This window comes from Teleopsis dalmanni, chromosome 2, assembly GCF_002237135.1.
Source record: "Teleopsis dalmanni isolate 2A chromosome 2, ASM223713v2, whole genome shotgun sequence".
Classification (NCBI taxonomy): domain Eukaryota; kingdom Metazoa; phylum Arthropoda; class Insecta; order Diptera; family Diopsidae; genus Teleopsis; species Teleopsis dalmanni.
Genome location: NC_051847.1, coordinates 97,451,886 through 97,521,959, shown reverse-complemented (window position 1 = coordinate 97,521,959; position 70,074 = coordinate 97,451,886). Strand labels below are relative to the sequence as shown.

The following is a 70,074-nucleotide window of genomic DNA, read 5'->3' as shown; positions in this document are numbered from 1 at the left end:
AGCAGTAATGATTGAAAATTGTATTACGAGTTGGGCAGAATTTCCGTTTTTCAATCATATAACGTTAACTCAAAATATGAGAGCACTCCCCGAAGAGTTGGAATTCGTTCAATTTCTAAAGAGAATTGGCAATGGTGAAGATTTAGTAGAAATTCCAGCAAATTTGATAGGTGTTGAATTTAACATAGTACATGATATTTTTGGATATTAATGAAACCATTTTATCAGATAGAATGTTGAAGTCAGTTGTGTTAGCTCCAACTAATGAAGATTGTGGACTTATCAATAACGATGTATTGAATCGCATCGCTGGTGAAAAAAAGGTTTATTACAGTTTTGACAGAATTATTTGCGAGGATAACAGTGAGGTGTGCAACTATCCAGTAGAATTTTTGAATACTTTGATTGTAAGTGGTTTGCCACCACATAAGTTGGAGCTCAAGATTAATGCGATAGTTTTGTTAATTCGAAATTTAAATACGTAGCAAACATTAGTGAATGGGACGAGAATGCGAGTCAAAGCAATGCATAATAACACAGTAGATTGTGAAGTACTCACTGGAGTTGCTCGCGGAAAACGTGTTTTGATTCCACGCATACACTTGACGTATTCAGGGACTGCACTGCCATTTAATTTTCAAAGAACACAGTTTCCAGTCATCAGCGCATTTGCTATGACAATTAACAAATCCCAAGGACAGACATTTGATAGAGTTGGAATATTGTTGAGGAGACCTGTTTTTTCGCATGGTCAACTTTACGTTGCAGCGAGTAGAGTTAGATCATTTGACGGGCTTAAATTTTATGTCAGTAATGAAGGTGGACAAGGTCATTTGGCTAATGATGAAAGGGTGTTTACAAAAAATATTGTTTACACTGAAGTTTTGAGAACTTCGTGATATAAAATATAGAATTATTTATTTATGCACTTAGGGTCGCCAGTGGTCGAAATTCGACCAATAGAAAATACAATTTATTTATTTTAATAGTATTTAAATTTTATTGATGAATTTGATTAAAATATGAACAAAATCTAAAGAAAGTTGTAGAAAACAATTTAAAAAATAAATTAAAATTTATAATTTCATCTCGTGCAAAATTATTTGTTGTGTTTCTGGTTTTGGCTTAATTCTTCCTTGTATTATCAATCCAATCAAATCGTTTAATTTAAATTTGTCGTCATATGTGACCACATATGCACCTGCGAAAAAAGAAAATAATTAGTATAAAATATGAAATATGATGAATTGTTTGAATGAAATACCGATAAAATTTCGAACTGATGCTCCATTTTGAAATCTTTTCAACAAATAAATTATCTTAACATCTGCTCCGTACATTTGTTCTTCAGGTGATATCGGAAAGTTATCAGTATAGGAATCAGCAATTTTGTAGAACAGCACCTTCTTCTAAAGAAATTCGAAATTCTGACGCAATTTATTGCGTCAATTTATTGCATAATTTCGACAATGCGACTTTGCACAACATCTCGCTCCCGTGTTAATTATCAAACAAATTCCTATACTCTGCCATCACGAAATCAAATCGCGGTATGCAGTGAAGGCAAGAAACAAAGAAATGAAATTGGCAAATGAACGAATGAAAAAAATTAAATATTGAAAAACATTCAAACTGAATGAAATCTAAAATGATAATAATGCATAATAATAATTCTATATTTTATATCACGAAGTTCTCAAAACTTCAGTGTAAACAATATTTTTTGTAAAAACCCTTTCATCATTAGCCAAATGACCTTGTCCACCTTCATTACTGACATAAAATTTAAGTCCGTCAAATGATCTAACTCAACTGGCTGCAACGTAAAGTTGACCATGCGAAAAAACAGGTCTCCTCAACAATATTCCAACTCTATCAAATGTCTGTCCTTGGGATTTGTTAATTGTCATAGCAAATGCGCTGATGACTGTGGAAACTGTGTTCTTTGAAAATTAAATGGCAGTGCAGTCCCTGAATACGTCAAGTGTATGCGTGGAATCAAAACACGTTTTCCGCGAGCAACTCCAGTGAGTACTTCACAATCTATTGTGTTATTATGCATTGCTTTGACTCGCATTCTCGTCCCATTCACTAATGCTTGCTACGTATTTAAATTTCGAATTAACAAAACTATCGCATTAATCTTGAGCTCCAACTTATGTGGTGGCAAACCACTTACAATCAAAGTATTCAAAAATTCTACTGGATAGTTGCACACCTCACTGTTATCCTCGCAAATAATTCTGTCAAAACTGTAGTAAACCTTTTTTTCACCAGCGATGCGATTCAATACATCGTTATTGATAAGTCCACAATCTGCATTAGTTGGAGCTAACACAACTGACTTCAACATTCTATCTGATAAAATGGTTTCATTAATATCTCCAAAAATATCATGTACTGTGTTAGATTCAACACCTATCAAATTTGCTGGAATTTCTACTAAATCTTCACCATTGCCAATTCTCTTTAGAAATTGAACGAATTCCAACTCTTCGGGGAGTGCTCTCATATTTTGAGTTAACGTTATATGATTGAAAAACGGGAATTCTGCCCAACTCGTAATACAATTTGCAATCGTTACTGCTATTATAAATAATGCCGCCGAATTAATAAATCTGGCATAACTACTACTTTTTTTATATTCGGAACTGTATTTTCCATCAGATTTATAGGCAGTTTAAAAACATTATGGAGTATCTTTCCACCAATCAATAAAGTGGAAGCAATACCACTAAATGCACACGAAATACAGCGAAGATTAAGGGAATTTAATTTACAAATTATAGCCGTTTGTGTGAATGTTTTCCCACAACCTGCATGGGATGTCAAACAAAACACATTTGATCCTGTATCGTAATACTGAACTTCACGAATAACTTTATCAATAGTATCACGCTGTTCATTATTTGCGCAATCATAAAGCTCATTAAATAAACATTCTTCTACGAAAGGATCAAAAATATCGAGATCAGCAAATTCTGGCATTATTGTAGGTGTAGGCAAACCAAGTGACGTACATGTAACATTATGTGTTAACAAAATATCCTCGATTTCCAATAATACTCTATTAAAAGAAACATCTACACTACAACCATCTCTAACGAAATCTTCGCTTAATTGATCTCTAAATTCCACCCAAAGCGCTAATGCATTTGCTGGAATATTGAAGGCACAATTAATCGCAAACAAATTACGCATTTGTTTTCCTGAGTTAAATGTCTTAGCTTCATTGAGAGAAACTCTCCACTCGTTATAATTGGACGCAATTACCCTAGCATGACATGCTTCGATAAATGTCCTATAAACAATTCCATTGAATGTACGCACATCTTCATATGATTTTGGCCCTTTTACATGCAACAAAAATAATCTTAAATGGAATTGCTCAATTTCTTTGGGAGACACCATATACATCCGAGTAATAATTTTATCTCCTCCTCGTTGTCTTTTTTGCCAAGATTTTCTACTATCAATCCAAACATAATGCAATGAAATTTCTATATACGTATATTGATTAGCAGATGAATCACTTTGATTCAATTGAAAGAAAGCTAATAGCTTCGTAAGCTTAGGATTTTCTACTGCTTGTCTTTCTTGGTCTTCGCGAAATATAATATTTTGTCTTTGTGTCAAAATAATGTCAAGACGAATTATAATATGAGACTGAAAATGCATAGGAAATTTATATATTCGCCACATAGCCTCAGTTGATCCCACATATCGACCATTCAAAAAATTTCTAACGTCATCTACTTCAACTTGTACTTGTTAGTCATTTTCGTTTGTGCTTTCACTTTGAATTAAAACAGTTGCACTATCAAAACCCTTATATACATATTTATATATGTACTTAATACTTTTGACGGAAGTGCACACCTCGACATAAATGTGACAATTATATTTTGCAAACAAATACGGGTTGTATGGAACGACATAACGATTATCTAAAGATTTTCCTCTAACATCAACGGAAACATTATTATCGCGCCGTCTATACAACGGATAACCATTAACTGATTCTTTCGTTAATTGTACAAAATCCTTTGGAAATTGTTTTGAATATTTTCCATCTTGCATACATACAGAGCTTGGATTCAAAACACCGCATGGTGTTGTTTGACAACAAATTCATGTAATTTTGGCTGCAAATTTTTATCCGGTATCTCTGCACAAACTATTTTATCAATATCAGCCGGCCCGACAATTTTGTCATTTTCACATAAAGTTATCAAAATGTGAGCATGAGGCAAACCTCTTTTTTGAAATTCGATTGTATATATAAGAGCCTCAACTTTGCCAAAAATATATTTATTCCAAATGTCAGAAATGAGTTCTTTTAACTTCGATTTAAATACACGCACAACTATTTCAGGCCTGAAATGAGATGATTCATTAGGATCAATATTATATACAATTTCCGCCCAATTCTGATTGCAAGTCATTGTAACAAAAAGCGATGGCTTGCCGAAGTACTGAACAATTGACATTGCATCTAAGTAATTTTGATACATGTTTCTCGGAGACCCAGTGAAGGATGAAGGCAAAATCACTTTACGACCTAAGCTACCATCTCCTACTTGATTCGTTTGCAAATAATCACTAATATTGTTATACACATCTGCCCTCAAATTTACTTGATTCTGTCTTATAAAATGTAGTCGACATACTTCTATTCTCACATACATATGAACAATGTATTGCAAAAATAGTTTTTGCGATTTATGCAAAAAGCTAAATTGATCCCTTATTGCAAATCTGAAGCATGCAAATTGTAACATTGTAACTTTATTTCGAATCTGCCTACCATTAGAATTATGTTGCACGTTATGCGATATATTAACGTGCCAACCAAAATCTCCATTTGGGAATAGTAAAGGATATGCCAATGGTTCCAAAGCAGAATCTAATACTAATACATTCTTAACTACACCATTTGTTTTTAAAAAAGATATCATATTTCTCTCAAATGGTGGTTCATCATCTATAGTCGTAAATATTATATCTTCGTATATCTGTATCACGATTCACGATAATTGCCATACAAATCTCTTTTTGTGCATTGCATACTCTATCATAATGTTCTTTCATTGTACAAAATGAATATCTCTCGAATTGAAGTGTTGTTAATGTCGATTCAACCAATTAATTAACCTTAACTATCACACAATTCACAATTAAAATTTAACTATCACACAATACACTTGAAATAAATCTAAAAATTTCAAACTCATTAACCTTAACTATCCACATTTCACAATTAAAATTTATCAAAATTAAAATTTATCACAATTAAAATTTAACTATCACACAATGCAAATAAAACGATTGATATCACAGGATATTTTTACTTCAATGCGTTTTTTTTATTCACAAACAATATTTGAAATTTAATGAGCTTTAAAAATCTGATTGTAACAGAATCCACAAAGTCCAAACACACAAAGTCCAAACACACAAAGTCCACTTTTTTCCAAAAGTGGAAAAAAATCGCACACACAAATCCACCGTAAACAATTAACAATTCGTCACAAAAAAAAACTTTGAAAAACACATGTATTTTGTTGTTGTAGTCGCTAAATTTACGCCAACGCATTTTTACCTGTGTTTCCGTTAACGTACATGCGAAAAAATAACGTTGTGCTCTTCTGCACGTCTTCACCTTTCCAACGGTATAAATTTTATCCATATATGTCAACGGCAACACAATTAAAACGGGGTAACAAACTTTTATGTTAGCGTAATTATATATAGATTTAATGCAATTTACATTTCACATCATAGTCACTACATATACTAGAGATCTGCAGCTAAACTTTAAAATATTTGTGTAGCATCTAATGGACCACAACCCACGAAAACATGTTTGACAATATCCTTATTTTCGTTATGCAAACCATACATTAAACTGATTGGTTTGATATGCACATTCGGGCTGCAAAAATTTATTCATTATTGTTAAATAAGGAAGGTTATTAAATAAACATACATTATGTATCAAATCCTAATACTTTTTTCTCATGTTGAGAAAAAGAGAATAATTATTGCTTCATTTTCCAAACTAGTTTGAAAATCAATCAACTTAATTGAAATTTTGAATATTTTACTTAAAGTGGAATTTCAACCAACAACAAAACTCATAAAAGGTCAGACCATCAATTTAGGTAGATGTCCATCAATGTTCGGGTGTGTTATGTTTCTGAAGAGCCAACAAGCGAACGTCTGCTGCGTCATACATACAACGCAAATAAAAAACAAAAACAATATTAATGCAGTTGGTCAATAACCTTGTGGTAATATATTTACTATTGATATTTACATCTTGATATATATGTATGTGCTTTAAAAATTGAATTATCTTAGTCTTATTACAGACTATATTTTAAATGTTGATGAAAATGAATTTTAGAATTTAATTTCGTAATAAGAAAGAAATAAATACCGCTTCATTTGACCATTTGACCGCCATTTCTGAACTGAATAAACTGCCTTAGAGAACTTCAGACAGATTTAAGGCTCAATTAATCGTTACGTACAGTAAGAACTTAAGTTAAAGGGAATATACAGTTGTGATTGTTTCTGCATTTCGCTTTGGCTGAAGTTCGCTTAAGTTCTTACGGTATGTACCGACTAACTGAGCCTTTAGTTTATCACGATGCGATAAATACTATAAAAGTTTTCCAATAATAGTTGCAATATGCGACAAAGCCAAATCGTAGAGAAAGCAGACCTTGAGACTATAGATTCTTTGCACATATATCTAAACAACATACCCACTTATTTAACACACAAGAATGTACAAATTTAGTCAAACAGTGATGAAAACAATTGACAAATAAGCCGGAATAAATATCTAACATCACCGAAATAATCTAAATGGTAAATAATAAATGACCTTCAAGTTCTGTTGGGAATCTTATAAGTTCGCAGACCATGCTATTACCGAGAGTTTATAACAGTACATAAAAACGTTTATGAAGCGATAGCAGTTAAAATTAAAAACCGCATATAGTAGAGAATTTTTGTTGATCCATTATAAAAGATCTCCAATAAATATATCGTGTGTTATTAGACTGAAGTCCTCAAGGTCACAACAAATACAGACGACTCATAACAATATGGAAATAAAGAATAAAAAAAAAATTGGAGAGTAGGAAACAGTTCAATCAATGATACAGAGAAATCAGATATTATTATTTGTAGTCCTATATTCAATAGAAATTAAATGATTCTCAAGTTCATGAAGTGACATTATAAGTATTTGACGAACTTATAATTCATCCAATTTTTTTTAACCACAACGCATAATTCATCTCAAAATATATTAAAATTCTAATGAACCCTAAAACATGAACCAAATTATTTCAATTAAAATAATTTCTCAGTCAAACGAAAATAAAAACAAATACATGTGTAGCATTATTAACATGTGAAATATGCAATTTCATAATTTTAATTTTACAAAGCGAAGGGCTCTCAATGCAGCGGTACCCTAAATGCATTTCAAATAAAATCATGTATTCCCCAAATAAAACATTAAGTATACAAGTCAAGTGAACTGAAAAGAAGCATTAGCATGCGGCTCTTCTGCTAAAGAAAACTAATCTGCTAATCGGAGCTATACAGATACAATTATGAATGTATCTGTATGAAAACAGGCTACAAACACACAAATAACACAAAACGGATATTGGAAAATAGAAGAATAACATCCGTTCCAATAATTAATTACGACATTGTCTGCTTGTATAAATATGGATATTACTGATGTAATTTATAGCTTCGCTTTCATTCATTTCACTATTGACATGATTTTATTTTACCTAAGAACTATATCATTTTAATATCAGTCTGTCATTATCATTTTTTTTTGTTGCGCAAAGTCCTACAGATCAATTATGCACCTCCATGTACTTAAAATGACAATAATTACTGATAATTAAATAGTAAGAGACATCAGACAACCTGAAAAGTATTAGCTTAGAATTAAGGGTCAGTTCTGGAATTCTTTGTTTAAGTTTCACTAAATTATAGTAATTGTTATTAATTGTTGACTTTGTAAAACATAGTGGTTCAAATAAATATCTAATAAAAAGAAAACTTTAAGAATGCGATATCTGAATCATTTTTAAGAAGTCAAACGAAAAAGGAAATACGGATCATATATATATATATATATATATATATATTCATGCAAGGACACAAAGACTATGCTTTATGAATAAAAAGGTTTATAAGTATAAAGAAAATAAATATTCTTACAAGTTGAAATAATAAGTCCATTCCATTTGTAGCCCTCAACATAAGTGACTCTACAGCTACAAGTCGAATTTTCGCATTTAACGGAATACTATATATTTGTCAAAATATTTTGAAGCATTAAAAGTACTGATAAAACTATGAAAACTATTTCATGGATAGTTTAAAAAAATTCATATATTGTGTTAGTAAATTAAATAATATATAGAAAGTTGAATGGCTAATTCACATTATCAAAACGTGAACTACATATTTGGGAAATTTTACGCACAATGTATCCAAAAGAGACTATATCACAAGCCTAGTGACACCTTCCTGTTAAAATCACAGACCTATATATCTAATTTGACAACAATAAAATGATAATTATGTATTTGTAGTCATCAAAAGTAATGGTTATCATCAGATCCGTACTTTCAAAGAAGTATGGACTTATCAAAGCACTAGACAAAATGCTATTTTATAAAATGTCTTTTTGTGGATGAAATAGTTTATCGACTGTTTGGTGTAGATTTATAGTATTCCAAATACGATGACTTCATTCATACGATGACTTATTCACCAAGCAAGAAATATGCTGAAGAAAACTCTATACGAAAAATCGTCACTATGTTTAAAGTAAGTTTCCAGAAATGTAACATATTCAGCGTTTGTTAAACAAACCATATTGTAAAATGGCAAATCTTGCACTGAATATATGATACTTTAGATGGAAATTCTATTTGAAACTGTTCTGCTAAATCAGAATTACTAATTGGACAACTTATTATATTATTTAATAAATTAAATAATAATTTAATAAATAATGTTTTATTCAAGTTGAAGTTAATTGTTAATTAGAGAAAAAAATTTGAGATTGCTTGCACGTTAATCTTGATATGAGATCTTAAGTAACAGCTTCCAGTACACGATCAGAGTAAGTTGAATAATATTAGATGAAACACATTTCTCTTCCTCTTTATTAAACTAAAATTTTTGAAATTAGAATCCTTCTGGAAAATTTTAAGTTGATTAAAAGCATAAAAATTCATTGTACAAGATCTTAATAATAAATGATACAAAAAAACATCTAATTTCAAATATTTCATTCACAGCAACAAAAAAGATAAACTTTTTAATATGTTTACTTTATAAAATAAAAATATTCAAAAAATTTTATGAAATTTATACAACAAATTAAGAACACAAGAGGCGAGATTATATAAGAGAAATTAAGAGCGCGTTTCTTCAGATACTCGAAAACGGGGTTACATAAAATGAACTGTAAGATACTTTAACCATGCAACCCTATGTTTCGGATATAGTTTCGGATATTTTGGAATTTTAATTTTTGTTCATTTCATTGCAGCCACTTGGATTTAATAGTTTGTAAATACATATGTAGGAACAATAATTGCAGTGTGTAGAAATGATAGCATCAAACAAAATTATCTCATCAATAATCTCGCAGCTACGCTAGATTGGATCGTGCGCTACATTAGATATGAGTTTATAAAGTAAACAAATCTCGAACATGCGTAAATGTATCTTGGCATTTGTTTATATTTAATTGAGCTAAATAAAGTCTCAGATATAAACAAATTGCGTGTGTTTAGACTGAAATCACGCAGGAGAACCTATTTTAGTTTTAGTACCAAAATTAACAAAATTAACAAAATTTAAAGAATTCTGAATTTTCCTTATTTATAATCGAATGTAATATAATGCAGCGGTGTTTATGTAAATGGTCATTCACATTAATTTTTTAATTTATGGTCAAAACTCAAAATATTGCCAAAATGTTGCTCGAACTATAAAAATAATGTTAAAACCATTTTTTCTTCCAGTGAGTTATTTTTATAATGTTTTCACTTAAATAAAATAAATCAAAACGTGTGTTTTTAGTTACTTTAATAGAAATTATTTGTTAAAAATATAATATTTTTATTACTTGAAATTTTTTTTAAACGATATTTTAATATTATTTTGTAGCAAATTATTTCAAGTTCGTTTAACTATATATATATATATATATAGATACATATATGTATATAGTAAAAATTAAACTATCTTATGTGCAACGTGATGTGAATCTTGTTAATTATATTTTTAATAGATTTTAGTTAAGTGTAGACTCAACAGCTACGACAGCATTTAATGAGTTTCTTTCATATTATCATTCGATGTAATTATAACAGAACATCTAATATGTATAATATCAAGTATAATTACTTTTAAGATGATCTTTTAATTAGAAAATATTAAAGAAGAGAATTGATTGATGCTTAATAAGTCATCATTATCAGCGTAACAGCTCAGGCTGAGCTTTAGCTGCATCAACTAACTCTCTCCATTCTGCTTTGCATGCTGTTTTAGGCCTTCTATTTTGGATACCTGGAGTCATCTTATACGTAGCTTACCTGTGCTGCAGTCGTTATACGACGTGAAATGGACTATTTGCTTTTATGGTATATCAGCCTGCATTCTCATGACGTGTCCGATCCAACTCAAGCGCTAGACATTGCGAACTTTACAACATCTTCAGTACCTCCAATAGCTATGCAACCATAGCTCTTTCTCAGCTCCTTCCTTTCGAAAACTCTGTTTAGATTTTCATCTGCTGTCGTTAAAATATAATTTTCGGCCACATAACATAAAACGGAACGGACGATTGGCTTGTAAGCGTGTGGTTTGGCGCTTCTGATCACGATTTTAGATTGATGAATATTGTGCTCTATTTACCCTAGACAACTCAAACCACAAACATAAAAGTCAATAGCACTCCATAAAAATTGTAGTAACCAAGTGATAGTATTTTTATTAGATACACCTGTAAACTGCTTAAACGGAACAGTGTTCGGTCATCATTATTTTAATCTTGCACAATTGTTGTATTTTTAATGTAGTGGTTGGTTACATTAGCGTATCATTTTTATGCATAGAAGCAAATAACAATGTTTACAAACATTTACTGATATACAATCATTTATTATTGTTTTATATTTCTGTGAACACACAAGCACACACACAAACACGCACCAATTATTTAGTAACAAATTTTTTTATATTTACTATTATTCATACCTTATCGCAAATATTTATTTTTAAACAATTATTCCAGTGTTAAATATTCTTATTTATGTTATTAATAATGAAGCTTTTGTTCTTTCATTATCTGAAATTCTGAAGCATTAAAAAATAAATAATAAAATATATACATTAATAAATTAAAAATAAACAACCATGATAAAAAGGTGCAGTTTAATAAGAAATTCTGATTAATCACAGTAAGAGTTCCAGCAGTGAAGAAAGCATAGCATTGATGACGGTACGCGTATATCACATATCACAGGAATATTAAACTGCCGAATCGGGCCTATATTGGGAAATAAAATGATATTTAAGGAAAGTGCAGTCAGTAATAATAAATAAAAGTACATATTTACAAATACTACAAACTTTAGCTGTTGGCAGGCTAATCAGAATGTCTCGATATCACTTTAGAATTTTGCTTGATACCAGGAATTTCAAGCGTCAGAATGCAAAAGAAACTGAATTTAAAAACTGATAACTTAACAAAAACAAAACAAAAAAAGTACACAAAAATTTATTTAAAAAAAAAAAAAATAAATATAATATAACTGCAATCAACTGTTGGTGATAAGCTCTTTCGCACAACTCTTATCACCGGCCCCGGAGCAGTAAAAAATGTTCCATAAGAAACCCATAAGATATTTGAGCTTTGCTGTGCCTCACGGAGCGTTCAATTATGCTGAAATTATTATTGTACTTTCCCAAAATAACTTCAAGTTGATATTGAATTTACGTATAAATCACTTCTTCAACCAATTAAAAATATTGAAATGAGTACATCAAGTATTCTACCACTTGTCTCTATTGCAAGTGAATGTCTTGGGTTCCTTTCCGACTCCTTCACGGGTGTGTGCCGTGTGGCAGACAGGCAGTTCGTTTTGATTATTCAAATTCGATTATAAAAATTTATATTTATTTTATATCTCAAATTCTTTGCAACTAAATTCCACAAATATTTGTAGTTTCAAATTAAATAATTCATTTAGTACATGCAAGAGTTCTTGGTTTCTGTATTTTGTATTGAAAATGGTTTTGTTTTCAATAACCGAAATTTTGAAAATTTTCGCTAAAATAAAATTATGGTAAAAATAAATTTAATATTTTCCTTCAATTCAATTTGTTTTTATTACCAAAAACCAATTATCACTTTAATAAATTAAGTTTTATTAAGCACACATCATGAGCTGTGTATACTTTATGTACATGGGCGTATATAGATAGATATGTACATTATATACATATATATAGATACATATTATGTATCTGTGGCTATAGTTCCATGTGTACGGGTAAGTTCACTTATGGAAACTACTCATTTTTGCATGAAATTGCAAACCGTTTGTGGCTGGAATGTTTGAATGTTTACTTTGCCAGATAGACTACACTGGCGAGTGTGTTTGTGAGATACTTATGATCATACCATACATATCTAGAACCACAAATAATTTTTAAATTATATTTTTCTTTAATTTGGTAGTAATATTCGTAAAATGTTTAGTTTCGTTAAAAAAATAATTCATTAAAAAAGTATTAGTACAAATGCTAACTTTAGACGTTTTCGTTTACATTTCTGTGTGCAAACAAAATTCTAGAATCAATATTTATTTTGTTATGCAAGCGCTTTTATTGAATTGAATTTTAAATGTAGATAAAATAATTTGTTATAAACCCCCAAAAAAAGATAACGCAAGCTAAAACGATTTTGCACTTATTTCGAAATTTGATAGCAACGCAAGTTCTTTTTGAAGAAAACTTTGCGCAAGTTCGTAGTCAAATTAAAATAGCTGTAGCTGGAGAGAACTAAATAATATGGGACAGAAGAAGAAGATCAAACAACCTCAATGTATTGCAATGACCTTTAAATCAATCTATGATTTTAATGATTATAGGTTTGTGTGAAACTACCGACTAAATTGAACTTCATTTGCATATTATCTAAGTAAGAGGATTCGGCTTTCATATAACATATAACAATTGGCCTTGATTTAGATAATAATTTAAAAACAATTCAATTGTCTATCTTCAAGTTCCACACATATTTAAATTCTTTGCTCCCCCCCTTCGTGATATCGATTGAAATATTTCCTAGATAAGGCATGTATATCGTAAAAGTCGACTACCATTAACTCGAACTATTTTAGAGTATAACTGAATGCAAGGCTTTAACACAACATATAACACTTGGTCTTGATTTATATAATAATTCAAATACGACTTCAATACCTATCTTCAGATTCCACGCCCGTTTTTAAATTCTTTGCCCCCCTTTCGGGATGACAGTTGGAATATTCCCAATATGAGGCATGTATACGTAAAAGACAACTAGCATGCAACTACCATTAACTCGTACTATTTAAGAGTATAACTGTGGGTTTTCACTTGCGACACCCCACAGCAGGATTCGAAAATTGGACAATATTGAGTACATTGTTCTCTCCGTAAGAAAATGTCGTGGTAGCGATGGTTACCACCTACACTTCTAGTCAATGTGGAGTTGCATTTATGTATAATGCTGTGATTTAAAAAACAGCAGCAATTTACATGGGCCTTGCACCTCGATAAGGAGATATTTGTATCTAAACATACAACTTCAATTGGTACCGATGAAAATGTTTCTAATGGAGCAGTTATCGGCGGGTTATTTTTCTACGTATGTTAAGAACATGTTAATATGTGGGTTAAGCTCTACCAATAAGTTACTTTACCAATAAAATAACTCTATGATATATGCATTTTTTTACATCAACTTGATTTATGTATGACAGATATACATATATACATTCTATGTAACAGTTACCTAGTTTGTTGATTAGATCCCAATTAGAAGTATAAAAAGTAATATTTACAATTATCTCTGGGATACAATCGTTAAAAAGAAGATAAGTAATTTTTGTGACAAACAAATATATCAAATATATATGTGCCAAACAAAAGAGAAAATGACACACAGCTGTCAGAATGGCCTGGAGATACATATTTTTTATTTTATTATTTTATTGTATTGTATGACGAAGATAGATAGAAACTAATAAACTGATATTCAAAACTAAAACCGTATGTTATGTGTTAACAGAGAAGTTACTAAAATCTTATTAGAAAGAACTGACAAAGCAGAAAAACATCAAATGATATCGTAATGACTTTGGATGTATTTCGGATTTTACGTTGAAAGTGACTTGGGATTCTATTCCGTTCCAAAGTCGGGTGCATGGTTGGAAGCTTTAGTATGTTCGAGTAAGCAAATTTTCGAATTCTAGTTACTTTGAAAAACTGTTAGAAGTGACGCACTTAGTATTAAAACAATTAAATTCTTAACTGTAAGTATATTAAGTTTTATAACTGAAGTATATATTGAACGATATAAAATTTTTTTAGATTTCATTTAGATCTAGAATCTAAAGTATAATCAATTTTTATGTACCTGTTGCCATTGATCCTCAATAGAAGGTTGTGATGAGAAGTAGCCTGTGGTGCAAATGCGCTCCAATTCGCTAAATATATTCCCGCTTGGTAATATATCCATATTGGTTTCCATACTATGTAGCTCCAGAGACTCCGTGATGAATAATTTTCAAGTTTTAGTGTAACAATGGATGTATTTTATTTTTATCAAAAACTTTGCTGTTTTCAAGGGAACACAACAAATATTTAAAAATTTCTTTAAATTTAAACTTTACTTTTTCTACATATATTAATAATATTATTTACTAGATTTATACACAATTCGAAAACACTAAGATAATTTCTCTATGCACAACACCTTTACTAAATTTTATATATATATTATTTAATTTTTATAACTAATTATTTTATTGATGGCTCTGAAGTAGTGCTACTTCAGTTGCTGAATTTTGATTTTAGACACAAAATCATTCATGTTTTACGTATTTAGGATTTAATATTGCGTTTTTGCGTTTTTGCGTATTTGCGGAATTTCCATAATTATGCGGTCTAACGTATTGGGTTCGAGTGCATCTGATGTGGGATCTGAAATCAGAGAGAATTATTCAAATTAGTTTTATGGCCAACAGGAAATTATTTATGCATTTATAAAATCAAAAAAGTATTCTAAAATAAGTTAAACATTTCATTTTACTAATAAACGAGTAAATGCTGGGGAATATAGCCTGGGGAATATATGTTAATAAAATTTACATGAGATTCAACATAAATGATTTTATTACAAAATTAATTTTTTATTATGTATTCAGTAAATTTTTTCGTGTGTTATAAATTTAAATTTAATAGCGGCTTCAAGGTATTTGTTATTTTATTAATAGGCTTCAAAATTAAATGTTATATGCATAATATTTGCTTTTCACCATTGAGTAATTTTGGACTCAATGTACCAAGTTAAATGAATGTCAATTAATAGAAGTTGAGGATTCAAATTTTGTGTTTTGAATCATAACAAATTCATTTTCATTGTTTATATTAAAAACAAGGACTCAAATTTTATTAACACTATTTATTGTTTTCTAAATTTTATTTGATCAAAAGTCCTCTTATCATAAAAGTCACTGTTTTGAGTCTTCTGTCAACCAAATATTTTTTGGAATAACGTTTGTCAAAGACTAAAAGCATGCAAACTCTATCAATAGAAATTTAACTTAGCAAACAAAATTTTTAAAGCTTAATTAAATGATAGAATTTATTACAAAGAAATTGTAATATGCGATTATTCTAAACTCACAATTCCCATACAATCGAGAATAGATGAAAGAAGTAAATAGACTTATAGTCAGCACATAGTCAATGGTTTCGAATTGACTATTATCTTTCAATCGAACTAGCGAACGATGCAAGAGTCCCACAAAATCGAAAGTTCAATACTTGCTAATATTATAAAACGTGTTCTCGGGGTTGGTATTCCAAACTTGGCACCTATAATTCTATCATCATATATAGGTGATACTCTCTTATTCAGCTCTGATAAAAATGCAAAATAATTGTATAGCACTAATAGCATATTAATAATTAATATAATTTTTCAGTAAATGTAAAATTAAAATCTTTTCCCACAAAAATACAAACTATTCATCACAAGAAGAAGATAACAAAATTCTTAAGAGCTGCAGTTATCTTACAAAGTCACAAAATGGCCAGTTAACGTCAAATACTTGTGACTTATGGCTTACCAGCAGCACACCATAGTATGTCCACATTAAAAGCCCATATATAAAAAAAAACATATATAAAAACATTCAGTTTATTAGTCGTCATATTGTGGTACCTTCAAATCAAGACATGGTGCCTGATCGGATCTTACGAACCTATTTAGATACATAAGTAACTAACCATATTAAAAAAACATTTCATAAACGATTCAACACGGAAAAGTTCAGTTCGGATTGGAACAGAGTCTCGGTCAAAAATAATATACAATACTTGTGCAATGGAATACATATATATAGATCATACATCTATTTATACAATTGTATAACGTTAGGTAAGGTATTAGAATAAATAAACGAACAACTTCAAACATTTCAGAACAACAATAATAAATGTACCATATTATATTCAGATTAGATCTCATAAAGATCAAACGTTTCTGGCAGTTAAACATTACATGAATGATGGATCATTCTAAATTCATTAGAAAAATTGAAGAGATCAGTATTAATAATGCAATATTAAATTATCTGACATTCAACTAAATCGAATCCAAGAAGAACGATATCAAATCATCAGACCAATTTTTAAAGAAACATGAATATACATTTAAAAACATGGAGTGTGATTAAGTGAGGTACCAAATACTTCAATGCATAAGCAAGAAGAAGTGATTAAGTCAGGCGCTATATACTTCAGTTCATAAAAAAGAGGAAACGTTAAAATGTTACTGGGTCTATATACGAATTACTGGGTCCATTATCAAATAAGAACATAATCTCAACTTTTGGATATTTCTACTATTAAACGTGCTCTGCATATATACTTAGCTTTACTAAGGTTAATACGAAACGAAAATTAATTTTTATTTTTTTTCTAATAATTATCGATTATTTTTATTAAAATAGAATTTATTTGGGTTTATAGGGTTTGTTTAAATTCACAATTTTGTTATTTTCTAATTTATTGTACTTAAAGCAGTATTTACTGTTATTTTTTAGACGAGTTGTAGGGATTGAACTCAATCCATATCACCTCTCTGCATCTGTGGTGATAAAAGTAGAATAATTTAAAATAGGGTTTAGATGTGTTGTGTCATCCATTTAACATATCTGCACTGAATAAAATATCAGCGCTGCATTTTAAGAATATCAATAGTAATTTGCGATGATATCATTAGATTGATAAAATAAAATGAAAAACGTTTTTGAAAAAAAAAATCATTGAAAATTCATTCTTACTTAGTTGCTTGCTTTATATCAATATAAATATCTTTTAAACCCATTTAATTTATTCTTATTTTACTATGCATTATTTTACGCGGTCTTATTGAATTTATTTTCAGTGGATAAAAATATTTGTAATTTATTTTAGTTCATAAAATAATTGTTGCTTTCGCTACTTAATTGTCATTCTATTATAAATTCTTGTTTAGCTACCGGATTTTCCACAAACACTGTTTCACTATTTTCAAGCATTAACCTGTTTTCCAATCATAATACAATTTCAGGTCAGTAACCTCTCCGTTCTGTTGTAACACTCGCTGACGTATTTTTCACTTTTTGTTGTTTTTTCTACTTTTCCATATTTTCCACATTATGCTTTCCACACTATTTTCTGGTTTATTTATTCATTATTCTGTGCTTCAACCAGTTTTCCTTTTAACTGTTACGTGTTAACTGAAAGCCGAGAAATGTAAAGAATTCCAGTTACTATCACCTACTACCAGTTCGAGATACTCAGTAACTGAGTTACTGAGTGACTGAAACTAGAATGAATCTAGAGTGCGGGTACTGCACGAAATAAATTGAAAACATGCCACAGTTTTATTTTTACACTATTTTAATTGTCCCGTACGTCATTGTTTACTGTTCTACGAGTGAAAAATAATAATAACAATTATGCATCGAAGTAATTGACTGTTGCTCGCATTGAGAAATGAAAAATGAAAAACGTGAAGAGAACAGTGCCGCAGGCCCGGGCCACATGGTCCAGGGTGTGAAGGTTTAATTAGGCAAATTTCTGTTCGACTTCAGTGCACACCAAACAATAGTCGCCGCTGTGTATGCGAACGAGTAGAGCGCGGCAGTTTCCCGCGTTTTATTTCAATCGCTGCCGAAATAGTCATCTAACATAGAAGTCAAAGACGTTCATGAAACAGACCTATAAAACAACCCACCACCATATAACCTTATATATGCCATGCATTTACCCAAAATTGAATTCGTCAACTGGTCAAGAAAACAACTGTTTAATTTTTTTTTATTTCTTTTTCTGAATTTACGAAAAACAAGAGGAAAAACAAATTTTAACCGACTTCACAATTCTCGTTTTACCAATAATTGAAGCTAATTCACAATGGAAAGCAATAATGCGGGCACCAGTGGCAGCATGACAGACGACCTAATAGCTATGTACGTCTTAACGGAGAAAACTTCTTGGAGCGACGCATTTGAAAATCCGATGTTTTCGGAGCGTTTCGCTCTTCCTCAACATTTTTGGTATTATTGTTATTGTTAATTCTGTTTTGATTATCAGTTCGGCTTCGAAATTAAATTTGAAAGCAAAACAAAAACACGTCAAAATGTGAAGAAGGACGGCCACATTAGCTGCGGCCCAAGTGTACAGTCGCTGCCTGCACACAACTTCAGATTTGACGATTTGTTTACATTTCAGATACTGAAATATATTTCGGAGTTTATGGACAGGAATGAATAATGCTTGACAGTTAGTATTTCCAATGTTTGTTTTTGATGCAGGCATCATTAAAATATTTATGGATGCATTGAAATAAATATTATATGTCGTGTGAATGAATTTATCGTAACATGACACAAATCACAGATATAAAATTTACAATGTTTACAGTGGGAAAAAACTGAGTTGAAATTTTTTCGCCAATAAAAACGCAAAAGAAAAACAAAAAACTGAGATATGGAAAAGCAATCAAATTTTATTTTAAGATATTTATAGTTAGAAATTAAAATTCACAACCATTCACATCCTTGTCTTCCTTTTTTTGTTGTTTTTTAACTCCAACAGGAAATCCCACGCACTGCTGTGCAACTGCATAGCAACAATTGGCGTAGCTTGGCTGCAGGGCGATTGCCGCGCCGCCAACAACTTCACATCCACATCCACATCACATCACCATTCAAACAAATTATAAATTGTAAACTGTTTTCGGTTCGCTTTTCAGTTATGCTTTATTCGAGTTTGTTTTGCTTGTTTCGCTAAAGTTCAACTGATTCGTTTGTATCTCGTTTTCGTAGCTGTTGATTTAGGCTGATCTGTAACACTGCGCCTTAAGACAGCAGCATATATGGCAGCTGCTCCTCCTGATACTCGTATATGCTCCCACTGCCAAAAACGCATGTCGTAATGGCCTGTTAAGAGTCGACTCAACTCGTTATGCTCAACCTACGTGTACTCCGATTCGAAATGATTTTCTTTACGCAGCCCATTAAGTTTCTGCTTCGACTTTCTTGCCATCATTTCTCCCCATCCACAAGACTCACAAAACGTTCGACTACGTGTTTCTAATGAGTTTCAACTTTAGCTTCATTTGCCGTCTTTTGTAAATTAATTCCCTTACTTTTGACTTCCAACACTTCATCTTTATAAATTACAAACAAATATTAAGAGCCACAACCGGAGTCTGCCATATGCATCAGCATCAGTAACAGCATCAGTAACAGCATCGTTTCGTCATCGATATAAACAACAACACAATGGAAAACAGAATAAGATATGTAGTAGGTAGGGACGTGCTGAATTGACCAGCAAAGTGCGTTTACTAAGGTGCGCTACAAATACTACCATTTGTAGTAAATAAGTAGTTTTAGATCTGAGATATATCAAAACAAAAACAAATGTTTTTAAATAAAATGTAGAAATAGAAACCACAAATCTAAAAATAATTACTTAAACCAAACATATATGTAATATCATTCGTGGGCAAGAAGTATAGAAATTAATTAAAATTGATTGATTGAATTATCATCTCGATTAACAGAGTAATATATATTCTTCCTCAGAGTTCACTATCACTTCAAGATCACCACAACCAAAAAAAAATTGAGCAATACTTAATAGTAGTAAAACATTTTTTAAGAGAAAGCTTACTTCCTATTTATATATACACTGCACTGGATGAAAGTTATACATTCGAATTTACTTCTAGGTTGAATCTATACCATCTAAAATATCACTAAATTGGAAGTTATACTTCCTATGCATTATTCATGTAAAAATTATACTTCTTTCGTTATATTCAAGTGAAAATTGTACTATCATATATATACTCCCTACTGTCTTTGTGGAATTAATACTTTCCAAAATCTCACTTGAATGAAAGTTATACTTCCGAATACTTCAGTTATACTTCATCCAAATAGAAGTTATAGTTTCTAAAATATTGGTAAATTAAAATATTATGTATATTTATTTACATTACAAAAATACAAATTAAGGATACACTGGACAATCCGTTACTGAATTTTAACTCAGAGACATGAACGATGAAAAATGGAAATACGGTTTAAAGGACATAAAATGCAATCATGCATTCTACAAATTCTATAATGACCCTATCTTAACAACTGACATAAATCTTACGCGACTAAGGTGGGTTAAACATATTCCCCAAAGAGACGAAAATAAAAGGCACTTATTTGCATTGTTTTTAAGAAAATATGTAGAATATAGAATAATGTTATTTATTGCAATGAACGACATAGATAAAGATGTCAAGAAGACAGAGTTATTAGATTGCATAATAAAAGCGTAAGAATATGATTGTTGGAGACAAAAACATCAGATAGCTTCAATCAAACCTGGGTTGCAAATAATATATATGTAAATACTAACGAATTTTGTACATAGTTTAGTTTATATAAGTTTTTATATATTTTAATTTTTCTTAACTTCTTTCAATAATTCTTTGTAATAAAATACAATATAAATAAATAAACAAATCAAAGAATAATAAACCCTCAAAAATAAAGAAAAATTATAAATTCAATGGAAATATATAAACGTAGACTGGATTGATTAAAGTTTTTTTGTTAATATTTTAGACTTAACAAAATATATAACAACCTCAAAAATTTGTTCTATTGTAGATACACCTAATTCGCATTTGACAGTTATAATGACTAAGAATTTTATTGAATAGTTGTCAATAAATATTTATTATTGCTGAAACATTTTTCTGTTTTTTGTAATTGGTTTCTACATGAAATTTCAAATAGAAACAGCATTTAAATTAAAGATTTTCTGGGAATGTCAAAATAGATCATCCGTTTTCAAGCAATAGTTATTCTAAAGTTATAGAAGATCATAAAATTGCTCACAATAAATGATTCTTTATCAATTAAGATATCTGTCTCAATAAACTAAGTAGAACGCCAAAAAAGTTTGAGTATCAAAGATGCTGCATCCCAGCAGTAGAGCTGAGTTATGTATGCACTTCGTTTATAATTTCTAAAAAGAATTGAAAATATAGAGACAGAAATGTGAACTTGATTTGCTTTTAAAAAAAAAATATTGAATATTTTGTTTATATTCTCTTCTTAGTCCATAGTCCTATAAAATATTATCAGACTTGCATATTTGTATCTTCTTCGTCTCGTGTATCTTCGAGTCATGCATTCGCTGCCACGGACGGAACTTCACGTACGCACTTTGTTCTGCTAACTAAGGAAGCATTTTCTTGCACGTGCGGTTGCAAGACAAACAATTTGTAAATATTTCTGGAATATTTCTGGAATATTTCTAGAATATTTTGAAAAAAACATCGAATTACACTCTTTTTTCCCTACTTCAAATTGTAAATTTTCAACTCAGTTCCTTTTCTATTTTCTTAGGATATCGCTTAAGGTTAATGGAATACGTAAACAGGCAAAAACAAGTTGAAAAATAACAATACAACTCGAAGGGTCAATATTTGAGGGCTCTCCATTCTTCCTGAATTGTTGACAGTGAAAATATTTTAGAATAAGTGTAAAAGTTGTTGTTGTTGTTGTTGTTATTGTTTTTGTTGTGTGTTATTAGTTTTCGTTTGTTTATATTGGAATTGCAACTGGGCAATTCTTTCTTATTTACGAGAAAGGAGTTTTAAAGGAGTCACAAACAAAAACAACGAAAAGGGATCAATAGAAATTAATCTAGAAAAAACAATCAAATCCAAAAGGGATAAATTATTAAAATATTGATTGAAACTAATATAATTACTATTTTAATTAATTATTACTTATTTATATTATATTAATTATTATTTGGTTTTTATTAAAAAATTAAAATCCATTATTGGACAAGCGTATATATCTGAGTTGGTGATTAATCTATTGGTGATGGACTCTATTTTATCTGTGGAGAGTTTAAAGTCATACTAAGAATAACTGAATATGGGGCTTTATGAAATGATGGATCTGATGTCTTTGTATCTGCCTGTGCTTATCAGTTTTCACTGCGAGAGCAATTCGGTGTATATAATGCACTTGCTTTTGAATTAAGTGGGGTCCTTCTTACCGATTCAAAATTATTTCATTTTATTTCAAATTTCAAATATAATATAAAATTAAAATAAAAAAATTAAAAAATATAAAATTTCAAATATAAGTACTTCCTCTTTTTTTGTGTATTATATCTTGAATCTTTAATTTATATTAATATGATCTACTTCATATTTTCAAAAGTGAAAAAAGTCCAATTTTTTGATGAAAAACGACATTTATGTGATGAACATATATCTCTAACCACAGTATTCTTATGCTTTATAGAGAAATTGCACTCTATCGATGGGGCCAAAATATCTTATTTTGCCTAGTAACGTTAACTAGAAGTTCCATTATATATAGGGGAAATTTGTGGTTACCGACAAATTGATCTTGTTTATTTGATAATTTAATAATGTAATTCATGTTTAATATTCTGTTAATGTACTTATGATAAACTATTTAAAGCTATATATATATAAAACTATAGGATCATTAAATATTAATATGATTGTTTCTTGAAATACGGAACTAGAAATGGTCATATTTGTAATTATAATTAGTTATTTTTGTTTATTTATTTATGATATGTTTAATTATGATTTGTTTATGTTATTTATAGCTCTTTGAATTTTTTGAATTAAAATCTAAATAAAAGTTAAGATGGAGCAGATTCTGAAATTTGCCATAATCATTGAGATTGGCGTACATTGACATTGGCAAATGTTGTAAAAATGAAAGTGTCCTAGTCCCAGAAAAATTTCTGAGTACCGCTTAAAAACGACTTACAGATTTTGTGGATAAAAACTTGAGTATGCTTGTTAAAAAGACACAAACAACTTCAGCTAAAAATAAAAGACAATAATACATTATAGTACAGATAGTTTATACCCAATCCTGGTAGCTGAATAGCTCTAGGTTATATTGATGAGGACTATTTTGATTACATTTTTTAGTACCTAAACATAAAAAATTTGAAATAAATAATTTTTAAACTATTTTTTATTGATGTTTGTAAGTAAATTCAAATATTTTTAAGTCCGTGCAAATATCATTTCGTGTTTGAAATATTATAATTTTCAGAGAAATTTTTTTATTTCAGTAATTTTTACATATTTGAAATTTCCAATACTTATTAAACAATCTGAAGAGCGTTTAGTATTAGTTTTTAATAAATTATTAAGGAATCCAATCAATTTTTAATTTTTCGAAACATAAATATTATACTATAAAAAAATAATCAAAATATATTGTGTGGAAATAAGATTTTAACTGTACACCATTAGTTTATGTGAGGAACTTGACGTTCATGTCATTATCCAACTAAACACCAGTATAAAATGGGCTACCTACTATAATACTTGAATAATTATATTTTGCATAATATTCTTCTTTATTCTATTAACTCTGCGTGGAGCACAAGGTCTTTAGTAGCTTATGCCAATATAAATTTAATAAATACATATTGAAGCAGCCTTTAGAATTGACTGTAAACCTTAGATAACAACGAAATTATAAATGATTTGAATGAATATTGATTAAATAATTATAATAATATTAATTATTAAATTATTATTTTTAAACAATATTAATAATATTGCAAAATTATTTATCACACTTTTGTATATTTGTAGTGCGTGTACGTAAAAATTCGATATTTTTCTAAAAAATATGTAAATAATTTTTAATTTCTTAAGTTTAATATATATAAATATTTATATTAAGTATAAACAATATATTATTAAAGACTTTAATAAATAAGGAAACAATGTAAAATAAACTTTTTTCAAATTTGAATTTTTCTTAATACTAAAATTTTTGTAATATAAAATTATATTACTTATATATATTATATTTTTTAAAACGTGAACTTTCTATATAACATATCTGAAACCTATCTTAAAGTGTAAAAATAATTGCGTAATAAAAAATATATTATATTTCTAATCATTTCAGAAGTATTGGGTACTTATGGAAAAATAATTGCCCTCTAAATTTCCGACTGTAATTATCACAACAAGTTATTTTTGTTTACTAAATGGTCATTAATAAATATGAGAATATTATTTACTAATTAAATAAAAATATATGTCAATATGTCCGAATCGAATCGGTAGTGATATTAGCAAATATTTTTGTAGTATCGATCAGGAATAAACGTTGACGAATGTTTTTTCAGTATTCCCAACGACTTCAACCGTAATTATCTAATTATTTTAAAATGATGGCATTGAGGAAACTGGAAGCAATTAGTGGACCTGTCGGTACGAAAGCAGCTTTACTTCACACTCAGTTTTTATAGTTTTCAAACTGGAACTTATGTGAAATCTGGCGCCTACATGACGCCAGCTACTGTGTATTACCTTAGAGCAGTGAAAATCTATGACTAAGTCAACCGCTGAACTCTGAGATGCAGAACGTGGAACGAATTTCAATGCCAGAAACATTTGTTGGCATTAAAAATCAATTTGAAAATTTTTTAAATTATTTTTTATAAATTAAGTTTTTTTATTAATATTTTAATTTTTTCTTTTTTTTCAGATATAAAAATAAATTAATTTGTGATGTTTGGGAGTTTTCCGTACCTTTGCTTCTCTTTCCTGTATTTTGCGCCTGTTATTCTGATTAATTATTAATATTAATTTATTTTTTTTTTAAATTTTTATTTTTAATTTAAACAATGAATCTCACTTTTTCAAATAGAATTTAGATGATAATTTTTATATTTCAATATCTCAATTTTTTCACCGGTAATTATCTGCCGGGTTTGTTTGGATTGCACTTGAACTTATCTCTACTGTATTTGTTTTAAATTTAACTTTTCTTTTTTCTTATATTTTCTTGTGTTTTTAAATTTTGTTTTGATTTTGCTACCAACACAAAATTTTATTTATTATTTGCGTTTCTTCGCTCTGGGTTTGTGTAGCTTTCTTTGTATCTGTATCTGTATCTGTATCGGTATCTTTGGGTGACACGTACCGGCTTTTCGTTTATGAATCGGATAGACACTCGAATGTGGCCCTCTACGTATAAACACTTTGCAGTTAAAAGCGAATACCACTTAACCGTAAGAATTGCAGGCAATAAGAAAACTTCTTATTGGAAATATTTTATGAGAGTTGACTTTCAATGTCCGTAAAAGAACCCATCTTTTAAATTCAGCTAAGACATATATTAGGTTCGGTCCCGATTTTGTCTAGAGCTACTGCGTTAAGTGTTCTCGACAAACTTGAAAATGTTGATAAATTTCTTAACGGCGGCAAAATTAACTTGACTTCGAGCCACAATTTTTCACTGAAATTTGTAGCTTCGACAATGAGCCTCAGCCTCAACCTCAGCCGCAGCACAAGCACAAACGACGACGACACAACAAGTAATTCCACACACGAGAGCACCGCTATGCCGCCTATGTTGCATGTTAGCCGGCACAGAAAATCTTTAAGAATTTATTCACTTTCAGGTTTGCAAATAACGCACACCGCCACTGCACACATTCTTCAAGTAAATATTTTTTTTTTGCTTTTTGCTTTTATTGTTTTCAAACACTTAATTTTATTGCTTCTTTCATATTCAAAAAGGTAAGCAAACGTTTTTAAAAAATATTCCAATTAGACTTTAAAGTTCTCTTACTGACGTATCGTATCCATCCGATACACAACTTATAACGAAGCAAGTTAAAAACAGACTGAGTAAAAATTAATTGTTTAGAATGAGATGTGATGCTCCAACAGAGCGAGAGAGCGAAAGTGCGAGAGCAAGAGAAACACAACAGTTCTATTATGGCAAACAAATGGAATTTGAACGATGTTAACCGGCAATTGCTTGATTGTTTGATTGCTTGCCTTAAGTCAAAGTTTATAGATAATTTTTTAATATTTTAGTTTTCATCTAAAAATATTAATTTTAAATTTTTATAAAAAAACATATATTTTTTTTTGTTTTAGATTATGCTGTTATGTATAAATATATAAAAACTAAAAATGTGCGAGAATTTTAACGTACAAAATTTCTCGTTCCATATTCATTCACTTGCTAGCCGGCATATTATGTGGCTGAGTAAGCGAGCAGTGGATATTCCGACTGAAACAAGTTGCAAACTTTTCATTTATGGTTGCTCATGTGTTTTATTTCACTTCGTACTCAGCAGATATGAGTTTGAGATACTTAACCGCAGTGTCAATGCTGGTACGTTCTGTAAACTACACGCAGTTTCTGTTAATAACATTTTATACCAAATATAGATAAATGCCGTAAACTTTGTTTAACATTTCGCTGTTAAAATGACTAAAATAATGGTAGACGCGTTCTGTTATTATGCAGTATGTTATAAATACGGGCTTATGACAACTATTTTAAAAATATATTTATAAAAATTTATAATACATAACATAAAATAAATAAATACGTAAAAATATTAATAAGACGAACTCATGTTAACTTTTCTAATAGTTTATTTATAAAAATTGGTATTATTATATAAATAAAATAAATATACATGAAAACATCAACAAGACGGACCGATGTAAACTGCTCTATTAACATATTCCTAAACAAAAATATAAATATAAAAAATAATACATATAAATAAAAAATATATATAAAAAATATATAAAAAATGTATAAAAAATAATATATATAAAGAATAAAATATATAAAAACGAATACAGGAAAGAGCTTGTTTTATTAAAATGCAAAACCTACTAATTGCTGATAATGACAAATTTGCCGAAAAGCATATTTATATACTTTCACTTCTATTGGCCCATGCCACACTAGAGTATTTCTTTAGGATTAATTTTTTATAGTCAATAACTTCATTCAAAGTGGTTACGAAGGAAAATGTATTATTTTTTAATTTTAAATCTGAATAATTGCTAATTATCAACACTTTATATATTACTGCTTTAATAATATATATATAAATATTATTAAGCAACTTCAATAATAAATTCCTCAATACAAGAGTAATACATTGTTCAAATTTGGTACCAAAATCAGAGCACTTATTCTATGAACCTTTCAAATTGTTGTCTAAACAATGCTCTTCTATAAATGCTTAGCCCTCTAGTTCTCATGCTTGATGTGAGGCTGCTTTCAATTAACTTCTGTGGTAATGGCAATAATCATTGCAATTACAGTATAAGTAACTTAATATATTGTGAAACCCCTAAATTTTTAATACATGTTCGTCAATTCAATGATTTTTATTTCCAAACGTTTTTTTTTTTAAACAAATGTTGTTTATATGAAACTCTCTCCAGTAATTTTTTTAAACCTGCTATTAATTTTATCCTCTATAAAGTTAATTCAATTATTATACTATTTACTATGCTCACAAAGTCACACATTAGAATTTAATAAACAAAATTTACTTATTTATATAATGATTAATAAAAATTACAACTATTAATATCTAAATACTTATATTAGCAATAATTCTGTGAAAAATCTTTATAATTTTTAAATATTTGAATGATTCTATGTTTTCAGCTACAAATTTGTTAACATATTCAGCGTAATTTAACAGCACTATAAAAATGTTAACTACCATTGACACTTAACAGTACTGTGAGTTTTGAAATTATTTATATATAATTCAATTTTGTTTTAAAAGAACCATTAAAATTAAATTAATACAAATTTTAAAATTTATTCATTATATATTTAAAGTAATTATATTTCTTACTCCTTTTTAATATAGATATAATTTAAGACTTAAGTTTAATATATATCAAAGTTTTTATACAGTAAACTGTTACAGCAAAGATTTATTTGGCTAATGTACATTCAGTTTGAAAATTGAATATTTCCTAAGACCACTGCTGATGAGTACTTGGCAATACTCGAAACAGCGTTGTATGGTCAGCCAAATTTCAATAAATAAACTAAATTTTTGTTCTCTTTTTTCTTTGCTATTCGAATACTTCTAACTTTCAAAAATGTTTTGTTTTTTGATATCTCAGAAAGTAGATTACCTTTTTTGATGGATATCGGCTTTTAAGGTGCCGATTAAGCTTAAGATATTTTCATTAACAATTATTTTAGCATCTTGTATTTTTTTAATATCAAAATAATTTAAATTGAATTATTTATTTTTATATCACTATTTTAAGCTGTAAAGTTCGAAAAATTATGTGAATGCGCAGATTATGAAATATCAAATCGAATAAAAATTGGTTATTTTACAGTTCTTATTTTACAGATAAGTATCAGTCATGAATTTCAGATATCAAAGATAATAAGAAACTCCAACATCGAAATAAATACTGTTTTCTTTTTTTGTAGTTGGACATTACAGACATGAGTAGTTCTTAGCCGCATCGAGTAGCCTCCGCCAGCCAGCGCGATTAGTAGGCTGGTGTCGCCAGTTGGTAGTACCGAGCGCTCCCAAATCGTTGGTCACCCGGTCCTTCCTTGTAACTCACTTTTGCATATTTAATCAGACAATCATTGAATAAAAAAAATATGTAGATTAAAAATACACTCTCTACAACTACGTATTTCTATCTTACGCGACTAAGGCGACGATTGATAAAATCAATTGCTTTACAAAGGGACACCAATATCGATAATTTTAGAATAAAAATTCATTTAAATAGTTCTTACATCTATAAAAAGCCAAAACATTTCAACTAAAATATTTACTAAAGGTATTTGAAGAATTTTTTAACATAATTGAATGAATTTCAGTATAAGATGGGCACATTTTTGAGCTAAAATTAATTTTATTAAATAAGAAAGTAAGGGTTCTTATATTTCTAATTTTTAAACTGAATGTTAAAAAAATAGTAATATAATAAAAAACATATATATATATATAGGTATATATTATTCATTGATATTAAAACTAGTTCTTGAGCTTGCATTAATTAAAAACAAATGCATTTATATTAAATTTCTAATTTTTATGTTGAATATTATATAATTTTTTGTTTATATAATATTGAAAATACAAACTCATCGATAGTAAAACAGATTAGTTTAGTTTCAGATAAAATTAGATTAGTTATAAAATTTCAGATTCTAGGAAAATTATATTTACAAGCCAACTCTGAATGAAACGGAGTTAATTCAGTACAATGGCAAATGTACTTTCCAATTGATTTGCGATAAAACAAAATTAAAACATTTGTTTTCATATGATTCTTAGCGATAGTCTTGTATCGACTTACGAAAATTGAATGAATTCAATTAGTCACATGCAATGAGTAAACATTTCGACCTAATCGCCAGTGCCAAATGACACCGCATTGACTCCGGAGTGCAGTGCCAAAGTCCCAATGTCGCGCATATTAATTGCATTTAAACTGCAAACAAAACGCAATCGCAAACGAAATTGCTGGCAGGCTTCTTCGTATCGAAATATGTCATACACTTCGCCATTTGATATTTATGCATTTTCGTTATCACATACTAATTTACGCACATTCATACTATCGCATGCACACTCCCAACTACAATATTCTACAGTATTGTAGAATCAGTTGAAGTAAATTAGCCTCGTACGGCAATTGACAATTCATTCATACAAATTCCAAGCCAATCTGGACAATGAAGTGCAGCGTTTCCTGTCACAAATCAACATGCAACAAACAAACAGAAAACGTTTAACTTCCATATTAGCAACAACAGCAACAACAACAGTAACAACAATTCAAACGACTGTAATAATAATAAAAGCAGCAATAATGTTTATTGCAATGCTGAATATTTTGGTTTTAAGGCAATGTCAATCGACATATCACTAATTACAAGCAAAGTTCATATAATTGACCATCGAGCACAACCGGAAATCACAGAAATCAGTAATCGTTATTTAGTCGATTTGTTGGCCGAATCGGCAGTACACACACACATAGGCACGGACGTCTGTCTGTACGTGTGCAAGCTCCATACGCATACCAAATCAGCGCAAAGCTTTGCGGACTTCATTTCATCGATTGTTTCTCATCAGCCATCTACCATCTGCCATCTGCGGTCGCGACGTGTATTCATTTATAGTTTCTTGTACGCCCTTATGTGTGTGTGTGTGTGTGTGTGTGTGAGTGATTGGATGTGTGCGATTATGGCAGTAAATAACGCATAATGCGCGCAAAATTGTCCATTATGACGCCTTTATCCATGGTGCTTACTTCTGTATTTCCTTAATGGCCGAAAGGGTTTCATTTGACTAAAATGGAAAGACTGAGATGTGTTTGAAAGCACTTGAGTTAGAAAAACTTAGACAGACCAATATGAAACCTATGTCTAATGACAATATGCTTGAGTTTAGTGGAGAAAACAATAATCAAACATCCTTTATCAATCAGTACAATTTACTATATACAGAACAGTTTGATTTATATACATAAACAAAAGCAAAATAAAAGTTTTTATAGTCATCAAGATAACTTAAACTGTGTTCGAAAATTACTAATGTATATTTGTAAGTATGTAATGGCTGAGCTCGATACCCTTCCAAAGTTAATACGGCTCTGCATGATGACATTGTGCAATACTCATAGATCCGACAAGGTTGGATCGAATTTCTCTGAACCTTTTCATATTTTACGAGGTATCAGACAAAACGATCCATTATCATCGATCTCTTCAAATGCGTCATGGAAATGATGATGCGCTGGACAGTTGTTCATCGTAAAAGCAAAATATTGTACAAATGTGTTCAGCATCTTGTTTACGTCTATGATATCATCATCATTGAGTATAGCAAATGTGATGTCATAGCTAGCTTGACTGGTATCAAAAAAGAATCTACGAAAGTTTAGGCAAAATTAAGTATATGTCGATTACTAGTAGAAATGTGTGTAGCTCAAACGCCAAGCTGCTAACTGGCGACTATACTTCCGAAAATATAAAGAACTTCATCTATCATGGGAACGCCGTAATACACAACTACGCTGTTACACTGGAGATATCACACGAAGAATTATTATTGTCAATAGGCGGTATTTCTGGTAATTGAGATATAAAGTTCTCTCTTAACAGACAATATATATGTTCTATAGGTCGATCTTATCTGTATTTTTGTATGGTGCAGAAGTTTATAAGCTATTACAGAATGATGAAGCAGCTCTGGGAGTTTCAAGAGAAAAATTCTTTGTAAGATCTTTAATCCTCTACAAGATAGTGAATTTGAATGAACTACGAGCTGTACGAGTTTTCCTACGACATTGATAGAATTCAGCCTTGAGAATGAATAATGATGCTCCAGCGAGATAGATTTTTGAAGCAGCAGTTGAAGGCAAAAGGCGATGCCTCCAAATGAAGTTGAGGTAGCAATAACCACAGTTTAAATACGAAACTGGAAAGGGTGCACACGTAGCTGAGGCACCTGGCGAGAAGTACAGCATCAGGTTGAAACTCAGTAACGGGTTGTTGAGACCATTTAAGTAAGTTATTAAGTATTTATAATTTACTTTATCCCAATAACCTATACCGAAGCGTGATAAAATTATTCCATGTGATATGTAAGAATCATTAAATCATCTGAAAGCACCGATTTCCTTAGAAGTTATGAAGATATTATTTAGATTCAATTATATGAGTTAGTTGATTTGCTGGTTTTAGTTGCGGTAAAACTTTATTTGCTGTCCAATTATAACACACGTGCGGTTTTGCTTTCTGAAACCCGTTATAAATATAGTGGCCACAATTTGGATAATATATATTTAAAAAAAATTATCATCTAAGTTATAATATCTATAGGCTATGGTTTGCTATGTTTAATGTGGATGATTTAATAACCCTTGAACACGTTAAAGTGAATATGACAACTAACAAGACTATATTCTTACAAAGGTCACCACTTCTAACAGCTATGATCGCTACAACTATGTGATTATCAATTTGTTTGGATTCTATTCCTTAGAAGACTCTTGGTTTCATCTGAAAGCACCGTGACAGATTCGAAAGCGTGTTTCTCAAGCATCGTTTAGAGTGTTTTAGGTAAAATAAAATGGAATTTAATTTTATAACTATTGACATATTTTTATTTCACTTTGAGGATGGTCTACTGACACTTCAATGTTTTTCTGTAAATCGACTATCTACAGGGTGAAGTGTTACCAACTACACAAGCATTTGCAACTAAGTTCTATAGAACAAAAGTTATTCGAAATGGAATTCAAACGTAGTAGTATGATTGCGTTATATTTAGCTGTAAAATCTCAGCGAGCTATTCTTCGTGAGCTCAAACACCTCAAAGTGAATAAAATGTTTGTATATCATATTATAAATCGTTATAATAGTACAGGCAGCATTGCCAAACGTTCATAAAGTGAAGACTCGAATTAAATGAAATCTACGTCGTAGTGGTAATCAAATGGCGAAAGAACGAAAAATATCCCAGCGAAGCATCCAACGCATGTTCCAAAATGAGCTTAAGTTAAAGCCTTACAAGTTCCAAAATGCATAAGACCTTACACCAAAGCAAGAAAAAGTTAGACTCGAAAGAGCAAAGGATTTATTACTCAAAAAGCTCAAAGGAGTCTCGATCTCATAAAGTTCGTCTGCACCAAGAATGGACCAAAAATCATGTTCCACACTTAATTTCGTCATTTCTACACAATGTCTTTCGAATTTGCCAGATGCAAATTCGATGAAATATTCCATCTGGGCCATTTTGGAGTCCAAAATGAGAACTAAAAATATGCCAGTATGGATGCACTAAAGAATGCCATTATTCAGGAATAGGTCAATATTCCGGAAGATCACATTCGTTAAGCATGCAATTCATTTTTTAACCATTTGAGGACCATAATTAAGGCTAAAGGTATCCACATAGAGCTAGAGTGAATGGATTCTGAAATTTTGATTATTTCCACAAATTTTTGTGATTCAAATCAATAAAAAATGATTTCGCACAAAAAATAAAGGGTTGCTTGATAGGTAACACTTAAATCGCTTAACCCTGTATTACAACATTACAATAACCTAAGTCTTAAATCATGGTTAAATCATTTTAACTATCATTGTAAGTTCTCACATTAACTCTGATCTTAGTTACTTCAATCAAATATAATTCATGAAAGTATCATTGAGATTCCTCGTCTCTTTCTCTTTTAAACAACATTAAGTGCAACATATTCAGCGTTTTAAGTAATTCTGAAAATTGGAATCAAACACTTTTAGAGGGGCTTTACGTAATCGCGAATATGAGTTTGTTAAACACACAATTACAGAAAACCCATTAAGGAAATCATAAAGTACCTAAAATCCGTAAGCAAATTGCTAAAAACGGAAACGAAATGAATTTAAATTAAAATAATGTAAAAGCTCAATCCCACACCAAACAAAAGATTTTGATGCATTCGCGCAACATTTTATGAATGCTAAATAACAAATAAATTGTCAGAAGTAGAAGTACATGTAATGCGGCTCCGACACCGACTGCTGGCATTGGTGGAGTGTGTGAGTAGTGCATGGACAGACAGACATGCCTTATCAATAATGTACGTGGTAATATTCCAGCCCAAAATGTATGAAACAAAGGGAATCATACAAATTGGAACCTAATCGCAAGCAGCCAGAATAATTATTATGCACATCGCACTTATAATTATCCGTCTTTTACGTACACGGGCTTTGCCGGAGAGTGTGTTTACTTACAAAACGACATGCATCTGAATAAACTATATCTGAGTGGTGTGTGGGAGAGAGGCCCAACGTACTACTATGGATGGTATACTTGGCACCACTAGCGCCGTTGCAAAAAGAAAAAAAAACAAATAAACAAATTCAAAAACAAGAGAAGAAAACAAACAAAAACAAAAAATAGAAATCTGTTGATATTCATTGCATGACTCCAAAGCCGACCAAAAAAAGCACAATGAAAGTTATATACACTCATATATTCGAACCTTCGCACACCCGCACATCCGCACACCCGCGCTTCCGTGAAACCATAAACCCATCTTCGCGTAGTAGTAACTTAGTTCACGTTAACCATACCATATATGAACGAACTCACATAGTTCTATTCGTTATATTCCATCCTGCCCACGTCGCATTCATCCATCCCAGCACTGTCGTGGTTGATAATGTGTGCAAAAGTTTTTCCTTTTTTCTCATTATTTTTACAGATGCGTCGTGGAATGATAATGATTTCAAACGCATTTAAGTAATCGGAAAGTATGGAAAAAATAAATGAATTTTTTTCGCCGACAATGCATAAAGATACTCGTTCGTACGCTCATACCTGTGATACAAAAACATCCATTCACCAACTACCAGATTCAAGTGCGAAGAGTGAGAGTAAGTGGAACATTGGCAGTATTGGCGGCATTAGTAACGTAAGTGTTTGTGCGAAATTGGGACATTTGAGGTAGGTACAGGAATTTCACAGCTTATAAGGTGTTATTTACAGATTTCGAGTGATTCTAAAACTTTATCGTTGTGTTATACAAAATTGGTGATTTATTATCGATACCATTAAAATCAATTCAATTTTCTTATAAGAAGTTGGAAAGCAACTTTGATTCTTAAAAGTATTAAAAGTATTCACATCACTCTATACTAGTTAACTCATTATAATAGTTAACTCAGTGCAAAATTTGGAAACTACGTCCTTCATAATATCTAATCAAATAAGATATGATAAAAACGTAACTCAAATAGCAGCTGAGCTGAAGTATCTTTAGAGACTTATTTTAATAATATCTAGTAAAATTTAAAAAAATATGAAATGAATGGGTATCAAGAAAATTTTTATTTTTAACAAAAGTTAAAAATAAATGCATCTACTAACAAAATAGTATTGAAATTTAACATTACAAAAAAAAATATAATTAAAAAATTCAATTATTTTACAGCTGGTTTATAATTTTGTTTTAATATAACACAGCAAGTGAATTTGTTAATAAAACTTTCACAGCAAATTAACAAAACACCAGAAAAATGTGCGAACATACAATGAACACTGACTCTGAGCTTCAAATTTGGCAGGACACCAGTTCAGTCTTCAGTATTTGGAGTCTCAAAAAATTATGTACGAATAATTAAATACAAGAAATATTTCCAAGACCACTGATGGGTATTTGTTTATATTCGAAGCAGATGTATTGTCAGTTGAAAATTCAATTAATAATAAAATAATATAAAAAGAATTGTTTTTGTTGTAGTTAACTACTTTTCGAAACCTCTCAACTAAAAGTAACCAATTAGACTTATATAATATAATAATAATTTTGATAGTTAAATACTTAAATATTTAAAGGAGCTAATAAGATAAGTATGAGCAGTCAGCGAATGTAAAGAATAACTTAAAGTCTAATAGACCAAAAATTTATATTTAACAATTCTTTCATTAGTAATCCTTTAAGATATCAAGAAAAAATAATGCTAAATTTTCAAAAAAACAATAAACGATAATAAGTAATAAGACATTAGACATAAAACATAAAACAAGACAAAATTCCTCCTTCGACTTTGATAAAGTTGCAAATCCTCCATTCAAATAACAGGCCTTGCCAATACATTGAATTGTCTTCCTATCGGTCCTTATCATCATATGATAACCCACACATGGTTTATATGATATGTCATACATGCTCTGTCCTTGCATATCATATCGTGTTTATAATTGTATTAAGCGTAGAAATGTAGAAAGAAGGCAAAGAAAATAATATCGATTATATTACAGCATAATTTTGGGAATAATGCATTACTGAGAAATCATTATCTGAGTTAATGAATGATCCGACTTACCAATCGTTTTAATTTGACAACAGTTTTAGGTATATATCAATATTCTGTTAAAATTTTTTCATACACTTATAAGCTAATATAAGTTAGTTCTTGAATTAGATTGAGATTGACACATCTATATTTATGTTGAGCTATGAATATCATGTATCCAACTATAACATACAATGTAATCAAACATTTTTGCTAAGCCACAGATACACTTCTCTACTGTCGTTGTTTTAAATACAAATTTTTTATTTCATAGTGTAAGTTTCTGTACATCGACCTTAAAGTCATTCAGCTTAATGACGGCGCTAACGTGCTCGTACTTTCGACAGCTACTGTGATGCCTGCAATGTGCTGTCAAACGCTACTAAAATATTGTGTGACAAAAAAATAAGAAAATATAATATAAAACGAGAGCTCTGTAAAAAAGTACTAATGAAGCAACTGAATACGCGGTGAGCATGATAATGTCTGCTGTGGATAAGAGCTGTGGCTGACAACATATTTTTGTCCCTAGTATACCAGACATGCACACAATGTTGAGCCTGATCAAGTCACTCATTGGATATTATGAGCGCTGTATAAATTACGGTGAATTTGACTGAAGTTGATGGACATTGCCGAGATAAGTCAGTGATGTTGTCGATAAGTTCAGCTTACACCCTGGCTGCTTGCCTACAGTTGCTGTAAAGAAAATGTTTAAGTAGTCAAAGTTCTCCTATTGCACAACCTTATTCAGTGCGAAAAATGGAGAATACCTTACGATGTCATGCAAATATTTTGAAACACTACGAGGATATATTTAGTATGGAAAATAGCAAGGACGACAATTATCTGCATGTAAGCAATTTTATGTCCAACTTTATATGTATTTTACTATACTAAATACACATAATTAATTGTTATAATTAAAGTAATTAAAAAAATATATTTTAGGTATAAAGTTTCAAAATCGTTCATAGAGTTTAGTCATGTGAGAAATACATAAATTACTCTTCAAAAGTTGGAAGTCATTTAATTAAAAATTCAAAGCAGAAATTAGCAAATTATACATTATAAATTTTTAATCCATATTATATTATTTAAATGAAGTAAATATTTAATTTTTATTAATTAAAAAATATTTTTCAAAAGCTTGCTTTATAGAAATTTCGCTAACATCGAGAATTGATAATGAACCACGTTGCAGAATAAAAAACAACCAAAGGATACGATGGAGAATTAATTTTTTCAATTTGCATAAGGCGTTTTTATCCTGGATTTGCCCGAATGAGTTGAAGGCGAATAGTGCATTGGCCTGTGCCTCCCAGTGGTTGTGTCTGCTTCATTTGTACTACGAATTTTTAATGCCACGGCTCGCGCGAACCGCAAATTCTTTATAATTCCCTTATTTTTCATTTTGCAGGAATTGGCGATAATTTCTTTTAATACCGCATTTAATAAAATATTTATTGCGATTTTAGCATTTATTGCAACGTGTGCACCGCACCCATTACAGGCGGAGAAAGCAGCTTAAAACACTCATTGCACTGCACTTTGGTTTCTTCAGTTCCGCAATCATAGACCGAACCGCCGAGCTGCCGGGCTGCCGAGCCGCCGAGTTGCATTTGCAGTTGCAGTCACTCGGAACGTAATGGATTGCAGGCAACGATCGATTTATCATCGAGTCATACGGTTCATATGAAGTTGGATTTATCTTAAGGAATGCACAAATACATCGACAGCATCCTTTTTTAATGGCTGAGTTTAATTGCTTCCCCTCTTGTCCATACAAAAACGTTCAGTGCTCGGATGGCGTTGTGTACGCCACAGGCATTGCAGTTTTTAATGAAGATTTTGATTACATTCCGCTTTCAATTTAACTGTTTAATTGTTTAATTTGATAAATGAATTTAGGGCAATTCGCGGGTTAAACTGCTTAATGTGGGCTTCATTTAGACATTTAATAAACTCAGCTCAACAGCACATATGTGGTTCCAATTGAGAATAAGCTTAATAAAAGAATATGTCTTTTTGCAAAACTTTAAAAAAAACAGAAATATTTTTCTTTTTATAACTATAAACTCCTTTCGAATGAGCCGATAGGAAGACCATAAGGGCTCTATTAGTTTGGGAAAAATATTCTTCTCATCATGGAAATATTCGTTATATCGTGTGCTTAACGAATTTGGCATTTCAGATATTAAAACTTGTGAAGAGTATTACAGATATGTTATTTAAAAACATTTAAAAGCTTGAGAACTGCTGCCGCCAGTGTGGGATTGCATCATGAATTTGAAATTAAGATTAAGCCGCAATTAGGACACAAATTTAGATAAGACCCATAATTAGTCATAAAAAGTAGTCAACATCAAAAGTTTATAAGATATAGTAGAGTATATTAATGTAATGTAATTGATACAATTGATGAAGAAATCGAATGAAATAATATTTATATACCACATAGTCTGCTCCAGATCCTAAGATACTGTTTCCATATGAATTTTTAACATGACATTTATAAATTTATGAAAGGAAATAAAGGTACAAAACTACACTGGTAATGAATTAGTTTCGCTATATTAAATCAGAAAACCCATTATAGCTTATGGAAAACCATTTATTCGATTTATCCTGCCAAAGTTAAATTTTCACCTAATTCTTCACCTAAACATAGAAGGAAATGTGCACAAATGCACAGAACGCGAAATAATGTGCAAGGAACGAATGCATGACCCTTGGAAAATTTTTCAGTTGGTAGACTAATTTCCTAACGATCGTGCAGACCTTGAAGACGATAAGCAACAGTCACCAACAACCACTTACAACGAGAAAAACATTAAGAAAGTCGAATAAATACTTTAAAGTGATCTCTGTATGTCTTTCAAACTCATTGAAGAAGAAACTGGAATATTGAACATTATAATGAAGTTCAGTTCAGTTTGGAAGCCACCGAAAAAAGTGCTGACCGTTTTCTTTAATTCGAAGGGAAGTATTTAGAGTGATTTAATCCTAAAAGGTGATTTGGTGAACATAAAAAATTGTTACGGAATTTCACAACATATTTGGGTCAGATTCGATAAGTTTAGCAGGGATATAGAGACCAGGCAATTGGATTTTTTTTTGCACGATAATACAACTTCGAACAAAGATATCAGCAGCATAAATTTTTGAGTTTTTTTATCGATCATCCACGTTATTTCCTAATTTAGCTTTATAAATTTTTCGGCTGTTCTCAAAATTGATGATAAATAAAAATAGTTTCGACATTATTTTAGTCATTCAAAGGACCAGTCCTTAAAATAAACTTTATTGAACACAGCACATCTTGGCTACTAGTAGTATCGGATTTGGGACGAATTAAATAGTGCTGCTAGTTTTAACTACAAACAACTTAAAAAAAATTCTTGAGATTCTTAAAGGATTAATGATATCTCAATTTTCACGCATTTTATAAGCTCTTTCTAATAAGTACTGATGAAACAAGCATGTGTGAGGTTATGAAGTTACTTTAAAATAAAAAAAAGGTGGCAATATTTTTTGTAGTTTGATAGAAAATTGATCAACCATACTAAATAATTCCAATCAATGTTACTTTGATACTTACTTTGAATCAAATCTCTTGAGTTTTATAACAGACACATATAACTACTGTTTATCAATCTTAAGTTTGTACTAAAGCTTGCTATAATAAAGAAGCCCATATTTAAATATGACTACTTAACACAGGCAGATTGTCTCATATAGATATATATCCTAAAAGTACTGTACGATATAATATTTCTCACACTAATTTATAGGTTCATTACTCAGACATATTTTATAATATAATATAGATTAAATTCTTTTTGGTATAAGTTTCCAAGGCTTTTGAAGAGAGGAGAATTTAACTCCATCTAAAAAGCCTACTCTAATTCGATGCATTATCCTGAAGTTGCGTTGTTCACTTACTTATAAAAGTAGATGTAACTTTATCTTTTAGTCACACAATTACAACATGTTGGATATCCATGGACATTACAGGAATATAATTCGTTGTGGCTCTATTAAGGAAATCGGAATAAAAACATTTTTTGCTCTCTACTTAAGGAAACTAATTTTATTTTAGTCAACTTGTGTTTAAATCAGAGAAAATAAAACATCTGGTTCTACCAGGAACTGTTAAATAAAACCAAACTCTTACACAAATAGTAAAATTATTTATGGGTACTAACACAAATTAGAACATACACCAAACTAAGCTATGGTCTTCATGCCTTCCATATATGTATATAGTGGTTAAAGTATTTCAATCATACTCAGTTCTTAGAAAACTGATGGAGACTGGCGTTTTTTTATTATTGAGTTAACAAATATTCTGCATGAACTGTTTTGTTTTTTCAGAGTTAGAGCTTCAATATTGTTTAAATAATTTAAAAATTTCCTCTAAACGTAGCTATAAAGTATTTAAATCGTTCATTATTATACCGATTGGTTTTGATGTAATCAAATCCATTAAAATATTTCAATATTTTCTACCCCTTCTCATTTTTCCAAAATTTTACCATAATTCTGCCAACAAAGCATTTAGCTCGGGAACGGAAGCTTTTATGCACCGCAAATAAAATCACATTAGCCCACATATTACCACCATTTCCGTTAATTTAAACACCCATTCATGAAAGTTCGAAACCATAGCTCTGACGGTCGCTGCTGAATGCTGACTGCTGACTGCTGACTGCTTACTGAGTTTCTCCCTATTTCCTGCTCCCTCTTTATTCTATTGAAGTCAATTGCATTTGATTTGATTTTGCTATTTACCTTGGTTTTTGTTTCCAGCTGCTTACGGGCACAATATTTTTCTTGCTATTTTTCTTCCCATTACCCTGATATTGGTGCTGCTTAAGCTAAAATCCTCCTTGCAAGGCACATACTATGAGCCCAGTGTCGAGCTCATCCCCATACTCTCGTCAACATACACCATGTTTATTTGGTGCGTTTCTGCCCGGTTTTGGATGTTTAGTCCTTGTGCGCTTAAATGCTGCCATGGAGCGTTGCTATTTTTGTTGCTCCCGTTGTCTTCTGATGTCTACGCCACTATTTGTAGGTTTTACATCCTAAATCCTTGCATAAATAATTTTCTATTTAATGATGTCTATGAGTTTGCTTTCTACATTACTCGGATTTATTTATTTCACTTTTATTTTATCTCGTCTTTATTTTTTAATGTTTATACATTGTTTGTATCTTTTGCAGACTTTTTACATCAGTAAATTTGAACATAGCCTGCTACACATCGTTTTTGAGTTTCTTTAGGATGCATCGGTTTGGTAATGATACGGAAACATTTTTTAATAAGTCTTCCTGGTGGCGGATAATCAAGCCAATTTACTCCTATAAAACTACTCTCCTTTTCTAACGTTTGAATATTAAACACTTTCCGAAATATTTAAACATGCCCTAAAATGCAATTAATTTATAAGAACTGTCAGAAGGACGTAAAATTTAAAAAAGCTACAAATGTTTTTATAATATAGAATAGTGTTCAAATTTTTCAAAAAAGGGGAAGTTAATCCTAAACTATCTAACGAAAACTGTTAAATTATGGTAAATACACTCGTTTAGTATTTTGGGATATAGTAACATAGAAGGACAGGATAGCGTTAAAACATGTTCAACTGAAAAGAATTAGCTGTGCCAAAATTCTACATCACCTCCAACCGCTATTCAAAAATGAAAATCTCAATGATAAGAACAGGAAACTGATATATAACCAAATAATTCGTCCGTCACTTCTATATGGTTATGTGGCGTTTAGCAAAGGTTCAAACACTACTATTCACCATCTAGAAATTGCACAAAGCCAAGCTCTGAGAAGACTTTTCAAAGTTCCATGGTACATTAGGACGAATAACATCCTCAGGCACATCAAGATTGATCCCATCAAAAAATACATAAAGGATAGAGCCCTGAAAATATTTCGAAAAACAAACTGACAGACTCACCAACACCGCGTTATCAAATCTCAAAATGGTAACAGGCTCCTCGGGGAGGTATGCAGATCAGAGGTCAATTATTGCTTAGTCTGATGAAGTGATAAATAATAATCTAGTCAAGGTGTAAAGAGAAGTTTTGAAAATACCTCTAGGTGTAAAAGAGTATAAATGCTTAAGTGCACTAGCTCAAAACAGCTTCAACATAATAATAACACTAGTTTACAGCCAAAAATTTCCAAAGACGAGACTTATATTTCCTATAGGGAAATTTTCCGTAGAACTCGAAAATCATAACGATTTTTTTTTGCTATGTACCGTTTTCGAGATATTTGCAAAAAACCGTTATTTTGACTTTTCTCAAAACATCACCCTGCATATTCCCCCATAGCTTTTTTTCTGAAGTTATCTCGGTAGTGTATTATATATCCAATTAAAGGTGAAACTTGTACCAATATATTGAGTTACATAACGTTAATGTAACTTACTTAGTTTCGCTGCTATAGTTATAAATGTACAGATGAAAAATGTTTTTTTTACGCTTTTTTCAACTTTTTCGATTTTCAAGGTGATGGGACTCCCACTAATATATTAAAAAAAAATTTTTTTTTTAATTAATGTTAAAGACTGTTTTAGTACAAACATTTTGAGTGGCTTAACATAAAAATCAAATAAAAATTTCAGAAGTTATTCGCCATTTGCCATTTGCAAATATCTCGAAAACGGTACATAGGAAAAAAAAATCGTTATGATTTTCGAGTTCTACGGAAAATTTCCCTATAGAAAATATGAGTCCCGTCTTTGGAAAACAAAACTTTTAATTATTTGTAAACTAGTGTAATTATACTAAAATAACAAAGTAGTTCATTGATGATCATACTCTGCAAATAGTAACACAGCGAAAAAAGTACATTCAATAAAGATTATATTCCATTTGGAAAAAGATTTAAAATCGAAAAGAACGGTTAAGAAATAGGGCCCAGGAAATAATAACATTGATACGGAATCATACTTGCTGAGGTTCCTAATACTGCAAAAGGCTTACTAAATAGAAATCGATTTGAGTTAAGAAAAAATCGATCTAGTTCTGATATTATTAATATAATACAGTTCATATATTCGAATTAAGTAATGAAAGGTACTTTAAAACTCAACTCTTTTTAGGCGGGGGGTAATGGTTTGAAGTGTGAGATTCCTTGCTGAGGGATTAACATGTTCTGTCAGCCTTTCATTGTATTTTTTCTTATATTGTCAAATTTAGCTTTAACTAAGGGAATTTGTAGATCTCGGTGAATACTTTCATTCTTAATATACCATAGGGCACCAGTGATTGTTCTCAGTAGTTTTGATTGAGCTCTTTGGATAATTTTAATATTATTGTAAGATGGCACTAGAATATACTATATATATGGAATAATATAATAGGTAATATAAGCAGGTGACTGTAATTGTAACTTCGAAGATCTATTTTCACAAACATTTCGTACACTTCACATCAATAAAAAAGAGAATACAGACCACCAGCAAGTAAAGAACTAGATTAACTTTGCGAATATTTTTCTGTTCTGAATACAATTACCTATTATTTTCGAATTTTGCATGTGAATATTAATTTGTATGTGTTAGTGAAAAATTTATTATGTATTCAAAAATACAGCCAATGTTAACCCATTAAAGATGCCGGGAAACTTATTGTGTCCACGTTGCCTTAAGTCTTCACTTGACCTCACGTTGTTGTGATTACAATAACTTCAATTTGATGTGATTGTTGTAAATCTCACAATGACTTATTTAGTTATAGTCTTTGTATCAAATATAAAATAATATTTTCTTGGATTTTTTGGGTAAAACAGTATAAATTTTTTGTTGAAGGTAAACGTCCAATGACAAGATCCTTATGCGAAAGATAAATATCAGACATGATGTCGAACTTCTTCTAGTTTGTGAACGTTTTTCGATTTGTTTCAATTGCTATGGTAACTGAATAGGATAGGAACTATCTGATACTTGCTTAAGCTTCCACGTAAAAAATATAGTGTTTATAGAGCATAAATTTAACACGTTCTAAGGGTATATCAGATATATAAATTAAATTCAAAAAATTCAAAAAAATGCAACATTAATGTATCAGAGAAATAGAAACCTGTTATAAATTTATTATTGATTTTAATTCATGTTATATAAAAACTATTTCACAAGAAAATTTGGTTTCTATTTTTAATAAAACCAATTTTCTCTGTGAAAGCATACTACACATACTACGCACTTGTGGCAATATCATTCTTCTAGCAACGATACTTATATTGGCGAATGGGGCATAAAAATGTTGATCCAGTCTCAAATAAACTGTGAAGTTTTGAGTTTTATTTATTATTATTATTATGGATAGGCTGTACATGCTCTGCGACCTAAAAGATCTTTAGTACAGATATTTAACTCATCGATATAAATTCCCTCCTTATATTTTTACACACCGAGGAAATCTCCACTGAGTATTCCAATATCCGTCTTATACGCCGCACCAACCCCTTGATCGCTTCTTGAATGAGATGGATCATCTCCCCCACGCAATTCCATTATTCATTTGCGAATGTAGCAGCCTACTTCGTAGAGTACGTAAGTCCTAAACTTTTGCAAATACCAATCATCATTCATAATTAACGAATACGACATTCTCACTTCTAGCTTTGATAAACTTGGATTCATATATGAACCTTCTTGTTTTTTAATATTCTTCTTGTGATTGCATTCTAAAAATGAGAGGAAGTCTTTCGCGGACTGATGGCTGAGATTTTCTCAACTCGTTCTTAGGTTCCTTAATAGGTTCAAGTCACTGTGGATTTTGATATTTTCCACTTTCCACAAAAAAAGAACTTTTATGAGATGAAATTTCTTGTGATCTGATAAAATTTCACATGAGTTGAAAAATATATAGAAGGGCACCAGTAACTTAAATGTACTGCTCCAATTCAAATGCTATATTACTATGAGCAATATATAAGAACAGCTAGCCTAGGTAAGTAGCAAAGTTAGAACTTATTTATAATTTATTTTCCATCAAGTTTTGAAAATAATCCAGTATATATGGATTATTCGAATGCACTTAACAAAAACGCATTTGCGAAGTGTAGTCACTAGACCATTTATTGAATTCCCGCTTAATTGCCAAATTGGAACTCACATACAAACCCCGACGTTGCATACCACCTGCCACCTCTGCAAAAATCACCTTCCAAAATTACCACGTGCATATTTAGTGCATAACCCGACGCCATTATTTTTTATTTCGTCTGCCGCTGCTACTAAGAGTTTTCCGCACACGTGGTGAGCGCACCACATTCGGCGGACTCTCCACCCCGCCAAACTCGGATGCGAATTTCAGTTTCGAAAGGAGGAATTTTATTAAAAAAGCTGCTAGCACAAAAAATACACCGCAGTAATTTCAGCACTACGGTTAACAGTAAGCAAGCGGTGAGGCGGCGTGGAGTGTTGCGGGGCCAGCCATCGTGATTGTTGGCAATGGCAAATCGTTAGCAGGAAAGTAAGCGCAGGAGACAAAATGGAATTTTAATGACAGCAGCACTGCAATATCGGCATATTTGATTAAAATGCACAAAGAAAACAACTCAAGGCAGTTTGCCTAACACTGCCGTGTTTACTTATTTATAAACAAGCATGTAAAGTATGGTCTGTGTGTGTGTGTGTGTGTGTGGTGTGTGTGTGTGCATGAGTATCGTCTCGTTGTTAGTGTTTTGTGCATGAATAGAATATGGCAGCGAAATTCGTATGTTTTGTATTTTGAATTCACGGAATGCACTTACCGCTACATTTTTTATTAAAACCACTTGAATATTTCATTTAGCCATTTTGTTGTGTATAACAGATTCTCGCAGCATTCAAAGCGCCTCTCGGAGCGCAGTCGGAGCGCAGAAGAGAGCAGTTTGTTGTGCAAGTGAATAGTTGAGCGTAAGCACAACCTTTGCTGTGAACCTTTGTTTCAGTCAAATAAGTGTGATGCTCGTAGTACGCTAAACACAAAAGCCGGTATTTCGATTTTGTTTATTTTTATGCAAGACAGCAACGAAAGCAGCCGAAAACACGAATACGAGCGAATACGAAAACGGCACCGCGTACGAAAAATCACACACACAATCGCATTTCTTCAAAGCGGCAGACTTGTCTGTTGTTTGCGTTCAAGCATACAAAGGTAAATGCGCCTAAAAATATGCCACATTTTTTGCACTTCATATATTAATTTGAATTTCTATAATAAATTCAAAAATTTCGTGCTTCACAGTATTTTTAATACATAGTTCACAACTTAAATGAAACCGTTTCGTATGTTCACACCAAACACTTTTCACTTAGGCGCCGAATAGTTTTCCACCCAGCATCCGTCTGGCATATAACAGTTATGCAGCAGAAGCACGAAAGTTGGCTCTTTGGAAATGCTTTGATGCACCAAGCGCACACAAAATGCACAGCACAATGACCCGACGTCGTTCGTCGAACGTTGACTTGTATCTGCTGCTTGGCTGCTTGGCTGTTTGGCTGTTTGGCTGCTGTCGTGTTGTGGTAGCTTCTGTTGATGATGCTTTTGTGCTTTGTTGTTGCGGTGATTGGTTATTCCTTTTATATTTTATTTCATTTTTTATTTCCGTTTTTCACAAATGCACATGGCTTCGTTTACTTCGGTTTACTAAACGAGATTGGCATCCTTAATGTTTACTCTGGTTTGCACATTGCACATTGCACAGCACAATCAATGAAATATGAGCGTACGGAAGTCACGGCAAAATTGTTATTGTGTAAGAGCGCGCGCGCCTATAATTATGCTTTGCAAAACACATGCACATCACTTTTCTCTTATACGTCTAAGAGAGACTAATATTATACTATTCTCTCGTTATTTTAAATGATGAAGTCACATGGCATCATTGTATTACATAGTGACGTCACAACTTGTGTTGATTGGTAACATCTGTACAAAAGCATGAATGAATTTCGTCGTTAAGTATTGAGTGTTATTGCGGTCTAACGGTATCAGTTGCAATTACTACCGCAACTGCTTGCATAACGAATAAGCAAATCAACCTGGGATTAAGTTAAGTGACTACGAATATGGTGAGGATTTTTATAATTTGCAATTATTTTATTTTGACCTTAATTATTCGTAAAAAAGTTCTAATAACATTTTATCTATAATAAAAATTGAACGGTCCGTAAATAGTACATTAAGAATACTAACAAATTTGTTGATAAATCCATAGGATAATACAACGGCAGCGACAGCGCAAACCGCAAAGTGTAGTTGCAGGAGATAGATAGGAACAGCTTAAAGATTTTAAAAGAATTTGATGGACTTATTTTTCATGAATATGAAAAAGGAGCTATGAGAAAGCTATATTCGCAGTGGGGGTGCTACGTTAACTGACTGTTTATAAAAAAAACATATGTCGGCTAACGTCCTCGCAAGATCAAAATGTCCGTATTCTGGGATACGCTTGAAATTTTGTTCATCGAGTACTTTGAAAAATGCCACAAAATCCATGGCAATTGTTACAATGCTTTTTAAGGAGGAAATAATGAATCTCTCACCGAGACAATGCATGGTGATACAAATAAATGACTACCATCACCATCTACCATTAATTCGAAGTGTACAAATTACACTTCGAATTGCTTCCGAACCTAACGAATTCGACATACTTGCCTCAGCGATTACGACCTGTTCGCAAACCTCACAAACTTGCCCCCGATGAAGAGATTTAGCTCCGATGGAAAAGTCCACGCCAAAAAAGAGAGGTAACGAAATATAAGAGAAGTGCTGGGACGATTGTATTACTCTTGAAGGAAAGGATACTACGTTGATAAATTAAGTTGAATATCACAAAAACTATTTTTTTTTTGTAAGCTATACTATGGACTTATCAACCGATGTTTTACCATTTATCAGATAATTATTGACGAAGGAATGTTATTACAAATATACATAGCGGCTTCTGTGTGAAGTGTTTAAACTTCAAAACTTTTAATTAAGACATTTTAAATAGAAATTTTTTGTAAAATTTTTCTTTTTTACCATATTTTTAGTTAGAATTTTATGTCCTACGCAATAAGTCAATTTCATATAGAAGGGAATGGTAATAGCACGGAAGTTTTCAAGGTTGTAAGTTGACATGGCTTAAGTATCTGATGCTTACGAAAATTGATACGGACAATTGATGCCAACACTTTTTTTCAATAGATATTTTGCGATATCTGTATGATCAGGTAAACCCAAGAATTTTTTTGAATAAAAAAATTTGCCAAGTATTTGGTATTGTAAGCCGACACATTTTATATTTTAGTTTCTTATGTTGCTTTTTTCATTGTTCTAAGCTAGCACTTTGGTTGTTGTTTATTTTCACCATTATCAATATGTTTTGATCTGTCATTTGTGAAATGAAATCACTACTTATTGCTGTCATTACAGGTGTGCCGTCTCTTATTAATCTTATTTAACTTATTCACAAATAAGTTTACTTACGGAGAGCATTTTCAAAGTCTTACTTAAGTACATTAGTACATGATATTGAGGATTCTGTATTATAGTTTACTTATATAGCTTTAATCTAACAAATACAATACTTTATTTCGTAGTTGTCGATAATAATGTATAGGTATACCACTACTATTATACATACATAGTATTAAATAAGACCAAGGAATCTGTCTTAGTTCCCGCAATGGTGGAAGATTTGTGATTGTTTTCTTCTTCCTGTATCATTTTATATATTTTCCAGCCATTATTTATACCTTAAAGATATTCTCTATTTTCAGGTTTTTCATACAAGCCACAAACTTCGATTAGCATTAGTAATAAACCTGCTGTGTTCGAACTGATCTCTTTGAAAACTGTTTATATTGAAAAGATTTTCGTCACAGCACAAATGTCATAAATCTATAACAGTTTTTCTAAGGTTTTGGGTAGATAGGCTTCTGACATAACTTTATTGATTAATTTGTCAACATAACGACTTACTAATATTTTTATTTTATATGCAATCAGAAAAATTTTTTTATAATTTAAATAATTATAAATTTAATGAATTTAAAGTAAATTTCAACATTAAAATTAAAGATTTTTTAAGTGCTATTAATAAGTACTTTTGCTTAATAATATAAACAAACCAAATTAAAATAAAAAATTTCCAAGTATTTACTTGTGTGAAATAAAGCTCAAAGATTTGCCCACACTAAATCCATAAGGAAACTGAATCGATCTTGGTGGAGGAACCGCTGGGAGTAATAGGTAAAGTATGATGTGAATAGCTTGTGCTACTTTTGTTTCGGGATCCAGGATGTTAACCAACGAATTCTTGACCCAGTTCATCAACCTATTATTTTCGATTTCATTTTGCAAGACAACAACTTTTTCACGTAATTCCTGAACTTGCAATCTCCACTGAGCTGTAGCCGCTTCATAGTCACCGAATTCTTCATGTGCTTCATTCAATAGTTCCGATGTAGCTTTCGCTGTTTCAATTTTTAATTTTTTTTCATTAATCGCTGTCTCTCTATTCGTGATAACCTTTCTAATTTTATTCACTTTTTCCTTATTTTTACGTTTCAAATCAGCAATATCGACTACTAGATCATCTAACTGTGAATTAAGAACTGCGCCCTTGCCCTGCTCTTCATCTATGAGTGTTTGAAACTCTTCTATGGAATGATTGCAACCGAATAGCTTATTTTTGATTTCTGTAAGAACTTCATTAAGAGCTTGACATTCTATGTTCTTTGACTGCAAATTTTTCTCAAGCACAGATTTTTCTACAGAACGCAAATCGTATTGTTCTGTCAACGATTTGGCAATGCCTTTGTTTTCACGGATACTCTCAACAACGACCCCTAAATGAGCTTGCATATCCATGTTGCACTTCATTTCGATACGATAGAGGTTGTTTAGTACATAGATTTGGTTTCTTGTGTTATTGCAATTCTGCTTCACCTCTTCAGTTTCTTGTTTCATCCTCTCAACTTCCAAACGTTGTTTGCGCCACGTGTTCAACATGAGTAAGGAATAAAACTTAATGCCTGATTCACTGTTGTTGTTGGAAGAAAGAAAACCTTGTTGAAGAAAGTATTTAGTTGGTAGTTGTTGCAAAACATCCAAAGCTAAGCATGAACCAGTAAGGTCTTTTATAGTCTCAGCACATCCAGTCGCCATTTTCACATTTTCTATTGTCAAGGATACTCTGGAATTACGTAGACGCAAACTTTTTAAATCCACCAATGAATTCGACTTTTGGAGACTGATCTCATTTAACGATTCAGGTTTACAAAAAGTTTTAAGAGATTTCGAACCTTTGATCAGTTCCAGTTTCTCTAATGGCACCACACTATGATCTACATTGCTACTCAAGTTTTCAACTAAATGAGGATCACCACGAACCGATTTCGCAATATGAGATTTTTGATTATTCTGTGTTGATTGCATTTCAGTTCTAATTTTTTGCTCAATATTGCTTTCTTGCAGTACAATCTAAAATTCATTAAAAATATGAAAATTTAAAATAGCAAGAATAAACATTGTTAAATATTGTGACGTTATCGTCGGAGTTATTTAAAATATGCCAGATACACCGTCTGTGAAATACCCATATAATATGGATTCCATATCATTTTATGGCTTCATTGAACAAAGAATATTAATGGAGTTGTTATATCTAATCGGCTTTATAATAACACAGTTCTAAAGAAAAAACCGTTGACATCAAGGAAAAAAACTTGATATAAGAAGACTAACATTATAACTTTATAAATATGTTTAGCATATTTAAAACTATCATCTGTTTTCATTTTACCCATTCCTCTACTCTCCCATAAAACATCCATTTCTATTATTTAACTCTCATAAATCAATTACATTTTCTTCAGAGATTTTTTAATTTTTTTAAATACAAACCTTGGAAGCTGCCTCACTCGAGAGATCACTCTTAGATTTAGGCTTTTTCTTTAACTTTAGGGTTGGGTACACAATACACTGCTCGGAATTTTCGTCCTTATCGGCGACTCCTTTCACTGATTCATCAACACTTTCTATTTTATGAAGCCACTCATCGCTTTGCCTTTTGTCCTCCTCACGACTAATAGCCAAATACTCCGCCTTCACTTCATCGGTTGCTTTCAACTTTGGAGCTTTAATCTAAAAAAAAATTTAAAATTTAATACTCCAGAAAATTTAAGTTTTTGACTATTTTCTGGCGATTAGTACTATTAGTGGATTTATGTTTCAAAGTACATGAAGGACCGAATATAATTTTTCAATTCAAAACGAAAGATCAAAATAGTTGCAATAAAGTGAATTATTTTTAATATTAATCGAAGTGAAGAAGATTATCTACTTGGACTTTCAAATCAAAACAGGTCCTTGAGTGTTACGAGCTTCTGCAATCACTTGCAGCTCGGAATAAGGTAAGCCTTTACTGGGTTCCGGTCCACAGAGGAGTTTTGGGAAATGAAAAAGCTGATGAGCTAGCCAGAACTGCATCAAAAACTGCTTTTATAGGCCCTGAACCCTTTTGTGGAATAAACTGGGCCAGTACAAAACAGATTATCAAGGAAATGGAAAATCATATGCGGCTGGAGTACTGGGTAAACTTTCCAGGACTCAGACAAAGCAAAGCACTGATAACACCGAACTCCTACAAAGACATTTTTAAATTCTCAAAATGTAATTTAAGGTTGATAACAGGTTTCATTACAGGTCATTATGGTCTGAAATATCACCTTAATAAACTACAATTATCTGCTAACTCGGAATGCAGATTATGCCTCAAAGATGAGGAAACGACCATGCACATTCTTTGTGACTGTCCAGCTTTAATAACGCACAGAAGAAACCTGTTTCATAAAAAATTTCTGTCACCAGAACAGATTAAAAACTCTTCTCTAGGTTTAGTTCTAGACTTTATTCACAAAGCTTTAAGGGGCTTTGTTTAAACAATAGTGAAACTGGTACAATAGGTCTCTTCTGGCCGCAGTACCGGCTGTTAGGCAATTTTCACGTCTACTCTCTTAATAAAAAGAAGATTATCTAAAATTCATCAATGGTAATCAAAATCAATATGTAATCACAAAAACTTGCATGTCTTCGATTTACGATTCTCATTTAAGCTCTCATTCAAGCTCTCATTTGAGAGCTGCTATAAGAGTCTATAACAACAGCAAAACCAACGATGGATGCCATCTAAAACTTTCCAAAATATTACGTAGAATTTTTATACATATATATTGTATATATTGTCTTATTGTTTGATATATAAAGTAAAAGTAAAAAGATTAGCTTTGAAATAAAAACGGGCAACCTCAAAAATTAATTTTCAGTTCGTTGAACTTGTGTTTTCAAATAAAGCTATAGTTTATATGCTCGTTCTAACTTAAAGCACGGCAAGGTCTTTGGTTAGGGTTACTTGATACTTAAAAAGTGTAAAGTGACAAAAAACATGGAACTTGAGCATTGAAAGTTTGTGTAGTCTTGGCTACATGTGGGAAAAAACGATTAGTCGTCGCTTCTCGCTTCTAATTTGACAGACACGATTTCTAAGCCTAGCACTTGCAGTCCAAACCAATTATATACGGACTATAAACTAATTAAGAAAAACGAATACTTTCTAAGACAACTAATGATGAGTACTTGGCAACACTCGAAACAGTGTTGTATGGTTAGCCAAATTTTAATAAATTAACTATATTTTTTGTTGTTGTCTTTTCATTTCTATTCGAAGTCTTATTTATAAAAGCAGAAAAATTATTAAAAATAATTTTATGGAAAAGTTTATATAAAATCGTATATATTCAAAGTACAAATTTGTTATTCTTCCGTTTTCCATTACAGTTTATTCTACTCAATATTTATACTTTTATTTCCTTTCTTATGAGTTCGATTCGACCATATCTCAAATACAATTTGACAGATTTTTTTTGTATTCATTTGCAGATCAAGCGGACTAAAATACTTTCAATGACTGGTATATTATAATTGTATGTTGATATTGAATCAATATGGTACATATATATGTGTACCAATATATTCTAAGAATGTATTATGTAGTCACGAGGAACACAAGCTAGAAAGAAACTTAAATACTTACTGTTCACTTTCGTATCAAAAATGAATCTTAATATTTTAAGTATAAGATTAAGAATTCAAAACTGGATATGAAATATAAAATACGGGTTATTTGTAGCAACAGGTAGAATCATTATATGTGCTTACCTAAGCCCAAACTTACTTATAGTTAAATGCCGTAAAGCAATTCCCTAATTGAAGTTTAAAATTGATCAAGAAATACTAAATGTTAAGCAAAATGTAAGTCAACCGAAATCTGTAATCACTTCAGATTTCATCAAAACTCCGCATATATTTATCAAATTTCATCTAAAATTTTGATTAAGGGTGATGGAATGCACATCTCAAAAACATTAATTAGTTATAAATTCATTAAATCTAAAGTAAAAAGTATTTATAAAGACAGTTATTTGCAGAAAGGTCATCTATTGGCAATATCATGCGCCAGTAAGTTTAACGACACCCTGCCGTCAACTGATTACGCACCTTAGGCTTGTACAAACGATCTGATGGACTATCACTTCAAAGAGAATAACTTCTGATTATTTTCAAACTTCTGCTTATATTGTATAATAACTTTTTACTTATATGAATAGTGTTTCCGTGATCTAATAGTTATTATAATACATTTCTCTATTATTTTAGGTATCCAGGGTAAAAAGTCTTAAATTCGTAAAAGGAACTACAGTCAACAATATAAATATGAACTAAATTTTATATACATATGTTTGTTATAGACCCAAACTTTCGAGGTTCGATTTTAAAATAAAAATTGTTTAAAGGGATCTAAAAACTCAAAGAAAAGATATTGTTAAACTTATTAACAGACTCAATGGATGTTCATGTTAGAATAGAAAAGTGTCTTTAAAAATTTTACAAGAATTCCCATAAGCAGTAATGTGATATTTCCACTGTACAAATATATCACAGTACATGCGTCCATATATGAAACTTCACTGTAATGGAGGGCATCGATAGACTATGCGATATGAAATCGGATAAATCTCAACTTAATACTTTTTGTTTTGGATTAAGTCATTAAAGCTAAACCAGATATCTGCTCTAGAAATTTGACGAGAATTTTCATACTAAGATAATAAATGCAATATGAAGTAATAACTTAAAATTTGATTTACTTTTAAAATAGTTTCACATTACAATAAGAGGTGTATACTACTATTATTGTGGGTAGTAAGAAGCTGTTTTTACATCTATATCTACAAATCATAGTTAGGTACTTTTTTGTTCCAACGAATATATAGTTTAAGTCAGAAATTGAACGATATGCTGATCTACGGTTCGTCATCAGTTAGAAGATAAATAAATGATAATGATTCTAGTATAGTTAAAGTTAAGTGTGAGGCAGGGATAAGCCCTCCAGCCACAAAAGAGTAAAAGTGCGCAATAGCACTTATTCAAATCACAACAACAATAACAAGATGTATATAACTATAACTTGTACATATAAATATAAAGCTGTGTTAAAATATAAGAAGATAAATTGAATAATTTAAAATATGCCAAAAGACATATTTATATTATATGAAAATATTATCAAATAGTAAAAATCTTAAATCTTAATTTATGTTATTTAAAGTAAAAATGACTTACTTCTACAGAAGTATCACTTGGGCTATTAAGTTTCGCCTTTGTATTACTCTTTAAAGTCAGTATCGGATACACAACCTCGCCAATAGTATCTTCATCACTCTTGTTAACAAAGTCAGAACATTCTGAATATTGTTCATCATTTAATAGAGCAAAGTTAAATTTTTGTCCAACAAAAGGCAGGGGCTCTTTGAATTGAGTCTCTTTTTCATCATTCTTAAAATTATGATCAGCCTTCTCAACCTCCATTTCGGCTTCTTTAACTGGAGTAAGCTCTGACATTATTCTTCAAGTTACCAGTTGAAAACGAATTAAAATTGGATTGTTTTAATCAAAATTTTTTGAAATCAGAATAAATGTTTTTTTATAAAAAAAGTTGTCACTTTTGAACATTCAATGACAACTTAATGACAAACATATTACTCATGTCATTACCTCATTCTCAGGTATGTTACTTTTTATTAATTTATATCATACAACTTGTTCTAACGCAGGGTTGTATTTAGTTCGAATTGATTCCTTTTGAAGTCATTGTTATGATTTATACAAGTCTTAATCGCGTATGTAGACGCACTAATCAGATACTTATAACAACCCATTGTTAAATCCGGTCTAACGCTATTCGGTTATTATTTTTATTAAAATTATTGTCGTTAATTCGTTAAACAGCTGGTACTGCGGCCAGAAGAGTCCTATTGTACCAAATTCACTTTTAATTGTACAAAGCCTTTTATAATTTTACAAACAAAGTCCAGAACTAAATCTGGAGAGAAGCTTTTAATCTGTTCTGGTGACAGATATTCCATATAAAATAAGTTGCTTCTGTGCGTTGTTAAAGCTGGACAGTCACAAAGAATGTGCATAGTTGTTTCATCGAGGCATAATCTGCATTCCGAATTAGTAGATAATCGTAGCTTATGTAGGTGATATTTCAGACCAAAATATCATGTAATGAAACCCAAAATGGAACCCAAAATGGAACCCGTTATCAACCTTAAATTACCTTTTGAGAATTCAAGAATGTTTTCGTATGACTACGGTTTGATCAGTGGATCCTATAAGGTTAACTGAATAAATGTTTATATATCCTACCCTAGTTAGTTTTCTAAACATCCATTTAATATTTTTTGATGTTGTGTTTATAAATTGCATCAAATTTCACATAAGAACTCAAAACTTTTGATAGAATATGAACTACAAAATCAGAAAAAAATTTAACTTATGATCTATAGATCATAGCTATGCCAAAAAACAACCTAACAATTTCATATATGGTACTATGTTCCTACTATTAATTTAATATTAGTTTTTTCCACAATTAATGTAAATGACGTACTGTTAAAGGCATATTTTCGATCATTTTGTAATCTTAGATGAGTTAACTTCATGAATACAGTAAAAAAAAAATGGAAGTTTAAAGTAGAGTAAGTTAATGACGAAAGTAAGTAGCCTCTACCTTAAAAATACGTGAAGTTACAACGAACTCCGATTAGATGATAGATGATAACATCCCAAATCATGCGTAATTATTTGAAATTACGGTGTTAAATGCGATTATAATCACTACAATTTATTGTAATTTTTTTATTCTAAGAAATTCTAAAAGTAATTGTCAAGAAAAAGTTTTGAGCATTTAGCGGATTTATCAGACTTTTTAACTATATTCATCACATTACGACATTAATATAAAACCTTGAGAGCATACTATCATGTAATTTTAAAAATTCGGTTGATGGTGGCAAGTTACACTTTGAGTTAGAAAAGATCAACATACAATTAATTGATATTTACACCTTTATGTGATTCCTGCAAAAGATTTAGATTTAGACTTAAAAGGCACATGTTGACACGATCATCAACCCTTACACTCTTAGACAATTAAATTCATCTAAGTTGAAAACCGATGATGAGCTCTGCTAAACATTGTTTCCATATTATATTTCCGTGCTGCCCTTGTTAAACCATTTGGTTTTCCAGCTTAAGCTGAGGACATTCGATATGATCTGACAGACCAGCACAGAAATTGTCTCATAGACACTGGAACGACTTTGTCTACAGTTCCAGATGGAGACGAGAAAAAAAAATTAGATTCCATTTTCTATTTACTAAGCCAACCTCTGCACTCGAATTCTGGGTTTTAGTGCGTGAACTCCTTTCAAAATTTCGATTATATTATAATCCATATTTTTATGAAATACAAAGTGGTCTCATTTTGCAAAACCTTGCAGTTGATGTTATAATCCTTTTGATATGTGATGTGATAGAATCTTTTTAATCATCAAAATTTTAAAAATTCATTTAAGAATCCTAAAAGTTAATACTCGTATATGTTAATTCACAGTCACTATAATAATAAACGTGTAGTATTCGAACTGTTAATTTTTATAAAGCTTTCCATAGTGGTGATAATCCAATTATTTGGTGAGTCATCAATATTGAGTATTTCCACAAGAATTTGAGTTGTCAGGGACGATTTTAAAGATATCAATCACTGTGTATTGCCCAGTTTTATATAAATGATTGATAGTTTTTTCTCTATGCTCTATACTATATACTGCTCAGATTATGTGAATAAAATTTAGTTTAATTAAATAACTCATAAGGTCCATTTATAATATAATATAAAGAGAATTTTGCTATGTTTTAAATTTTTTGCTACTGATTTCTAATGAAGAAACAAAAATAATTAAAAAATATTATTAAAAATTTAAGTTATTATATTTAAGAATATTATTAAGAGTTTACATTTTATAATACCTTCAAAAAATATATTAAGATAAGAGGATATTATGGTCACATTTTGTGGATTTTTCTGCGTTTTTGAATTTGCTTTAATCCAAAATCAAAAACTCCAAGGTATAACTTGGAGAATGAGATTGGGAATGGATTTTCTAAATTAAAGGGAGATGAAAACACTGGTAATAAAATAAAATTAAGTGAGTACAATATGTAAGCTGCTTTGTTGGAAGTTATTGCGGCACCCACAACTTTAAATAATTTGCGGCTGGATAAGATGATACCTTCAACTCTTGCAAAATATTTGCAATAACTACTTTGGCTGTTTACTAATAATTCCGCCTCGTGTTGTACAATTTCAATATCTGATTTCGCTTCAATGTTATTAATCGCTTCAATTACGAAAAGATTTTCTTCTAATTTATCATTAATTATTCTCTCAATTTTATTCTTGTAGGTTTTTAAAAGATTTATTTCATCCTTCATTTTCTGTGATTTATGTTTCGCTATCTCAAGACTTACTCTCATATTTTTATTTCTTTGTTTATAGATAAATAATTCATATGTCAATTGCTTTAATACATCACAGGCCAACTCACAATCTTGTATTCTTAACGCTAGCGTCGTTTCGAAATCTATTTTCTCTCTACTTCTTGTTTCGAGTGCATGTAACCAAAAGCGAGCACACTTCTCCATGCGTCTAATGCACTCTATATTCTCCTCCAACTCCTTCATCAATATCGTACAATTACGACGGCTCTCAGAAAAATATTTTTCAATCCTTAAAACTCTTTCTTTGTGCTCTAATATTAAAGAGCACTCGGCTTCAATCTTCTTTTCTAAAGCATTATTTTGCTTGCGCCATGCATGCAGCACTAACATAGATGGAATTACCATGATAGAGCTTGAGATTTCAGAAGAATTTGAGCTAGTTTCCTCAAGATAAACATCATTTAATGCACTGTCAGTAGATTCCGACTTGATGCGATTTGCAGTGTGAAGAGGCGAGTGCCTCGATAACAAGTTGCTATGGGCTACATCACCTCCAGCTTCAATAATTTGTTTCGCATTTCCAATTTCAGATTTGATTATCTCTGTGATTAATTTATTAATTTCTTTGATGAAACAAGATTTTTTTGAAGCTACGATCTTACCCTCTTCTTTAGTCTCTTGAACATTTATATTCTGTTCTGTAACTGGAATAAATTTTGCCATGATTTAATGATTTTTAGTTAAAATTTGTATTAAAACGCAATGCTTCGAATTTTCGATTTATAACTTCTTTAAAATTTATTTTATTTTATATTAAACTTCAAGAAAAAATTGTGTTTCAAAGAAAATAAATTGACAAATAAAGACGTGTTTACTTAGTTCAAGATTTAACACACCCTCTCTTGACAAAACGAAGTTTAAAATAACTGACAATTTTGCTGAAGGAACACCATGGCTTGCTATGTCATATCTACAAGATTTATTTAACCTCCAATTGGATGTAAATATAGTCAAGGTTCATAACTTAACACACCCACCAGTCAAATAGTGAAACAAACTAATACTAGGTTAGATTAGATTTTGAAAGGACTGAAAGCTATATCACCATGTAACTATACCCTTTGAGGATGATTGTGACAAACCCAATTTAGTTCAAATGCCATTATAAATGGATAGCCAGTTATAAGTACCGAAGTCTGAGTCTGGCGATACTATTACAGTGACACAAAATGTATTCTGCTGTTTCCTTCTCTTAGTAACAAAGTCTGTAGCTTTCCTCTCTTGTAATACCTAGATTCGATAGTTGCTTCTTAAGGCTACAATGCCCAGTAAGAAATCCTGTGACAAGTCGGATGCCTTTTTTGTTCAACATTAGTAGCTTTCTAGTTCTGGCTTTTGAGCAATTCGGCAAGAATTCTTTAGCTTGTCGGCAGGCAATCACATTATTCCAATCAATCTGAACTTCTCTTTCCTGCTATTCATTAATTTAAAGTTCGAAAAAGCTTCATGAATAGTTTTGGCCCAATATAATATGAGGCCGCCCCTAGTTCATAGGGCTTCTCATTTCCCTCAAATCCGCTGTGGCCTAGGATACATACTAAGTGGACTCTGTTTCTTTCAGCAAGACCTTTGAGAAGTTGAAGGCACTCCCCCACTAGTTTTTAAGTCACTAGAGATAAACTTCTTTCTTTAATTTCTGGATTTGTTATTCCAAAGCTAAAAATATTGGGATATATGCAAGACTTAAACGTGTTTTATTAGAAAAATATGCTTTCCATTACATAGAACTGTTCCTATCCTATGAGTTCTGTATCAGCAGTATTAATGTTGTGCAATAGAATCAAATCAGTAATACGGGAAGGGAGAAGAGTACAGATCGATAGGAAGTTTCTGTTTTCATCATTAAAGTAATGTTCCCAGAATGAAAGTTTGAATAGTTATTTGATAATAACTTTCGATATTGTATATACAAAAAAGTTTAATTAAAAATTTTTCTACAAGAAAGAAAATCATAGAAGTTTCGTCACGCAAAAGTCCAAGTTAAGTCATTGACAACCGTCAGATTATCGAAACGAGTGGAATGTATACTTAGGCATGAATCAAAATTGACAGCACTGTCAAAAAGTCCTTTTAATTTAAATTCCTTATAGAATTTATAAAGTGCAAATGGAGTACAATTCAATGGAAAACTGTTAAGCTAAAGAATTTTGCCAAAGAATTTCTATTTTACAATAGCTGTGAGCTGTGAGCTGTGTCTCTGCTTTTAACACTTTGCGAATAGTTTATAAAATATCACATAACCTACAAAATAGAACGCAACTAAATGGATGGCAGCTGGAAAAAATGAGGAACATGAAAATATGCGGAATGAACAACAGTCCTAGCAACCCTTTGATTAAGCTTGGTTAAATTGTAGTGACGACAATGGAGGGACAAAAAAGAAAACTGCAAAAAATTAACTGAGACGAAAAAGGACATGCTCATCACATTCCTTAGCACGCCAACTGACAGTGAACGATTTGACCGTTCCCTTGTTTACTTCACTCCAACAACGGGTACTGCTATGTGCACAATTGTTCCGAGTGTTGGTTTTCAAGATAAGTTAGCGCTGAAGTTGAAATTGAATTTGCGTAACTGAAGCAAACGCATCTTCCTTATGCGCTGCCATTGTAAAAACGTTATCTTTGGTGCCAAAGCACAGGGAATCAGTTATATTCACTTTGTCATCTTGGTCAAATTTCTCAGAAATTTCATGCTCTTCAAGAAAAAATGACAGTGAAATATAATCAGGCAAAACTTTCTACTTGTCAGTTTGATAAAACTGACATTACACGAGAAAAAACGAAAAAAACGAAAAAAACGAAAAGTTAAAAGAATTACGAAAGTTTAATTTCATTTCTTTTAAAAATAATTTTCCTTTCCCAACTAATCCAGTGTTAATAAATGAAGGTTGTAAAATAATCCGAAGTAGTGAAGTTGCTAAGAATGAGGAGTGCAAATTCAGCTTAAATGACATCCGACATGAAATCCAAAGTTTTACTAACTAATCTCATAAAATTTAGCGAATCTCTTCACACCTCGTTGCTTTCTTTCGTCGTACAAGTCACAATTAAAAAAATATCAAAACAATTTAATGAATCTCAGTTGCGATTACTCATAGAAGTTCCGTTTGCAAACTTTTATTCTAATTTTAACAGAAAAGAAACTTTTTAAGTGACTTTTATGACTATAAGACATACTAAAGGTAGTTTAGATTCAAATTTTTATAATTTAGAATACAAAAAGTAGTCCTTGCATTAAAAAGAAGAAACTAAAGTTAAACTCAAAACATTATTAATGCTTTGAAATATCACATTAATGCTCAAAACAAAGCACTAAATTAGGTAATAAACTTATATTAATTATAATTTGTTTGTTTTATCGAACGACTTACTCATATACATATAATATGTTTCAGAATCAGAAGTATGTTTCAGATATCAGAAAGAGTGTTAGCCATAAATAAACATAAACATAAATCGATTAAAAATCGATAAATCGTAAAAATAGATTTACTTCATCTACTAGTTATGTTAAGCGTTAGTTAAACCCTAGGGTATAACACTTGTATATGACAGTAATATACATATACCGGTGCAGAAGATTGGTTCAAAACTCAATTTCATTACTCAAAAGCCTTAAAATATCAAATCTTCAGCTTAAAAATCTTAGATGAAAGACTTATAAATTTTCATCACCGTCTAATTAAATCAAATTTAAAAATTTATTTAAAAATATTTTTTTATTAAACCTTCAACAGAAATTCAAAGTTATTATTTGCATTTCTGTTAAATTAATTTAAATTTTTTTTATAATTTTTTTTTTTTATAACAGCAAAAATCTTTTATTACAACCGACCAAGAATTTTTTAATTTTTATTCACTGAAAAATATATTTTTGAACAAAAATTCATACAAAATTTAATGTTTCTTAATGTTTTTATTGGAAAATATTTTTTCAGCATTTTCAAATTTAAATCAGATCGTATAGAGGTCAGTACAGGTGAGACAGTAAAATATATTCTCCTAATGTGTTTATTACTTGCTCTATTAGTTCTATTGGATCCTTAAGGAGCTTAATTTAATAAATGCCAATTTTGTGCAAAACACTCGTTCGCCCATAAAAGTATGCTTCTATAATTTAACCAAACATTTTCTTTAAAAGAAATTTATTATAATAATATTTTTAATAATTTATAAAACAAATTTATCATAATAAAAATATTTGAAGCAACTCATTGGAAGTATTCGGAGGATATAAAATTCTGTTAATTTCGATGATGGCATATTTTACACCAAGTATGAGCCATGATTGAAGAAAATCTTCCGTTTCTTAGGTTAGAATTAGGTTGTTGGATCAAATTATTAAAAGAGGTTATAATATAGAACTTGAATCATCAGGATCAGTAAAAGTTGATTTGAAAACAGTGACTTAAAAGCAGAGAGCAAAAAGCGTAATCCAAAATAATTTCGAAAAAAGAAAGCTAATAAAGGAACAGCCTAAACAAACTGTAAGCAACTTCAATGATGGAAACACAGCTAAAAGGTTTTTTGTTGATCCGGAACACAGTTGACTTTCATAGAAGCCAACTGTGGAATGACACAAAACTTCGATATAATTATGGAGTTAATACCTTGTACCAAAATAATTGATGCCGAAAAATTAAAAATTGATATTACTATATTTATGAAGGAAAATAATCGCAACACTACACAAAAGTGAACTCTCTGTCTCTCCACAAATGAAAATTATGTTCTATTAATTGCTGATCCCTTCCGTGCTTCTATATGGCGCAAAAGGAAGGACGAATTAATGATGAAGCAATACTGTGAGTGTTCGAGAGAAAAGTTCTTCGTAAGATCTTGGGTCCTCTACGAGTTAGCGACGACTACCATATACGAATAAACCATGAGTTGTATGAGCTCGATATATATATATATATCATATATGCATCATATATATATAATATATGTGATATAATTCAGCGCATTAACTTCCAGCGGTTTCGCTGGCTTAGTCATGTCGTGAAAATGAATAAAGATGCTTCAGCGAAAAAGGTGTTTGAAGCAGTAGTTGGAGGAAGAAGACACAGAAGACCGTGTCTCCGCTCTACCTCTCCAGTGAACTTAATCTGTAAGACTGGGGAAGGCGCGTACGCAGCAGAGGAGCCTGGAGAGTCGAAATTCGGTAAATGAGTAAGTAAGTGCACAAAATTTTATTCTATAAATAATAAATTATTGGATTACACATACTGCTATTACCAAAACTTATGAAAAAACACAAGTAAAATGGAAATAGAGCTACTGAGAGAACATATAATGCTAGATAATAATAGAACTGTGACTTGTTATGACTTATTGATCATTTTAGCTTATCATTTAGCTTATCAATGATTTCTTAAAAATCGTCCAGGTACCTGTATCAACACTTTTTGCAACATGTTTTTTTTATAATGCATTGATTTATTGAATCTTTTCATTAGAAAGTTTTGTAATAATAACTATAATTCTGCAATAGCACATAATTCATTATGAAGAAAAGGTCTTCGATGACCTTATTATCCATGAAGATAATGAAAAAAAATAAATGGTGATCAACTACCTTTGACTTCAGTTTAATGACTAAACTTTAACGGAGGAAGTTATTGATTTCTTCTTCAATGTGAACTGATATTCATTCAATAGCAAATTTATTTCATGAATTATATTGCCTGTTACTTACTTTTAAGTAAAATTGTTGCGAGAAATGAAATGTTTTTAATTTTATCAACATATATTCTACATACTGCGTTCTCCGTGTTGCCAAGCCTTTGAGCAATTAGTTGTTTAAAGAAAAACACAAACAACACCTACTTAATACAATCACTAAACGTAACGCACACAAACAAATGCAATGCAATCGAAAACATAGAAATTTCTATGTTTTTGGTAAGATTTTATCTATATTTCCGTCAAGAAACGAAAATTCAATTGATTCTAATGTTTTCTTTACATTTTACTTCGGAATAAATAATTGAATTGTTTTCCATAAGGTAAAATAGATCACCTGACTTATTACAACCTTAAACTGAATATATAGAACCATGTTTGACTTTCTTATTGAGACAGTCTTACCAAATCAAAACAACAAAATAGATAAGTCAATAGTGTGGAACTTAAAATAATTTTAAAAGTGCTTTTCTTAAACATGATTTGAATTTTATTACAGTATTGGCTCCTATTACGTACATAGCAGATTCCATCATTATATTTCTTTTTTACAGTTAAAGAATGGCCTCATAGAATGAAGGTCACTTATATACACATATAATGAAGCCTGGCACAAAATTTAAATTTCATTCTACTACAGTGCTATTATCTAACCAAATTTAATTGTCAGCTCTTTCATTGTAGATTCAAAGGTGAATAAAACTTATTTCTCTTAATATAACTTAAATCAAAAACTTAATTTTCAATAATTACAATAAACGCAATTTCAAAATTTTATTTAATGTAGGTCTTTTCATAATACCACTTAATAATAACTACTACAAAGAACCTATGTATTGTATAACAACCCATACAGAAGAAAACCCATCTTATACTCTCATATCGCTTCGCTTAGAGTTTTGATTATTTAAAAATATTAAGTGAATAAAATTTTATATAAAAATCGGCTAAAATTTTAAATATGAAAATATATATGTAAACAAAATTTTAGAATTTTAGTTCAAATAGTTTGTTTTGAGAAACGAAAATAAAAGATCTCATCACAAATTATAAGATAAAAAGAGAAACTACTTATGAAGCGAACAAATAATTTTCCTTTGTCCTGGCCCTGTGCTGTTGTAAAAAAAACTTCCACAAACATTAGGAACGATGGAAGCCCGTGGCGAAATTTGTGTTTTAAACAAAATTTTGAGAATTTTTTGCTTTCCCGTTCTGAGGGAAAAATGCCCAGGAGCTAATCAACAGAGACATTTCACCAACGTACGTACCCACCACATAACGCAACTTGGTATGTTTCCATCGTCGGAATGGAACATTACGCGGAGTGAAATCAGAAATGGCAGTAACAACTTTTCTGGCGTAACTGCACCGAACTATGTGCTCGACTAAGTAGGAATTCCTAAGTATGTGCACAGAGCCCACGGGCAACGTGCAGGAATCTCTTTTGAGCACAAATAAAGCTATTTTCCAGAAGCGTTCAAGTGCACGTGTGCGTATGAGTGGTACTGTGAGCAGTCAAGTGTTGAGGAGTATCTCAAGAACCGTTGTTTTTATTCTCACTATTTGCAATAATTAAACATAATGCCTTTTAAGACAACACTGCGTCTCAAATATCAGTTGGATGTCATATATTGAGAGATATTTTAAGTCTTGTTCATCACTTCTACTTATTCAACTGTCACAGATTCAGAAATATAATTATTAAATTATTTAATTTACTTAAATTTATTTTACAGAAAATATTAGAGAAAATTAAAAATAAAATGGTAGTTTTAACATAGTTGGAGATATATGACACCGTTTGAATCGCACTTATCCATACCATGAGTAAGTAGTTTTGGGTACGCACATGATATCACAATATAGTATCTGCGAATTAAAACGGTAAATATACGGACTAGCTTCCTGCAATGTTTATAATATACCGAATGTACATATATACGACTTAATTCAATAAATGTTTCGGCATGGAGTTCCGTATTCATCACCGTGTGCTGTGACCCAAAGATCAGCAGCGGTATTGGTAGGTAGGAAGTAGGAAGGAGGAGGAAGGAGGAATTTATGTCCTGAACACCCAACTCTATTGAGTAGTGTGTTTTTGAATATCGTAGTGTTAGGCCTCCACGGCATAGAATGCTACTTGCACAACATGCCACATCCGATATATCCAATTACTCCTACTAAATGAGTAAAAATTTTAGTTTTATACCAAGTTTCGACGTTTCGAAGTTTATTTTATTATTACTTTAGAGTGGAGTATTAATACAACTGCTCTTGGAGAACATGTATACTGAAATCTATTTATAAATTTAGTTCTAAATGATAAATAGTAAATATAAAAATAAATATCCATAGACTTTCTTGGTTAACGACTTTCTCATTACTAAAACAGCTAATAGTATTTAAAAGGTAGAGTTGCATGTATTGGCAACTGTGGCTTCAATTTAGATAGTATTCATCGCTAAATGTCGTGTTTTTGCTAAATTTCATTATTGGAAATCAGGCATTTAAGTACGAATTTATTCATTTATCAAACTCAATTATTGGTACTTCTATCAACTATATATTAAATAGTACGATCCTTTTTTTTTGCAAGATTCGAAACTCAAATCTAAAAAGCTTTATTAGATCTCTAAAGCGCGCTAAGGTTATGCAGTTGTTTAGAATATGATATATGCCTGTTATTCACTTAATTACCTAGTTGACCATTACAGAAATGAATCGTGAGTGGCCACGTCCAATAGCCTCCACCAGCTAGCCCAATCAGTGATTTGCTATCGCCAGTTGCTTATACCGAGCGTTTTCAAGTCGTCAGTCAGCTGGTTCTTCCTTCAAACATATGGACTTTCTCCATCACGTTTTCTACTAGTAGGTACCGCATCAAACACCTTTATAATCGAAATATTTCCTCCCATTTGCATATGACTAAGCCAGTAAAGCTACTAAGTTTTATGCGCTTAGCTGTTTCAATGTCAGGATTTAGCTAATTTTCTTCATTCAAAACAGAACCCATATAAAAAACTATATAAAGAAAATTCCATTGCAATATCTCTACTGATTCAAAAAATACCGAATTTTGTGCATGCGATTTAACTTTTGAGATATTGTAAAACCTTTCCCTTTTTTTTATTGATAACTGGGTGACCAAAATGAAACTAGATTTAAATGATTTTCGGCACACATATGTCTGAACATTCAGATAATGTTGTAGGGAACCAGGCAGGCCCTTTGATTCTGGATAATTAGAAGTTTGTTTTAAATTTCGCTATAAAAAATTTGAATATTTTATTTTGTTGTAAATTGATTGGAAGGAAGTAATTAATAAAAGTAATAACATAAAATGCTATACCTAAAATGTCATTGTTGTTATCAACATTTTAGAAAGACTAATTGTTAATAACCTATTAGAACACGTGATATATTTTCTCGTTTACTTTCAGCACATTTTATAGATCTCTCAACCATAAAATCGTGGCATCAAAATGAACATTAAACACTGAAAACAACATCAGAAAATAGATTATCGCTTTCACGGTTGCTGGTTCAATACAATTAAGTCACTTACGTTACGACTAATATGTGAAATAGAAGCCACCGCTTAAGTCATCTAGCTCTCTTCAAAAGTATTTCTAAACCGAAAACCAATTATTTTAATAGAAAAATTCTTGAAAAATTTCCACTGAATTTTTTAAAGGGAAAAAGCGTTGTCAATCCAACTATAATGAAGCCTTTATATAATATTCAAGTTAATGTGTGTATAAACGCTGAAGTTGGAAATGGTACGATAAAACTAATTTTGCGGCTGAGCAGCTCATTAAGGACGAACAAAAGAATCTCAATACCACGAAAATTGCTCACAAAATATTTAATGACATCCAAAGTGGTTAGAGCCGAAATAGCAAAGAATTGCAAAATGTAAATTTAATTAGCATCAAATTTTGCAAACTAGCGTAAAATTGAAATTTTACCACATTCTTTCCATGCTCGCGCCCGCACTCGAACCCGGACTTGTGGCACCACTGCAGTTTTCGGTTGAAAATGGGACAGCGATGACGACGATGTCGAGGCTGTCGAGGATGTCGAGGATGTCGACGCTTTCGCCGTTGAGTGGAGCAGTAAACCCAAACAGTTGCGGGGACTAGTAACAATTTTTGGCAACACCGAATGGGTTTGCCGTTCAGTGTGTTATGCGAAAATTAAAAAAGGAAATTACACATACGAGCAAACGCAAACATTGACGTAGTGTGTCAAACACACTTCCTGTTCCTGCACTTCAGTTCCTGTTACACATTCGGGCTTTGGTAGTGCTCCAGAAAAAACCAGTTCGAACCGAACAATAAAAAATAAACAACAAAATTATGAAAATATGAAAATTTAACACAAATCTGCATTGAAGACGCAATTGTTTCGTAATTGAGTTAAATTTGTCCTTAAATCCAATGAGCTCGGCACACTGCTATGACGTAGTGGTGGTGATGTTGAACTGGAGCTGCACTTGCCAACGTACAACTTGGCAATGGTTAACCACGCACTGCGCATTTAACACTCCACTTGGCTGTGGCGCTCGATTCGTTATTGGCGTCCATCCAACATTTGGCGAAGGATCCTTTATAAAATTTAATATTTGCCTGAAAACTCGAATGTTTGATTGCATTCCATGTTTTCTATTCAATTAAAATGTGACACAGAAAAAAACGTTGTTAATATGCGGGGTTTTTCCCTACACAATTAAATTCATAATTTAATATTTACTCTCGAAACGGCATTACCGGAGATTTGTGGTTTAATTATTTGACTAAATTCGGCGTTTTCATTTTCGATCATATATGGCCACAATTTAGTAAATATTTAATTAAAAATTTTAAAGGGAAAATCAAAGTACTTAATAATCAAAATCAGTATTTAAATGTTCACCAAAAATTAGTGGTCATTCGAATGTAGAATCATAAAAATTTGTTGTCCCGACTGCAAATTTGCTCATAAAGCAAACCGGAATATTTCCGGATAATTATATTAAATATTACGCCCGTTTTTTCAAAAACAAAACAAACTGTCTAGCAATGTTTGCTGTAAAAATTAGGAAGTTGAAAAAAATAGATCTGGTAGAATGCAGCTGAGTACAGTGGTAGATAGCAGCTGGAACAAGCAGATTTATTACACCAAGAAGAAGTGCTAGGTAAGGCACCTAAAGCAGCAGTGGCTAAAGTAATACTAATGTAGTCCTAGGGTAGGACAAAGTCTCTTGGAAAGAGGGGAAGAAGTTTCGTTCGTGCGACTCGATTACCCACTTTCCCTGTCGCCGGAACGTGGTCAGTGAGTAGGCATTTATCTCTTCACCGGATGGAAGCAAACAAAATGCTCATGTGCATTTTGAATGCAGGTTTGAATCCAACTTTGAAGTAATACTAACATAGTTCCAAGGGTAGGACAAAGTGTCTAGGAATAAAGAGCAGGAGTTTACCGTGCGAGTCGGACACTCACTTTCCGGACACCGGATCGTGGTCAGTGCCGAGGCCTTTCCTCTTCTCCCCGGGGGAGGCAAACAAAACAAAAACAAAATAGTCATGTGCGTTTTGGGAAAATTGCACTATTGCTGATTAAGTTCTGAGCATAAAGCCATAACCGATTCTGATCGGAACTCATATCAAAATCTATATAGGATAGAATATACTTTTGTAACATATGTAAGTGTGAAATAATTATTTCCGATTGGAATAAGTAAACGATAATGCAACTCAAGTCTCGAATAATTGTGCACGGTTCGAATTAGAAACTGATGTCATACGGTGCTA

General features: G+C 31.1%; 2 protein-coding genes across 2 annotated transcripts; both read right to left on the bottom strand.

Annotated features, from left to right (window-relative positions):
- Window positions 1-49,751: 49,751 nt before the first annotated feature.
- LOC119685539 (probable E3 ubiquitin-protein ligase bre1) lies at window positions 49,752-55,643 on the bottom strand. The gene is made up of 3 exons (XM_038099844.1): window positions 55,311-55,643; window positions 51,534-51,773; window positions 49,752-51,110 (listed from the first exon to the last, which is right to left on the bottom strand). The coding sequence occupies exons 1-3, from the start codon at window positions 55,587-55,589 to the stop codon at window positions 49,785-49,787; spliced, it is 1,845 nt and encodes a 614-aa protein (XP_037955772.1). The 5' UTR covers window positions 55,590-55,643; the 3' UTR covers window positions 49,752-49,784.
- A 2,409-nt stretch (window positions 55,644-58,052) lies between these two features.
- LOC119681650 lies at window positions 58,053-59,330 on the bottom strand. Its single transcript, XM_038094900.1, has 2 exons — window positions 59,198-59,330; window positions 58,053-59,137 (listed from the first exon to the last, which is right to left on the bottom strand). Exons 1-2 carry the CDS (start codon window positions 59,256-59,258, stop codon window positions 58,101-58,103), a joined length of 1,098 nt encoding a protein of 365 aa, XP_037950828.1. The 5' UTR covers window positions 59,259-59,330; the 3' UTR covers window positions 58,053-58,100.
- Between the last annotated feature and the right edge of the window lie 10,744 nt (window positions 59,331-70,074).

Coding starts and splice junctions, on each gene's coding strand:
- LOC119685539 (XM_038099844.1), bottom strand. CDS start 55,589: ATGTCAGAGCTTACTCCAGTTAAAGAAGCCGAAATGGAGGTTGAGAAG. Junction 51,774..55,310: donor CAAGTGATACTTCTGTAGAA/GTAAGTCATTTT, acceptor ATTTTTTTTTAG/ATTAAAGCTCCAAAGTTGAA. Junction 51,111..51,533: donor CGAGTGAGGCAGCTTCCAAG/GTTTGTATTTAA, acceptor AATGAATTTTAG/ATTGTACTGCAAGAAAGCAA.
- LOC119681650 (XM_038094900.1), bottom strand. CDS start 59,258: ATGGCAAAATTTATTCCAGTTACAGAACAGAATATAAATGTTCAAGAG. Junction 59,138..59,197: donor TCAAGAGACTAAAGAAGAGG/GTAAGATCGTAG, acceptor AATTAATCACAG/AGATAATCAAATCTGAAATT.